General features: G+C 28.5%; 6 protein-coding genes across 6 annotated transcripts; 3 read left to right on the plus strand and 3 right to left on the minus strand.

The window, feature by feature from the left end:
- Positions 1 to 7097: 7097 nt before the first annotated feature.
- Positions 7098 to 7571, minus strand: LOC136074255 (protein GVQW3-like). The gene has a single exon (XM_065786560.1). The coding sequence runs from the start codon at positions 7569 to 7571 to the stop codon at positions 7098 to 7100; it is 474 nt and encodes a 157-aa protein (XP_065642632.1).
- A 28044-nt stretch (positions 7572 to 35615) lies between these two features.
- LOC136074256 (uncharacterized) lies at positions 35616 to 44580 on the plus strand. Its single transcript, XM_065786561.1, has 3 exons — positions 35616 to 35768; positions 43080 to 43082; positions 43525 to 44580. The coding sequence occupies exons 1-3, from the start codon at positions 35616 to 35618 to the stop codon at positions 44578 to 44580; spliced, it is 1212 nt and encodes a 403-aa protein (XP_065642633.1).
- A 145-nt stretch (positions 44581 to 44725) lies between these two features.
- Positions 44726 to 46147, plus strand: LOC136074257 (zinc finger MYM-type protein 1-like). The gene has a single exon (XM_065786562.1). The coding sequence runs from the start codon at positions 44726 to 44728 to the stop codon at positions 46145 to 46147; it is 1422 nt and encodes a 473-aa protein (XP_065642634.1).
- An 8486-nt stretch (positions 46148 to 54633) lies between these two features.
- Positions 54634 to 58280, plus strand: LOC136074258 (uncharacterized). The gene is made up of 4 exons (XM_065786563.1): positions 54634 to 54906; positions 55779 to 55929; positions 56020 to 56732; positions 56832 to 58280. Exons 1-4 carry the CDS (start codon positions 54634 to 54636, stop codon positions 58278 to 58280), a joined length of 2586 nt encoding a protein of 861 aa, XP_065642635.1.
- Positions 58281 to 59938: 1658 nt separating this feature from the next.
- Positions 59939 to 61915, minus strand: LOC136074259 (uncharacterized). Its single transcript, XM_065786564.1, has one exon. The coding sequence runs from the start codon at positions 61913 to 61915 to the stop codon at positions 59939 to 59941; it is 1977 nt and encodes a 658-aa protein (XP_065642636.1).
- A 6372-nt stretch (positions 61916 to 68287) lies between these two features.
- On the minus strand, positions 68288 to 69125 carry LOC136074260 (ARL14 effector protein-like). The gene is made up of 2 exons (XM_065786565.1): positions 68861 to 69125; positions 68288 to 68658 (listed from the first exon to the last, which is right to left on the minus strand). The coding sequence occupies exons 1-2, from the start codon at positions 69123 to 69125 to the stop codon at positions 68288 to 68290; spliced, it is 636 nt and encodes a 211-aa protein (XP_065642637.1).
- Positions 69126 to 72089: the final 2964 nt, after the last annotated feature.

The following is a 72089-nucleotide window of genomic DNA, read 5'->3' on the forward strand; positions in this document are numbered from 1 at the left end:
ACTGAAGTTTGAGTGAGTGTTTAACACAAGACTACAAACACTGTCTAATTTTCTTTCTTACAAAATTTATTCAAAAAACAAATAAAATTCATTTACAAAGGTCAATCTTTTTTGACCTCCCCCTCCCATTTGTCAAAAATTGTCAAAAATTTTCAGCTCTTGCCCCTCCCTCTATTTTGTTGACGTTATTAATGAACAGCTACTAATGACTAATCGAGGAACATAAAAATGGAAATAAGCTTTGAAAGCTTTTACTGTCTAGACAAGTAAAAGCTTTTAAAGTTTATTTCAATTTTTATACAATGTTGATGTTTATTTCAATTATTCAATTTTTTTTTTCAGTTTATCTCAATTATTCGATTTTTATGCAATGTTTATGTTTATTTCAATTTTTATCTGTTCAGACATCTGTACAGATACAACCTCTTCTGGTATTAATTCTAATGAGTATCATTCTGTTTGTAAAAATTTAACTTTGTGAACTCCCTTGAAAAATTCAGTGAACGGCTTCTTAAACATAGGAAGCTCTATATACCACAGTATCTCCCCAGTATCCCCAGTATTCCAGTATCCCCAGTTGGCACAAGGCAAGTTTTAGACGTCTTTACCATGTGTTTCAGACGTAATAGTATAATTTATTACTGTAAAAATTAATAAAAAAATATTTAAAAAGACAAAATAATCTGTGGAACACGACACATGCATCATGTTGTAGACAGCCAACACAATTAAGAACACAGATTAACAAAATATTTTATCAATTCGCGCTTTGAAAACATTCATCAATCTTGCTTTAACAATTTTATTTGTTAACGAATTTCAATTATTACACACAAGGTTGGTAAAGAAGTTATATCTATGCTAATATGATGTACGTATTCAGTGACTGATCCATGAGAGGGGATGGGGTATGCATTCACCAGAATCAAAAATTTTTTTTCAATTTTGGAGTTTCTTATAAATTTAAACAACTTTTTTTTTAGTTTTGATATTAACATTTCCTTCTACTCATCTTGCCCCCCCCCCCCATCCTTCCTCCGAAAAAAAAAAAAGAATTCTGGTCCCTTCACTGTATTATTCTTTTTCAACTCATTGTTGCCCGTAAAAGCCGGATTTGAACAAGTTAAAGATGATGCCGATTGTAGATTTTTGTACCAATTTATTCAGTCGTTATTGTGCTTAAATCTATATTGTTGTATGAGTTCTCCTCCTGCTTGTCTTTTCTCCAATGTTGCTAATCCTATTGCTTTTGGTCTACTTTAATATGACATGTTTTTTAAGTTGTGGAATTAACTTAGTTGTTCTTGTTTGCACATTCGACGAATAACGTCAAGTACTCAAAATTGCGAAGAGAGAAAGCATTTTTTCACTAACCGCGCACTACACGTCGCGAAACGGAAATAGGACTTTACTTACTTTTTTTGAAAAAATTTTCAATTTTAATATTTTAAATATTTTTTATTATGATTATTATTTTATTTATTTTTTCAATTGATATTGGTTTATTATCATATAATTTTCTTATTATTCCTATAATTTATCATCATTATTATTTGTATTATTAATGCTATTTCATGGTATATATACTTAAGATTAGATTTTAACTATTTGTAAATGACCTCGATTGTAAAATCTTTTATCGGAAATATATTGATATTATGCTATGTTTGCAAGAAAAATTTGAAATATATACTCATTTAAATCAGGAATAATAAATAAAAAATCTGAATTAATTTCTAAATGTAGGCACGAAAATAAATACCTCTTAAAAAATTATAAAAACAAATGACCAAATTAAACTATCCCCATTCCAAAGAAATTTATTTAATAATTACTTTCTGTAACTTCCCGTTAACTAAAAAAATATAGTAATTAAATTTTTTTTATAATAATTTATAACTTTCTGTAAAACTTTTTTCTATAAATGGATGTTTTTTTGAGATTTAATAACTCTTCCTGATGATCCAGCAATGGTGAAACTTCAAGTTGAACAAAAAAGTTAGACAAGTGTTTTTTACTAATCAATTATTGCTCTGTTCTTTAAGAACATTGAGCACTCTATTTGTAAAATACACTAACATAATTTACATATTTATATATATACATATATATATTTTGTTATTTAGGTGCCCCGAGAAGACTTAAAGGTCTTGTCACAGAGCACCGCGGAAGCGCATTTAACCAGGAAGTTCACGCGAAAATATATCCAAAGCTCGTTTCGAACCTAGATCTCCTGCTTATAAAGCAAGCGCTCTGACCACTGCGCCACGACCGCACAAATATATATATATATATATATATATATATATATATATATATATATATATATATATATATATATATATATATATATATATATATATATATATATATATATATATATATATATTTAGGTATGTGGACACAAATTGTTTGAATACTATAATATTATATATCATTGGAAATAGGATCAATGCATTATTTTAAAGGTGAAAAATATCAAAATCGAACGACTTGTTTAAAAGTTATGACCGTTTAAGTACCAATTTTTCGATATATGGTTTGTTAAGGAAACTGTGGTCAAGATTATGTTTTTCTTCACTTAAATTGTCATAACTTTGTCAATTCTTATCGAAATACAAATACAAGAGACATTTGTATTTCGATAAGAATTGTCAAAAGGTGTAAGAGTGGGCTACAAATTTATGTTAAACTCTTATCATCAGGCGAATCGGATGGACAGAGGGGGCAACAAGCCACCACCTTACCCGTATGAAATTGAACACTTTTTTTCAGAAAAAATGTCTTTTTTAAGACATTAGTAAAATAAATATACAAAAAGTTGTTGTAAATTTATACTAAACCACCAAAATATGTGAGGTGTATGATGGCACTAAAAGTGGGTGTGGTTTGATACACCCTAGTATCAAAAATGACTTGATTATATAAATATTTATATCTTAACTAAAATGAGTAAAATAAAATACAATAAAAAATTATGTTGTTCAAGATTTTACTTATACAAGTGGTGTTTATAATACGGAAGCAGCGTATACGCCCCTCCACCCAGTCAAATAAAAAAAAAATAAAACAATGCAATTACTGTTTTCAAAGTTTAAATATTAAATTGAAAAAAATTTGTAAAGTTAAAAAAATAAATTTAAACAAGAACCATACAACTCTCATATTTGGATCTACCATATTTGGTAGATCCAAATACGGGAGATAAATGTAAAACTCATAGAAGATGTGTTGATGTTTAAACACTACAATATCAAAAAATGTTTCAATCTTGAAATATCTAATTGGTTATTTAAAGCACAAAAACAAAGAAGTATAACAGATTTTACTATATTAAAAAATACATTAGTGGTGGATCTATGGTCATAAGAGAGGGGGCGTTCGCCTTTGCGAACGCCCCCTCTCTTATGACCGTAGAAACATTTGAAAGAAACATATTTGGTTATTTGTAGAATAAGTTACTAAACATTCTCCTACTACTGAGGGACTTTTATTATCAGTCAATAATGGTAAAAAGGCATTTGCCAACCTTTATAAATCTTTCAATCTTTCATATAGTGCTTAATAGAAGTTTTAGTTTCAAAAGTTGTTTCAAACTAAAAAACGCATAAATGTTATAAAGAAAAAATAGTGTTTGATTATTTTAATATTTTATTTTATATAGTTTTGTCTTGGCTTTTAGTAAATGGTAACAATGATAAATTCAAATTAATGAAATTATTTAGTAATCATTTTTAACAATAGACACCAAGTGAAGGTAAGCCAGAGCTCTATCAAAAATTTCAAGTCATTTAAAAGGATTTATGTGCATCATTCGATTTTGATTCAATACAATCCAATTACAAACCTGCAAATGCAAACCTGTTTTGTATAATAGCAGAGTCATAGCACTTACAGTATCGGACAAAACATGGTGGACAAACTCAAATTTAGAACAAAAGTTAATCAAAAACTAAAAAGAACTAGTAAAACAATTGTACATATTAATTTTTAAATAGTTTATTATGTTCTTAACAAAATTTAAAACGTTTGAATCATACTAAGAATCACAAAAAAAATTTATAACACATTTTTTTCAACAAACTACATTTTTCCTTGGACAAAACAAGGTGGACAAATCAAAACGAAGCTTTTTTTATAAGATTTCATTGTCTTTATTCAATTTACCGCATTCTTTTGTTTTCACTTTTATTCCAACATTACTCTAAAATAATAAAATAGATTTTGGAACGTCTGGCCAATTATTTTTTCAATTAAACTAAAAATAGATTTAACTCGTGATATATGGAGTAAATTGCAACTTAAAATGGCTTACGACAAATTAGGAAGTGTTTTACGTGAAAATATTATTAATGATTTTAAAAGCGGAAAACGTCAAGCTGAAATTTGTAGAAAATATAATATAGCTAAATCGACTGTAAGCAAAACTGTCAAATCATTTGGATCTCGTGACTGCTTTAAAACAAACCATCGGGGCGGACGTCCAAGAAAAACAACACAAAGACTAGATTGAATAATTGTTAAAGAGCTTAAAAAAGATCCATTTTTGTCATCCACAAAATTAACCAAAAAACTTGAACTACAAACCTCTAATCGCACTGTGCGACGAAGAGCTAACGAAGCAAAATTGTTTTCTCGAATGCCTGCCAAGAAACCGCTAACTTCCTTTAAAAATAGAAAGCTAAGACTTGCGTTTGCCAAAGCACACCAAAATTGGACTGTAGATCAGTGGAAAAACATACTTTTTAGTGATGAATCAAAATATAACCTTTTTGGAAGCGACGGCAAGAAGCGAGTCTGGAGACCAAAGAACACCAGATTCAATACTAAATATACCAAGAAGAGTGTTAAGCATGGAACGTCTGCTATAGTTTGGGGTTGTTTCTCAGCACTAGGAACTGGTCCTATTCACAAAATTAATGGAATTATGGACCGCTTTGTTTACAAAGATATAATGGAAAATGTTATGTTACCACATGCTGAATGGGAGATGCCCCTAAAATGGATTTTTCAACAGGATAATGATCTCAAACATACGTCAAAAGTTGTAAAACAATGGTTCAAGGACAAGAACATCACCATAATGGAGTGGCCTGCACAAAGCCCTGACTTGAATCCCATAGAAAATTTGTGGGAAATCATTGACAATAAGATTGAGCGTGCAAATGTGATAACCAGTGAGGAATTATTTGAACAAATCGAGAAGGCCTGGCGAGAGATTGATATGAGAACTGTTGACTCATTAATTGCTTCTATGCCCCGAAGAATGAAAGAAGTAATTAAAAGTAAAGGAGGTCCTACCAAATATTAAGTTAACTTTTGAAGTTTTTTGAAAAATAATAAGTTAATTTTTGAATTTTTTTGAATTTTCAGTCGATTTTTTGAATGTCAACCTTGTTTTGTCCAAAGAAAAATGTAGTTTGTTAGGGAAAATGTGATTTAAAACTTTTTTAGTGATTTTTAGTATGATTCAAAACTTTTAAGTTTTGTTAACAACATAATAAACTACATAAAAAATAATATGTTCAATTGTTTTACTAGTTTTTTTTAGTTTTTGATCAACTTTTGTTCTAAATTTGAGTTTGTCCACCATGTTTTGTCCGATACTGTACATTGAGTTTTTGCAAGTCACAGCACTTGCGTTGAGTTTTTTCAAATCACAGCACTTGTGATGAGTTTTTACAAGCCACAGCATTTACAACGAAATTTTGCAATCCACAGCACTTTCGATGAGTTTTTGCGAGCCACAGCAATTGTCATGAGCTTTTTCACTTTTTGGGGAGTCAAATTAATAAAATTATAGTTCTCCAGAGACAACACCTGCAGCTAGTTGGATCTTTTTCATATAATAGTTAACAGCCTCAATATCAGTTTCATCATCTTTCCAGTATGAAATGATATAAATTAAATCATTTTTTGGTTTATTAACCTTTTTCTACTCTGCTATTATACAAAACAGGTTTGCATTTGCAGGTTTGTAATTGGATTGTATTGGATCAAAATCGAATGATGCACATAAATCTTTTTAAATGACTAGACATATAAACAATTAAAACTTAGCTTACTGATTGTTTGTTCTAAATTGGCTATAGAAAAAAAAACTCAATAAAAAATAGCGAATAAATATACAAGAATACAACTATTAACAAATTATGTGATTGGACAACAACCTCCACATCAATAATAAATAACTATAATTAAATACTAAGAGTAAACAATTATGTAATAAAATAATAAATCATATAACAGGAATTTAATCAACTTATATTTTTATTTATAATTATTTTATTAATTATTGTTATTGAAATTTGGTTAAACCTTTGTTTAATCATATAACAGGAATTTAACAGACTTATATTTATGCTTTCTCGATTCATTTTATCAAAACAGTATTTAAATTTTAAATTAAAAATAAACTTAAAAATAAAACTTTTTTTTACAAAAAAATATAAGCATTTTTACTACTGTGATCAAAAAGTAAGGTGAATTTTTTTATAAAATGAAAAATCTTTATTTATTCTTCCAAATGTGTATCGTCCCCCTCAAAATAATCCCCCCCCCGGCCCCAATGCACTTTTGCCAACGTTTTTTCCAGTCTTCGAAGCATGCCGAAAAGTCCTCGGTAGGGATAGCCTTCAATGCGCGTGCCGATTCACGTTGGATCTCTTCAATGGACTCAAAACGATTTCCCCGGAGTGGTCTCTTGAGCTTTGGGAACAGCCAGAAGTCACACGGTGCTAAGTCGGGCGAATACGGTGGTTGTGGAGCAACATGGGTAGAGATTTTGGCGAAAAACTCACGAAGAACTAGTGCTGTGTGCGAAGGCGCATTATCGTGGTTCAAAATCCAAGAGTTATTGGCCCATAATTCCGGTCTCTTTTTGCGAATAGCTTCACGCAAACGTCGCATAACGCTTAAATAATATTCCTTGTTGACAGTTTGGCCAGTTGGAAGGAATTCGTAGTGCACGACACCACAATAATCAAAGAAAACAGTCAACATGACCTTGATTTTGAGCGACTTTGCTTCGGTCTCGGCTCGCCTTTTTCACGGTATTCACTCGATTGGTCGGTTGTTTCAGGGTCGTATGCGTAGACCTAAGTCTCATCGCCAGTAATAATTTGTTTGTAGACGTCTTGATAGTCAGAAAGCATTGCTTCACACGTTTTAACGCGACGCTCTTTTTCAAAGAAATTGAGAAATTTCGGCACCAAACGTGATTTGAGTCTTCTAAGGCCCAAATGATCCTTCAAAATCGCTTGCACCAACCCAAATGATATTCCAACCATGTCAACAAGGTCTTGAATGGTTAACCGACGATTTGCAAGCACCAATTCTATGATTTTGTTGATGTGGCGATCATCAATCGAAGTCGATGGTCGTCCGGAGCGTTCCAAGTCATCAACACGTTCTCGGCCTTCTTTGAAGTCTTTGTACCACTTGTAAACATTTTTTTGAGACATAGTCTCTTCACCGAAGGCCTTTTGCAACATTCGATACGTTTCAGCAGCAGAAATATCATTCCGCAAACAAAATTTAATAGCACTTCTTTGCTCAACAAAATTAGACATCGTGAAAATCGCCGAATGCACTTTTGGTACTTCAGAAACAAGCGTAAACAAAAAAAAATAATTATGAGTTTGACATGTAATTTGGCGCAAATGTTAATGACATTCCTACCAACTTAAAAATAAAAAAGATTGGACGATTCGAATAAGGCGGGAAGTTTAAATTAAAAATTCACCTTACTTTTTGATCACAGTAGTATATACTATATATTGATCTCAATTAAAAAGTATATTACTATTATGATATTGAAGAGAACTCTACACCCCCCGTTCAGGACGGCCCTGTGCACATATTGCTTTAGAACTAGTTAAGCTTAAGTTTTTAATTACTCTTTGTACTGCGTGCCAACCAACTGTGTGGTTTTTTTTTGAACTTTTACTGCTTGCAAATAAGTAAAAATTTTGGGAAGAAGTTTCGAAAGTCCTTGCTTCCAAGTTTGTTATGCGTCTTCCGGGACAAGTATAGGGACATTGCCCCTTCCTTTTCCTTCCACAAAAACAAATTTTAGAAATTTGAATGTTTTTTTGTGTTTTTTAATAGATTCATGCTTTCTAATCTTGTCCATCCATTCATCATTCACGCAAGATTCCCAATTTATTAGTGTCATTCTTGGTAATCACTAGATCAAAACTCTCAGATCCACTTGAATTTAGATAAAAAATTTAATTCATTAGTAGGTTCATTCTGATAGTTTATAATTCTTTGTTTGCCTGTAGATAAAAGCATCTCCGATTTTTCAGTTGCATTAAATCCAAGATTTGAAGTGGGGTTAGGAAACTCTAAGCTTGGTTCTTTGTAAACAAAATGGTTGGAGCAAACACACTGTCGTTTGATGGTTCCCAAGGTTTTCCTTCTTTCTTTTTTTCTATTAATTAACTTTATCCAAGTATTTCTTTTAACTAAGCATTTCAATGTGGTAGGAAACGCAAACAGCCTGAAAAAGTTTAAAAAATTACTGCATTTATATTTAAAAAAAATAAACTTCAAGCAAAACAAAAGTTATAAAAACTTTTTTCATAACATATATTAATTGTTTTTATTCATAAAAAATATATTTATTTTATCAACTTTTAAAGTTAACATATTTAACATAAGTTGAGTAAGCTTTTCAACTCAACTCTAGAGTTAAGTTAGTTAGAGTTAGAGAGTTGAGAATAATAAAAAATTATAATAAATTGGAAGGGTGGAGTAATTCACTTTTTAGAGCAAAAACTAGGATTTAAACTTGTCTGTATTATTTGTACGCTACACACCAATGATTCGCCACTGATTTTGTTGTAGACCTAATTCATTCGAGAAGGAAATTATAGATTCATTTTCTACAGATCAGAAGTATTAATACAGAATATATAACGCAATAGGATCAGGTGTTTTTTCTGATGATTTAAAGGAGATTTATATAGACCCACGCAATCATTCATGATGGTTGAATTTTACAAATAAACTACTTCGAATCTGATTCTCCGTGCATGGTTTAGAAAACAAAGATCTACAAAACTTGAAATTGTTAGCAGAGTTCATCATGGGTGTTTATTCTATTAATTGGTTTGAGCTTAAGGTAATAAACTTAGTTATGTAAATAAAGATAAAACATAATAATTTACTTTAATAATTGTAGCAGAACTGCAATTATGCTTAAGAAAAATAAATAATTTTAGACTAAACGTAGCTGGATTCAAGGTCCATGTCTTATCCTTAAACAACTAGCCTAGGTAAAGAAACAAAACAAGTTTGTGAAGGATATTGTATTACCACATGTCTGCTCCTATGCCTAGAATGCACACAGTGAATGTATTCTTCAGACAATGCTCTGTAGTTCAGATGAAGGAGAAAGAAGATTTGCAGTGCAGAAGATAATTAATTTTAGAAATAAAAAGGACGTTGGATACAGAAAATGCAGAAATAGAAGAATACCAGTCATAAACAGTAAATCAAATAGTCTAATAGATTTAATCAATTTGGAAACAGAAGAAATCAGTAAATCAGTTTTTACCTGTTGTTTGATGAAAGATGATATTATACAGTTTATTATTAATCAAATGATTGCACCAAACTTCCCTATTCACGGTCAATCTATTGAACACATTGTGAACGAGGTCACCAGGGATTCAAAATCGGTGTGTGGTGCCGGCTCATAGAGAGCTGATGCTTGTGTGCCAATCAAAAAAAGATCTGCTGAAAATTTTGTAATCAGTATTTTAACTTTTTATTATGAGTTAACAATTTATTCTAGAAAGATATGCGAAAAATAAGGTTTTTAAATTAATATTTTAATGTCTAACGCGTATAGACTTAATTATCTTTAATATATTATATATGTAACTTTAATATATTATAGATGTCTCTAGGTAAACTATGGCTAAGGAATCTTTTTAGACTTTATTTTGTTAAGTAGTAGCAAAGCACTTGCTACTACTCAACAAAATTAAGTCTAAAAAGTGTTTATTTTTTACTGTAGTAAAAATACACGCTGAAAAGAGTTTCATCTTTAAACAAATTTTTACAATAAGATTTATTTATTTACAAAAAAAAATAAAAAATAAAATAACAACAGAAAAGTTTGATAAATATGGCAGCAAAAGGTGTATATATATATATATATATATATATATATATATATATATATATATATATATATACATTTTTTTTTAAATAGCGGAAATTAATATTTTGAATGTTTTTGATATATCTATTAGAGAAAACACGATACATTTAACAAATGACTTTTTTTTTAAGTTTGAACATCATGAGCATAAGTAAAAATATGAAGTTCTCTAACTTTAAAAAGCTTAAACTACAATTTTAGTGTAATCTGTCTTACGGAAACTTGGTGTCAAAATGACGATGAGTTAAATTCTAATTTTTTTCTACGAGGTTTAAATTTAAGACACCAACCCAGGAAAAACGGCATTGGTGAGGATGTATATGTTTTTATTCGTAATTCTTTTACTTTTAGAAAATTACGAAGCCTCAGTGTCAATGACACTAATTGTGAGTCGTTAACAATTGAAATTCTCAATCAGAAAACCATAAATGTTTTTATTACTTTCTTTACAGACCACCTAAAATAGTAATTTTGAAGCATTTGAAAAACACTTAAAAAATATATTGCCAAAAGTCATTAAAAAACACATTTACTCAACTGGTTATTTTAACATAGATATTCAAAAAATAAATAATGATTTAAAACGCTAAACAGTTTGTAAATACTCTACTTCAGAACAGTTTAATATCTGTAATTAACAAATTAACTTGCGTAACACGCAATACTACTTCAATTATGGATAACATTATTACTTATATTACAATGTCTTACCAAATTAAAAGTGGAATATTAAAAACTGATATCAGCGATCATTTTCCATATTTTATTATAAATTACTCTTTAATTCCTGAACCTAAAAATATATTTGCATATATACTATACACTATTGGGGCTTTATGACAAAACTTTTGTCTTCTACTTGCTTCTGTCGTTATTAATTTTCAAGTTTATTGATGAAAACTGTAAAACAAAAACGTTGTAAAATATTTATAAATGACAAATAAAAGTTTCTATATTTTCCATAACTTTGCATAAACAATATATTTATGATAAAACTTAAATTTTCAGGCTGAAAATTTCATCACTAAACATTAAATGCATATAAAAAGAGAATCGATTCTCAATATCATTTGATCGAAGACATAAGAAAAATGCCCAGCCGAACCTAAATTCAAAAACCTTTCAAAAGTGACCCACCCTAGTTTTGAAGTGTAGCAAAAAACTAACAAAATATAAACTCTAACTGTCACACATTTTTAACTAGTAAAATATTCCAAATAAAATTTTATCCAGAGTTTGGTGTGGCCATATCCTACATTTGCACCAATTTTTATAAAATTATTTGTAGTGGTTCACATTCTAAATGTGTTTTTATTATCACAATATAAATTGAAAATTTCACTTAACTTAAACAAAAAATAAAAAGATTTCAAAATTTGCATAATAGGGAACGTTGATGTGTACGCCGAAATCCCATATAAGTAGCGTTCTTTTTTTTATTTTAGGTGCCCCAAGAAGTCCTAACGGTCTTGTCACAGAGCACCGCGGAAGTGCATTTAACCAGGAAGTTCACGCCTCCTTCCTTACCGTGACGCGAAAATTTGTCCAGAGCTCGTTTCGAACCTAGACCTCCTGCTTATAAAGCAAGCGTTCTAACCACTCCACCACCGTCGCACATATGTTCTTAGGTCAGCTGGTTTGGCAATATCCGTGCCGATCGTGTAGGATCTTATTGGAGTCATTGCGTTCTTTCAAAAAGTTAACGAAATTCTCATCCTTATGTAATTTTTTTATTGCAAGACTAATTTAGAATTTTCAAAATAAGAAAAACATGTCATTAAAATATTATTATTACTATTATTATTAAAACAAAATCAGCCGTTCTAAAAAGACACTTTTCGCTTTGTAACGACTTTTTTTATATGTGTAATCAATCAATCTATATTAATAAATATTAATTATTATTATTATTTTTTTAAATAAATAAGAATCATACATTTTAATAATTATTTTTCGAATTTAAATTAATAAAAGCAAAAGAATTAAATCATCTTTACTATCATATAGAAAATTAATGTCGTCAGAGTTAAAAATTAAAGCGTACAACGTTTTCTTAATGTTGCATACCGTAATTCCTGAGAAAATCGTATTATTTACTTCATCTTTTATATATATATTTATATATATATATATATATATATATATATATATATATATATATATATATATATATATATATATATATATATATATATATCTATATATATATAATTTATATATAAATATATATATAAAATATAAAAATATATATATTTTATATAAATAATATATATATATATATATATATATATATATATATATATATATATATATATATATATATATATATATATATAAAGATGCATTCAATAACAAAATCTTTGCTTTCAAATAATTTAATACTTTATAAATGAAGTTTAAACCTCAATTTAGTTATGAAAAATTAAAAAAGGTGAATCTTTTAATTTATAATTAATAATACATTCAAATTTTAAAAAATAAAAATATAATAGCTATAAATACTAAAATAAACAAACTTTTTTCTTATTTAAAAACATTTTAAAACTTAAGATTTTATTTATAAGAATTAAAAATGAAGTTCTCTAACTTCAAAAGAGAAACAATTATATTTAATTTAACAATTTAATTTAACAATTATATTTTATCAACAAATAAACTTTATATATACTTAAACTAATAAAATAATCAAATAAATAAACAACTCGCTTGCTTTTTTCCTAAATTATTCAAACAGAGTGCGATATTACGTTTTGTTGTCATTGAAGACGGATGGTTAATACCTAAAAATTCAGTTCGTATTTTATCAACATAATAATAAATTTCTGAAGCTTCGTTTTATTTTCCCATTTAGTTCAAAGAGAGGGCGATATTTTGATTTGTTGTCATTGTAGACGGAAGGTTGATACCTAAAATTTCAGTTCGTATTTTATCAACAGAATAATAAATTTCTAAAGCTTCGTTATATTTTCCCAAAATGTTCAAACAGAATGTGATATTATTTTTTGTTGTCATTGTAGACGGATGGATGATAAATAAAATTTCAGTAACTATTTCATTAACAGAATAATAAATTTCTAAAATTTCGTTATATTTTCCCATATTGTCCATATAGAGTGCATTATTATGTTTTGTTGTCATTGTATCTGAATGGTTGATTACTAAAACTTGAGTTAGTAATTTATCAACAGAGCAATAAATTTCTAAAGCTTCGTTATATTTTCCGATATTGTCTAAACAGCTTGCGATATTATGTTTTGTTGTCATAATAGACGGATGGTTGATACCTAATATTTCAGTTTGAATTTTATCAACAGAATAATAAATTTCTAAAGCTTTGTTATATTTTCCCATATTGTCCAAACAGCTTGCGATATTATGTTTTGTTGTCATTGTAGACGTATTGTTGATACCTAAAATTTCAGTTTCTATTTCATTAACAGAATAAAATATTTCTGAAATATCGTTATATATTCCCATATTGTCCAAATAGAGTGCATTATTATGTTTTGTTGTCATCGTATCTGAGTGGTTGATTCCTAAAACTTCAGTTAGTATTTTATCAACAGAATAATAAATTTCAAAAGCTTCGTTATATTTTCCCGTATTGTACAGTTTGCGATATTATGTTTTGCTGTCATATTAGACGGATGGTTAATACCTAAATATTCAGTTTGTATTTCATCAACAGAATAATAAATTTCTAAAGCTTCGTTATATATTCCAATATTGTCCAAACAGAGTGCATTATTATGTTTTGTTGTCATTGTATCTGAATGGTTAATTCCTAAAATTTCAATATGTATTTTATCAACAAAATAATAAGTTAGTAAATAATAAATAGTTTCAATTTCATTAACAGAATAGCAAATTTCTAAAATATAGCTATATTTTCCAATATTGTACAGTTTGCGATATTATGTTTTGTTGCCATATTAGATAAATGGTTGATAACTTAAAATTCAGTTTGTATTTTATCAACAGAATAAGAAAAATCCAAAACTTCGTGATATTTTATCATATTGTACAAACAGAATGTAATATTATGTTTTGTTGTCATTGACCCTGGATGGTTGATTTCTAAAAATTTCAGTTTGTCTTTTATCAACAGAATAAAAAATATCTAAAGCATCGTTATATTTTTCCATAGTGTTCACACAGAATGCGATATTATGTTTAGTTGTCATTGTAGACGGATTGTTGATACCTAAAATTTCAGTTTCAAATTCATTAACAGAATAACAATGTTTAAAAATATAGCTATATTTTCCCATATTGTACAGTTTGCGATATTATGTTTAGTTGTCATATTAGATGGATGGTTAATACCTGAAAAATCAGCTTGTATTTCATCAACAGAATAAAAAAATTTCAAAGCTTCGTTAAATTTTATTAAATTGTTCAAACAGAATGTGAAATTATGTTTTGTTGTGATTGAATCTGGATGGTTGATTTCTAAAATTTAAGTTTGTATTTTATCAACAGAATAAAAAATTTCAAGAGTTCCTTATATAATTTCATACTGTCTTAACAGAGTGCGTTATTATGTTTTGTTGCCATTGAATCTAGATGGTTGATTTCTGAAATTTTAGTTTGTATTTTATCAACAGAATAAAAAATATATAAAGCATCCTTATATTTTTCCATAGTGTTCAAACAGAATGCGATATTATGTTTAGTTGTCATTGTAGACAGATAGTTGATACCAAAAAAATCAGTTAGTATTTAATCAACATATTATTAAGGTACTAAAGCATCGTTATTATTTCCCAAATTGTACAAACAACATGAGATATTATGTTTTGTTGCCATTGTAGACAGATGGTTGATACCTAAGATTTCAGTTCGTATTTTATCAACAGAATAAAAAATTTCTAAAGCTTTGTTATATATTTTTCCATAGTGTTCAAACAGAATGCGATATTATGTTTTGTTGTCATTGTAGACAGATAATTGATACCTAAAACTTCAGTTTGTATTTTAACAACAAAATAAAAAATATACAAAGATTCGTTATGTTTTCCCATATGGTTCAAACAGCTTGCAAAAATATGTTTTGTTGTTATTGTAGACGGATGGTTGATACCTAAAATTTCAGTTCAAATTTTATCACCAGAATAACAAATTCCTTAAGTTTCGTTATATATTCGCATATTGTTCAAACAGAGTGCATTATTATGTTTTGTTGTCATTGTATCTGGATTGTTGATTCCGAAAAATTCAATTTGAATTTTATTAACAGAATACTAAATTTCTAAAGCTTAGTTATATTTTCCCATATTGTACAATCAGTTTGTGATACCTAAAAGTTTTGTTCGTATTTTATCAACAAAATAATAAATTTCTATAGCTTCGTTATATATTCCCATTTGTCTTAACAGAGTGCGTTTTTATGTTTTCTTATCATTGAATCTGGATGGTTGATTTCTTAAGTTTGTATTTTATCAACAGAATAATAAATTTCCGAAGCTTCGTTTTATTTTATCATATTGTTCAAACAGAATGTGATATTATGTTTTGTTCTCATTGTAGATCGATGGTTGATACCTTAAAAGTTAGTTTATATTTAATCAACAGACTAAAAAAATTCCAAAGGTTCCTTACATTTTCCCATATTGTTCAAAGAGCTTGCAAAATTAGCTTGCAAAAATAATATGTTTTGTTGTCCTTGCAGACGGATGGTTGATACCTAAAATTGCAGTTTGCATAGTGTTCACACAGAATGCGATATTATGTTTAGTTGTCATTGTAGACGGATAGTTGATACCAAAACATTCAGTTCGTATTTTATCAACAGAATAATAAAATTCCAAAGCCTCATTATATTTTATCATATTGTTCAAACAGAATGTGATATTATGTTTTGCTGTCATTGTAGACGGATGGTTGATACCTAAAAGTTTAGTTTGTTTTTTATTAACAGAATAATAAATTTCAAAAGCTTCGTTATGTTTTCCCATATTATCCAGTTTGCGATATTATGTTTTCTTGTCATTGTAGATGGATGGTTGATACCAAAAAATTCAGTTAGTATTTAATCAACATATTATTAAATTACTAAAGCATTGTTATTATTTCCCAAATTGTACAAACAACATGAGATATTAGGTTTTGTTGCCATTGTAGACATGGTGATACCTAAGATAGTTGATACCTAAGATTTCAGTTCATATTTTATCAACAGAATAAAAAATTTTTAAAGCTTCGTTATATATTTTTCTATAGTTTTCAAACAGAATGCGATATTATGTTTTGTTGTCATTGTAGACAGATAGTTGATACCTAAAACTTCAGTTTGTATTTTATCAACAGAATAAAAAATATACAAAGATTCGTTTTGTTTTCCCATTTAATTCAATCAGCTTGCAAAAATATGTTTTGTTGTTATTGTAGACGGATGGTTAATACCTAAAATATAAGTTCGAATTTTATCTCCAGAAAAACAAATTCCTTAAGCTTCGTTATATATTCGCATATTGTTCAAACAGAGTGCATTATTATGTTTTGTTGTCATTGTATCTGGATTTTTGATACCAAAAAATTTAATTTGAATTTTATTAACAGAATAATAAAATTCTAAAGCTTCGTTATATATTCCCATATCGTACAATCAGTTTGTGATATTATATTTTGTTGTCATTGTAGATGGTTGGTTGATACCTAAAATTTCAATTTGTATTTTATCAACATATTAATAAATTTCTAAAGCTTTGTTATATTTTTTCATATTGTCCAAACAACTTGCGATATTATGTTTTGTTGTCATTGTAGACGGATTGTTGATACCTAAAATTTCAGTTTCAAATTCATTAACAGAATAACAAATCTTTAAAAATATAGCTATATTTTCCCATATTGTACAGTTTGCGATATTATGTTTAGTTGTCATATTAGATGGATGGTTAATAACTGAAAAATCAGCTTGTATTTCATCAACAGAATAAAAAAATTTCAAAGCTTCGTTAAATTTTATTAAATTGTTCAAACAGAATGTGAAATTATGTTTTGTTGTGATTGAATCTGGATGGTTGATTTCTAAAATTTAAGTTTGTATTTTATCAACAGAATAAAAAATTTCAAGAGTTCCTTATATATTTTCATACTGTCTTAACAGAGTGCGTTATTATGTTTTGTTGTCATTGAATCTAGATGGTTGATTTCTGAAATTTTAGTTTGTATTTTATCAACAGAATAAAAAATATATAAAGCATCCTTATATTTTTCCATAGTGTTCAAACAGATTGCGATATTATGTTTAGTTGTCATTGTAGACGGATAGTTGATACCAAAATATTCAGATCCTATTTTATCAACAGAATAATAAATTTCTAAAACTTTGTTATATTTTCCAATATTGTCTAAACAGCTTGGAATATTATGTTTTGTTGTCCTTGAAAACTGAAGGTTGATACCTAAAAGTTTTGTTCGTATTTTATCAACAAAATAATAAATTTCTATAGCTTCGTTATATATTCCCATATTGTCTTAACAGAGTGCATTTTTATGTTTTCTTCTGATTGAATCTGGATGGTTGATCATATTTTATCATAAAAACAGTTTGCGATATTATGTTTTGTTGTCAATGTAAAAGGATGGTTGATACCTAAAATTTCAGTTTTTATTTTATCAACAGAATAATAAATTTTCAAAGCTTCATTATATTTCTTCATAGTGTTCAAACAGAATGCGAGATTATGTTTTGTTGTCATTGTTGACAGATAGTTGATACCTAAAATTTCAGTTTGTATTTTATCAACAAAATAAAAAATATACAAAGCTTAGTTATGTTTTCCCATATGGTTCAAACAGCTTGCAAAAATATGTTTTGTTGCTATTGAAAACAGATGGTTGATACCTAAAATTTTAGTTTGAATTTTATCACTAGAATAACAAAATCCTGTAGCTTTGTTATATATTCTCATATTGTCCAAACTGAGTGCATTATTATGTTTTGTTGTCATTGTATCTGGATTGTTGATTCCGAAAAAATCAATTTGTATTTGACCAACAGAATATTAAATTTCTAAAAATTTGTTATATTTTCCCATATTGTACAAACAGTTTGCGATATTATATTTTTTTGACATTGTAGACAGTTGATTGATACTAAAACTTTTAGTTTTAATTTCATTAAGGGAATAACAAACTTCAAAAATATAGCAATATTTTCCAATATTGTACAGTTTGCGTTATTATGTTTTGTTGTCATAATAGATGGATGGTTGATACCTAAAAAATCAGTTTGTATTTTATCAACAGAATAATAAAATTCCAAAGCTTCGTTATATTTTATCATATTGTTCAAACAGAATGTGATATTATGTTTTGTTGTAATTGAACCTGGGTGGTTGATTTCAAAAATTTATGTTTGCATTTTATCAACAAATTATGTTTAGTTGTCATTGTAGACGGATAGTTGATACCAAAATAGTCAATTCGTATTTTATCAAGAGAATAATAAATTTCTAAAACTTTGTTATATTTTCCAATATTGTCTAAACAGCTTGGGATATTATGTTTTGTTGTCCTTAAAGACTGATGGTTGATACCTAAAACTTTAGTTCGTTTTTTATCAACAAAATAATAAATTTCTAGAGCTTTGTTATATATTCCCATATTGTCTTAACAGAGTGCATAATAATGTTTTCTTGTCATTAAATCTGGATGGTTGATTTCTTAAGTTTGTATTTTATAAACAGAATAATAAATTTCCAAAGCCTCATTATATTTTATCATATTGTTCAAACAGAATGTAATATTATGTTTTGTTGTCATTGTAGACGGATGGTTGATACCTAAAAATATAGTTTGTATTTTATCAACAGACTAATAAATTTCCAAAGATTCCTTACATTTTCCCATATTGTTCAAACAGCTTAAAAATTATGTTTTGTCGTCATTGCAGACGGATGGTTGATACCTAAAACTTCCGTTCCTATTTGATCAACAGAATAATAAATTTCTAAGACTTCGTTATATTTTCCAATAATGTCTAAACAGCTTGCGAAATTATGTTTTGTTGTTATTGTAGAAAAGAGGTTGTTACGAAGAAATTCAGTTTCTATTTTATTAACAGAATAATAAAGTTCTTAAGCTTGGTTATATTTTTACTTATTGTCCAAACAGAGTGCGATATTATGTTTTGCTGTCATCGTATCTGGATGTTTGATTCCTAAAATTTCAGTTCGTATTGTATCAACAGAATAATAAATATCTAAAGCTTCGTTATATATTCCTATATCTTCTTAACAGAGTGCGTTATTATGTTTTGTTGTCATTATATCTGGATGGTTGATATCTAAAGTTTGCATTTTATCAACAAATTTAGGTTGAAACCTAAAATTTCAGTCCATATTTTATCAATAGAATAATAAATTTCATAAGCTTCGTTATATTTTCTATTATTGTCTAAACAGCTTGCAATATAATGTTTTGTTGTCCTTGTAGACGGATGGTTGATACCTAAAATTTAGTATTAATTTCATTAACAGAATAATAAATTTCCAAAGCTTCATTATATTTTTCCATAGTGTTCAAACAGAATGCGATATTATGTTTTGTTGCAATTGTAGACGGATGGTTGACACCTAAAATTTCAGTTCGTATTTTATCAACAGAATAATAAATTTCCAAAGCTTCGTTATATTTCACCATATTGTTTAAACAGCTTGCAAAATAATGTTTTGTTGTCATTGTAGACATATGGTTGATACCTAATATTTAAGTTTGTATTTTATCACCATAATAATAAATTTCTAAAGCTTCGTTATATTTTCCCATATTGTCCAATCAGAGTGCGTTGTGTTTTGTTGTCAATGAATCTAGATGGTTGATTTTTAAAGTTTGTATTTCATCAACAGAATAATAAATTTCTAAAGCTTTGTTAAATTTTCCCATTTTGTTTAAATACTTTGCCATATTACGTTTAGTATCAAGCGTGATCATCTTGTTTTCACCATAAGGTTTTGAATTAAAAATTTGAACAACTTTTATTATTGTGGTTGCTTCTTTAAATAAACATTTACGTACTAATAATCTTTAAATAGAAGTCGTCATATGATGGAAGGTTACTGAAAATTTTTTTCCGTTAGTACGAAGCATATAGATAAAATGGAAAACAGAATGATTTCCGTAATCCATTTTTATATAGATATTCTAAATTAGTTATTATTAAGTTCACAAAAATTCATATTAATTTATTTTATATCATTTCCAATATTACAAATGCAGTTTATACTAATTTTACAATTTTAGTATTTTGCTCAGAATTTAGAGATCTTCGATAAAGTATGCTCGCTAATTTGCAATGGTGTCTGCAAATTCATAATTGTTTGTTTTTATAAGTAAGAGGAGGAGATGGTTTCTTAAAAGTACATATTCCCTGTTGACATGCGTAGTTTTAAGTGTATCCCCCTTCCCCAACACACATACCCTTATAAAAAAGTACGTTCTCAAAATACCCTTTCCTCTTGTTTTTTAAAAAGTTAAAAAAATTCTCTATTTAATAGAACACATTTATTTTTATTTTAGAAAAACAAATTCAAATGAGTGCATAATAGTTAATTGCAAAAGAAAAACCTTTTGAGGCAAAAGAAAAACATTAAACCTTTTGAGGCATTTGCAAAACTATCACAAGACAGAAAAAGAAAAGGCGAAAGAGCAAATTGCAAAGTTCAAGTTGAGCAATTCAACTAATCTAAAACTATGCCCCTTGCCATCATGTTTTGCAGTTATTCAAATAATGGATATCCATTTAATAAAATCACATAACCTAAAATCAATTGATAAAAATTCTATAAAAAAATTTAAAGAAACAAAAAAACAATGTCATACAGTAGAAACTGAAAAGATAACGATCTGACTTTGTCAACATCAATGTTAACAAAAAATCTGGACAATATCGAGGAGTATAAAAATAATGATGAATCGAATATTAACAAAACAAGCAGTGACTGTTTTAATTCAGAAAATGAATCAAGTGACACTAAGGATAAACTATTTGTTCCAAAGGAGTTTAAATACCCTTAAAATATGTACGCGCTCAAAATACCCTTTCCTCTCTTTTTTTAAAAAGTTAAAAAAATTCTCTATTTAATAGAACACATTTAGTTTTATTTTAGAAAAACAAATTCAAATGAGTGCATAATAGTTAATTGCAAAAGAAAAACCTTTTGAGGCAAAAGAAAAACATTAAACCTTTTGAGGCATTTGCAAAACTATCACAAGACAGAAAAAGAAAAGGCGAAAGAGCAAATTGCAAAGTTCAAGTTGAGCAATTCAACTAATTATAAACTATGCCCCTTGCCATCATGTTTTGCAGTTGTTCAAATAATGGATATCTATTTAATAAAATCACATAACCTAAAATCAATTGATGAAAATTCTATAAATAAATTTAAAGAAACAAAAACACAATGTCATACAGTAGAAACTTTAAAGATAACGATCTGACTTTGTCAACATCAATGTTAACAAAAAATCCGGACAATATCGAGGAGTATAAATATAATGATGAATCGAATATTAACAAAACTAGCAGTGACTGTTTTAATTCAGAAAATGAATCAAGTGACACTAAGGATGAACTATTTGTTCCAAAGGATTTTAAATACCCGTAAAATATGTACGTTCTCAAAATACCCTTTCCTCTTTTTTTTTAAAAAGTTAAAAAAATTCTCTATTTAATAGAACACATTTAGTTTTATTTTAGAAAAACAAAGTCAAATGAGTGCATAATAGTTAATTGCAAAAGAAAAACCTTTTGAGGCAAAAGAAAAACATTAAGCCTTTTGAGGCATTTGCAAAACTATCACAAGACAGAAAAAGAAAAGGCAAAAGAGCAAATTGCAAAGTTCAAGTTGAGCAATTCAACTTATCTAAAACTATGCCCCTTGCCATCATGTTTTGCAGTTGTTCAAATAATGGATATCCATTAAATAAAATCACATAACCTAAAATCAATTGATGAAAATTCTATAAATAAATTTAAAGAAACAAAAAAACAATGTCATACAGTAGAAACTGAAAAGATAATAATCTGACTTTGTCAACATCAATGTTAACAAAAAATCTGGACAATATCGAGGAATATAAATATAATGAAGAATCGAATATTAACAAAACAAGCAATGACTGTTTTAATTCAGAAAATGAATCAAGTGACACTAAGGATGAACTATTTGTTCCAAAGGATTGTAAATACCCTTAAAATATGTACGTTCTCAAAATATTCTTTCCTCTTTTTTTTTTAAAAGTTAAAAAAACTCTCTATTTAATAGAACACATTTAGTTTTATTTTAGAAAAACAAATTCAAATGAGTGCATAATAGTTAATTGCAAAAGAAAAACATTAAACCCTTTGAGGCATTTGCAAAACTATCACAAGACAGAAAAAGAAAAGGCGAAAGAGCAAATTGCAAAGTTCAAGTTGAGCAATTCAACTAATTATAAACTATGCCCCTTGCCATCATGTTTTGCAGTTGTTCAAATAATGGATATCTATTTAATAAAATCACATAACCTAAAATCAATTGATGAAAATTCTATAAATAAATTTAAAGAAACAAAAACACAATGTCATACAGTAGAAACTTTAAAGATAACGATCTGACTTTGTCAACATCAATGTTAACAAAAAATCCGGACAATATCGAGGAGTATAAATATAATGATGAATCGAATATTAACAAAACTAGCAGTGACTGTTTTAATTCAGAAAATGAATCAAGTGACACTAAGGATGAACTATTTGTTCCAAAGGATTTTAAATACCCTTAAAATATGTACGTTCTCAAAAAACCCCTTCCTCTTTTTTTTCAAAAGTTAAAAAAATTCTCTATTTAATAGAACACATTTAGTTTTATTTTAGAAAAACAAATTCAAATGAGTGCATAATAGTTAATTGCAAAAGAAAAACCTTTTGAGGCAAAAGAAAAACATTAAACCTTTTGAGGCATTTGCAAAACTATCACAAGACAGAAAAAGAAAAGGCAAAAGAGCAAATTGCAAAGTTCAAGTTGAGCAATTCAACTTATCTAAAACTATGCCCCTTGCCATCATGTTTTGCAGTTGTTCAAATAATGGATATCCATTAAATAAAATCACATAACCTAAAATCAATTGATGAAAATTCTATAAATAAATTTAAAGAAACAAAAAAACAATGTCATACAGTAGAAACTGAAAAGATAATAATCTGACTTTGTCAACATCAATGTTAACAAAAAATCTGGACAATATCGAGGAATATAAATATAATGAAGAATCGAATATTAACAAAACAAGCAATGACTGTTTTAATTCAGAAAATGAATCAAGTGACACTAAGGATGAACTATTTGTTCCAAAGGATTTTAAATACCCTTAAAATATGTACGTTCTCAAAATATTCTTTCCTCTTTTTTTTTTAAAAGTTAAAAAAATTCTCTATTTAATAGAACACATTTAGTTTTATTTTAGAAAAACAAATTCAAATGAGTGCATAATAGTTAATTGCAAAAGAAAAACATTAAACCCTTTGAGGCATTTGCAAAACTATCACAAGACAGAAAAAGAAAAGGCGAAAGAGCAAATTGCAAAGTTCAAGTTGAGCAATTCAACTAATTATAAACTATGCCCCTTGCCATCATGTTTTGCAGTTGTTCAAATAATGGATATCTATTTAATAAAATCACATAACCTAAAATCAATTGATGAAAATTCTATAAATAAATTTAAAGAAACAAAAACACAATGTCATACTGTAGAAACTTTAAAGATAACGATTTGACTTTGTCAACATCAATGTTAACAAAAAATCCGGACAATATCGAGGAGTATAAATATAATGATGAATCGAATATTAACAAAACTAGCAGTGACTGTTTTAATTCAGAAAATGAATCAAGTGACACTAAGGATGAACTATTTGTTCCAAAGGATTTTAAATACCCTTAAAATATGTACGTTCTCAAAAAACCCCTTCCTCTTTTTTTTCAAAAGTTAAAAAAATTCTCTATTTAATAGAACACATTTAGTTTTATTTTAGAAAAACAAATTCAAATGAGTGCATAATAGTTAATTGCAAAAGAAAAACCTTTTGAGGCAAAAGAAAAACATTAAACCTTTTGAGGCATTTGCAAAACTATCACAAGACAGAAAGAGAAAAGGCGAAAGAGCAAATCACAAAGTTTAAGTTGAGCAATTCAACTAATCTAAAACTATGCCCCTTGCCATCATGTCTTGCAGTTGTTCAAATAATAGATATCCATTCAATAAAATCACATAACCTAAAATCAATTGATGAAAATTCTATAAAAAAATTTAAAGAAACAAAAAAACAATGTCATACAGTAGAAACTGAAAAGATAACGATCTGACTTTGTCAACATCAATGTTAACAAAAAATCTGGACAATATCGAGGAGTATAAATATAATGATGAATCGAATATTAACAAAACAAGCAGTGACTGTTTTAATTCAGAAAATGAATCAAGTGACACTAAGGATGAACTATTTGTTCCAAAGGATTTTAAATACCCGTAAAATATGTACGTTCTCAAAATACCCTTTCCTCTCTTTTTTGAAAAAGTTAAAAAAATTCTCTATTTAATAGAACACATTTATTTTTATTTTAGAAAAACAAATTCAAATGAGTGCATAATAGTTAATTGCAAAAGAAAAACCTTTTGAGGCAAAAGAAAAACATTAAACCTTTTGAGGCATTTGCAAAACTATCACAAGACAGAAAAAGAAAAGGCGAAAGAGCAAATTGCAAAGTTCAAGTTGAGCAATTCAACTAATTATAAACTATGCCCCTTGCCATCATGTTTTGCAGTTGTTCAAATAATGGATATCCATTTAATAAAATCACATAACCTAAAATCAATTGATGAAAATTCTATAAATAAATTTAAAGAAACAAAAAAACAATGTCATACAGTAGAAACTGAAAAGATAACGATCTGACTTTGTCAACATCAATGTTAACAAAAAATCTGGACAATATCGAGGAGTATAAATATAATGATGAATCGAATATTAACAAAACAAGCAGTGACTGTTTTCATTCAGAAAATGAATCAAGTGACACTGAGGATGAACTATTTGTTCCAAAGGATTTTTCTCCAACAACTCTACATCAAACCATAGAAATTCTACTTGACGGGTTTAAAATTTTTTTGATTGGTCCAGATAATAAAAAAGAGTCTATATCAGCTGATACAACAGTATCTGATGTAAACTGATTTTTTTAAATTGTTGGCGCTACGCAAGATATTTCCATTTATTTTGAAATTGACACTATTAGAAAAGTATACATTGCCAAGCTTGAAGAGAAAGGTTTAAAGGCTGGAACTATAAAAAAAGATTTATTTTCATTAATACACTTTAGTAGATTTTTAATAAACGATAAAACATCATTACAATTGTCTGTATGATATTCAACTGAATAATATCAAATAAAGGACATGCTAACAACTTGGACAAAAAGTTATAATAGAGCCGACCGACAAGGTTTTTATAAAGGACAAGAACAAGATCATAATTCGCGTATAACACCAGATGAGGTGTGGAAGTATTTTGAATCAAAAGGTGCTATAAATGCTGTTAAACTTTTTAAAAGATTTTCTTTATTTAAACAAGATATCACTCAGAAACAATACACAACAATGAGGGACTATTTGATATTTGATTTGTTGATCAGGCATGCTCACCGTGCCGGCGTTGCTGCAAGCATAACTCTCAAGGAGTTTTTTAATGACGATCTGACTTTGTTAACATCAATGTTAACAAAAAATCTGGACACTATCGACAATTATCACTATCAGACAATATCGAGGAGTATAAATATAATGATGAATCGAATATTAACAAAACAAGCAGTGACTGTTTTAATTCAGAAAATGAATCAAGTGACACTAAGGATGAACTATTTGTTCTAAAGGATTTTAAATACCCTTAAAATATGTACGCTCTCAAAATACCCTTTTTTTTTTTTTTTTTAAAAGTTAAAAAAATTCTCTATTTAATAGAACACATTTAGTTTTATTTTAAAAAAACAAATTCAAATGAGTGCATAATAGTTAATTGCAAAAGAAAAACCTTTTGAGGCAAAAGAAAAACATTAAACCTTTTGAGGCATTTGCAAAACTATCACAAGACAGAAAAAGAAAAGGCGAAAGAGCAAATTACAGAGTTCAAGTTGAGCAATTCAACTTATCTAAAACTATGCCCCTTGCCATCATGTTTTGCAGTTGTTCAAATAATGGATATCCATTTAATAAAATCACATAACCTAAAATCAATTGATGAAAATTCTATAAAAAAATTTAAAGAAACAAAAACACAATGTCATACAGTAGAAACTGAAAAGATAACGATCTGACTTTGTCAACATCAATGTTAACAAAAAATCCGGACAATATCGAGGAGTATAAATATAATGATGAATCGAATATTAACAAAACTAGCAGTGACTGTTTTAATTCAGAAAATGAATCAAGTGACACTAAGGATGAACTATTTGTTCCAAAGGATTTTAAATACCCTTAAAATATGTACGTTCTCAAAAAACCCTTTCCTCTTTTTTTTCAAAAGTTAAAAAAATTCTCTATTTAATAGAACACATTTAGTTTTATTTTAGAAAAACTAATTCAAATGAGTGCATAATAGTTAATTGCAAAAGAAAAACCTTTTGAGGCAAAAGAAAAACATTAAACCTTTTGAGGCATTTGCAAAACTATCACAAGACAGAAAAAGAAAAGGCGAAAGAGCAAATTATCGAATATTAACAAAACAAGCAGTGACTGTTTTCATTCAGAAAATGAATCAAGTGACACTGAGGATGAACTATTTGTTCCAAAGGATTTTTCTCCAACAACTCTACATCAAACCATAGAAATTCTACTTGACGTGTTCAAAATTTTTTTGATTGGTCCAGATAATAAAAAAGAGTCTATATCAGCTGATACAACAGTATCTGATGTAAACTGATTTTTTTAAATTGTTGGCGCTACGCAAGATATTTCCATTTATTTTGAAATTGACACTATTAGAAAAGTATACATTGCCAAGCTTGAAGAGAAAGGTTTAAAGGCTGGAACTATAAAAAAAGATTTATTTTCATTAATACACTTTAATAGATTTTTAATAAACGATAAAACATCATTACAATTGTCTGTATGAAATTCAACTGAATAATATCAAATAAAGGACATGCTAACAACTTGGACAAAAAATTATAATAGAGCCGACCGACAAGGTTTTTATAAAGGACAAGAACAAGATCATAATTCGCGTATAACACCAGATGAGGTGTGGAAGTATTTTGAATCAAAAGGTGCTATAAATGCTGTTAAACTTTTTAAAAGATTTTCTTTATTTAAACAAGATATCACTCAGAAACAATACACAACAATGAGGGACTATTTGATATTTGATTTGTTGATCAGGCATGCTCACCGTGCCGGCGTTGCTGCAAGCATAACTCTTAAGGAGTTTTTTAATGGTGCACTGAGTGAAGATGGAAATTATACAGTTTTTGTGTTTAAACATAAAACAATAGATACGAAACAATAGGTACGAATAGATAGAAAAGTTGACAATATCTTTATTTTAAGGTCTGGAAAACAAATGAGGTCTGGTAATTGCTACGCTTTACTCTGCGTGTAATTACGCAGGTCCAATTCATGTGGAAAAAGCAGGTAACTATAATCCTGAAAAGCGTAGCATTTGTTCTACTTTAATACGAAAATCTGCATCTACAGGTATATGTGAGCAGAAATTGGGGAATTATCAGGAAGTTGCTGGGCTTATGGCATACTTTGATTAAACAGCTAAAAAATTTTATTTCACTCAAGATAATCGAGCTAATGCAGCAAGAGCCATTAGTACTTTGCAGTCTTATTTTAAAAGTAAAAAGCCCAAATTTTCACTGAACCTAATCAGAATGAAGCTCTTGAGGAAAAAAAATGTTTCCACAGAACCGACAATGGCTGAAGTTATAACAAAATTACCGTTGACTGGAATTAATACCACTCCTCGTAAGATGTTTGACAAAGTCAGAATCACCATTTAATCGCCACAAATGAAACGCCTTTCACCACCAATAAAAGTAATTTTTATTTAAATAATAATCACAATTTAGGTTTATTTTCACTTTTGTTTATTTATTTTCACTTTTGTTTATTTATTTTTACTTTTGCTTTTATGAAATAATATATAAAGCAAAAAATTCTTTAGCCTAAAATTGATTCTATTGATAAAAAAATCTAATTTAATTATTAAATAAAATCTTATTTAATCATTTTTTAGACCAACCTGACACCTAAAAGAATTAAATTATTTCAAGCTGAGGACCTTAAAGATAATAGAGAGACCTTCAGTGACCTGATCACTGGAGGTCCCATACTTGATGCTGCAATAAAAGAAAGGATTGAAATTAATAATAAATTATCAAAGTACTCAACCATTCAAATACGAACTAGAATAATGTATGAAAGAAAGAAAAAAAAAAGTAGGGTAAGGTCTTCTTCATTATTTCTATTTTTGATTAAAATTTTTTTAATATTGCAACAACTAATAACAACAGAAAATTTAAATAAATGTAAAGATAAAATTTTTTCTTTTTTTAATCTTATTAAAATACTGTAGAATCCCATTAATTTAGAGTCTGAAGGGGAACAGATCCATAATCCGACTTTGCAAAATGTCTAAGTAAGGCAAAGCTCTTGGTATGTTGGATTTTTTAAAAATGTCTAACTTATCATAATTAAGTGACTTATATCAACAGGATTTCAACAATATTATCAACAAGATAAGAGACAAATAATTGAAAAATTATGTGAAAATATTTAGTTTTATGAATTATATTAGATGCAATGTTACTTTTTAAATTTTTGACAGTTCAAAGTTTTCTAAAATTTAATTATTGTCTTATCTGCAATTATGACTAATTTAACAAGTAATAATAACAATTCGCAAAATTTTTTTAAGGAATCAGTACAAATAGTCTGACTGAATCCAGGGTAAGATTTAATGTAAGTTTTTCAACAATTTCAACAATTTGAAGGTATATGTTATAGGGTAGCCAGCAACTTGGCCTAAAAAAAAAAAACAAAATGTTAAAAAAGTCAATTTGCTTTTTACTTCATTTTTTACTGAACTTTTTTTGTTCAACTTTTTAAAATAAACAGTTTTTAAGCATTTCCTGTGAGTTTTATGTGTTGCCTTATTATTGCTAAATTTGTTAAATTTACATTGCTAAATCAGGGATATTTAAATTTTAAGTCAGCGAAAATGAAATCTAAAATCCCCCTTATCCCCCAGTTAGCAAGTTCCTACTAAAGTTTGTTTAAAATGTTTTGACAGCATATTAGTGACTTTAAGGCCAGAGTTTACTGAAGTGAAGAAAGTTAAACTTTCGAATCTTGATCAAATTTGTATCTCTTGAAATAAAACTGACCAAGTTATTAACAAATAATTATAAAATTATTGAAAATCTACGTATTATATATTGATTGTACATATTTTTTAGTTTCGACATTATAACTTCTGATGTTGTCAAACATCTTACGAGGAGTGGTATTAATTCCAGTCAAGGGTAATTTCGTTATAACTTCAGCCATTGTCGGAGATTCTGTAAAGGCATTTATTTTTCCTCAAGAGTTACATTCTGATTAGCTGATCAGTGATAAATGTGGATTTTTAGATTTCTTGAAAATATATTTTATCTATTTATTTTCATTTTTAGGAAACAAGAAATGTGTAGAGTATATAAAGGAGGTATTTGGCTTATTTAATAATAAATATTTAATTAGAAATGTTTATCCGAGATCTGGGGGTTAACACCCAATGATGTTGTTTATGATGACAGAAGTCATATTATTGACCGACAAAATAAGGAGAAGACATTTTTTCGGCATGTCCTAAATATTTTATTTGGAATCAATTGATTCTAAATAGATATATTTAATAAATATTTATATTATTATTATTATATTATTAATACTATATTTATTATATTAACTTATTTATACTATTAATGATATTAGTAGTAAAAAAAAATACAAATAAATATACTTTATCGTATATTTGCAAATATTTATTATAAATAAAATTAAAAATTATACTTTTATTCTCTGTTTTTGTTAAACAAATTTTCGAAAAATGACATATTTCGAAAAATGACATTAATAATATCTGACCAATAATAATAATTGTAATAACCGAGAAGCCTCTTTTTGCACTGATCATGCAAGTAGACACTTTGTTCGCTTAATTTAAAAAAGTATATACATACTCAAACACTAACAGACCAAGCCAGTGGTGAAACTGTATATTATATTATAAATGAATAATAATTTGTCGATTTTATGGATTTTCTAGGAAAGCTATAGGATAATAACATCGTCTATATTAAACGGCTTTATAAAATTTTATTTGTTTTTAGTTTTATTGTGCGAATATTCGTTCAAAAAAGGGCTTTCATAATTAACAACAATTATAAAACAACAAGTTTTTAATTATTTAGTTTAATAAATTTTGTAAAAATATTTGTATTAAATAAACCTAAAATCCTATTTTTGGTCAACATTCAGAAACTTTAATGTACTTTTGATGGGAAACGTTTTGATGAAACGAATTTTCTTTTCCACAATAACATGTAAAAATTTTATATTTATAAAATATAAACTTATAAACTTTTTTAATTATTATTTTTTAGTTAAATAAGTTACACAAAGTCACAACCTTGTTAAACTCATCATTACCTGAGTGTACGCGTCTATACCCAACACGTATATCGGCATTTACGGTAAACGAAGGGCTTAGTAGTAACTGAAGTTAATAAAATTTTAGAAATCTGAAGTTTATGAAAAGTTATGGCATAGTTTATACTTACAATTCATATAAAAGTGTAAGTTCTTACTTTATAATCGACAGTTCGAAAAGCTAAAAGTTTTAGAGCCATTTTAATAGCTCTAAAACTTTTAGCTTTTGTAACTATCGCTTTACCAAGTTCAGAAAATACATCTTGTAAACTTTTATTCAACATTTTTTTAAACCTTTATCAAGGCATAAACCTGCAACTTAAAGGGAATAATATTGTAACTTGTTTAATAAACATTATAATAATAAAAATGTTTTTCATAATAGTTTTTAAAGTAGTTTTTGACTAAAGGAAAAACAAAAAATCAAAGCACCTTAAAAAAGTTCAGCACCTTCTTCATCGACCAACTTAATTTTCTCTCATATCGTAGTAGACGTATTACTTTCGGAACACGTACACACAAACAGCGTAGTTTTCAAAAACACTTTCCTATTTATACCAGTACAGTATAATTATTTTTGCACATATTTTCCAATTAGTTACACGTGGTATATTAATTGGTAAATTAGGAAATAGTTAAACATTTTTAACGGTTTATGATTTCCGTGATGCTTTGATATCGAAATGGAATGTTTTAAAAATGATTTCTTAATTACTAAAATTAACCAATTAAAGTTTTTAAGGCAGCACAATCATTTAATTTCTTTGACTAATAAAGCCAAATGGTTTATTATTATTATAACATCAATCCATTAAACATGAAATATCAATATGATTTAAAAAAAAAATTGCAATCAAAATTTACTAGAATATTTTTATTTATTTTGTAATGTTTTAAAAAATTTTTTTTCACATATATCAACTAAACTGATATTTAGTTACTTAGATATTTAAACAAAAAATTTCTTGAAGTTGTAACAAGGCTATTTAATGCTCTGGGGCCGTATTCTCATTTTCCGTTAAGCTTAACGGAGCGTTAGTCGAAAATTTCTTTTAAATTACATTAATAAAAAATTTATTTAAAATTATAATTTTTTAAACATAAATGTTTTATTTTGGTATAAGTTTTATTTTAACGAGTTTATATAAATTTTCGTCATTTCTTTACTCAGAAATATTGTAATGAAATTTCAGACAAAAGCTCCGTTAAGCTTAACGGAGCGATGAGAATACGGCCCCAGCCTGATAAGCTTATTGTTCTTTTTTATATATTTTCTGAATTAATTATTAATAAGTTCGCAAAAATTTATTTTAATTTATTTTATATCATTACAAATATTACAAATGTCGTTTATAATAACTTTACAATTTTAATATTTTGCTCAGAATTTAGAGACCTTCGATAAAGTATGTACGTTAATATGCAAAGGTGTGAGCAAATTTCTAATTGTTTGTTTTTATAAGTAAGAGGAGGAGATGGTTTCTCAAAAGTACATATTCACTGTTGACATGCGTAGTTTTAAGTGTATCCCCCTCCCCCAACACACATACCTTCAAAAATATGTACGCTTTTAAAATACCCTTCCCCTTTTTTTTAAAAAAAGTTTAAAAAATTTTTAATTTAGAAAAAATTTAATAAATTTAAAGTTGTTTTTTAAATTAAAGTGTGCATCTTTTAAAGTAGGTTATACATTTAAAAAAAATTGTATAAATTAAAAGTTATTTTTTAAATTAAAGTGTGCGACTTTTAAAGTTGGTTATACATTACCATCATCACTTTATTGAACGTTTTTTGCAGATCCCCCTTCCCCCAAATTTGTAAATAGTCCCCTGAATTCGTTAAGCCCCCTCTCTTAATTAGGGTTATGTGTAGGAGGCTAGCAAATAGCTCTTCACACACACACACAAACATACACACACACACACACACCCAAACACCTTTCCTAAATTGACTCTTTATATATGTGTGTATTTATAACAAATATTTACTTTAATAAAGTTGTTTTACACGTTGAGTCGAGAGTTTGTTTAGCCGAGAGGCCAATGCGAGCAATACTGCGGCGTAGGTCCGAGTTCGTATCGCAGTCTTGTCACATCTTACTTTTTATTTACTATTTATAGAAAAATGAGTAATGTTTTTTATTATTAATGGAGGTCTTCAATTTAAAATTTCAATTACTTTAAAATAAAAGCAGTTATATAAGATTATATGGAATATTCATTAATGAAAGAACTATTTTGTAAAAGAGTTATTTTCTTTTTTAACACATCATAAAAATAGTATTGCATATTTTTTTTAAACCTTTAAATAAAACAAGCTTATTGGACTATTTCTAAAATCCAATCATTCCTTTATGTGATTTCAAGGGTACAGTTGCAACTGTATTTCTGCAACTTCATTTTCTGCAGCTGCAAATGCAACTGTAATTGCAACTGCAAGTTACAACTGCAACTGCAAATTGCAACAGCAACTGTAAATTGCAACTGCAACTGCAACTGTATTTCTACAACTGCAAGTGTTAGGATACATCTGCAACTATAATCATTCCTTTATACCCATTTCTAGAGTACAGCTGACCATATGATTTTTTTTATTTATTTATTGTAAAATATTTATACAGGTAATGCCAAACCAGCACAATAAATTAGGCTGTTATCCTATTTGGCCAATATATATTAAAGTAAAATCAAATTTAACAGTAAATTAAGAATATAATTTCATTAATTTTTGTTTAACCAAAGATACGTCATTTCAAAATAAGGGTTTCCATAAACGTGATTATGCAGCTTCGTGCAGAATTTCAAAAACACAAAATCGATATTTTTCTGAAGAACTATTTAAAAAACGGCTTAAAAATGCACAGCCAGTGTCAAGAAATTGGATATGTTATTCGAAAAGCACAGGAAACATATATTGTTTAATGTGCAAATTATTTTCTATAAACGTACAAGCATTTTCCAAAGGGTTCTCTGATTGGAAACATGGAGAGGAATATGTCATACTCCACGAAAATTCAACGCCGCACAAGAACGCCGTTATAAATTGGACAACGCGAAAAGAAAGGAAAAATACAATCGATAAACAATTAATGCAAGAATTAGAGCAGGAACCAGGTAAATTTTATAAAATTTTGAAGCGTGTTGTTGCTGTTGTTAAGTTTTTGAGTGAACGAGGTTTAGCATTTTGTGGTCACAATGAAACATTTAGTGTTCCAAATAATGGCAATTTTATGGGCTGTTTGGAATTGATTGCTGAATTCGATCCGTTTCTTAAAAAGCACATACAGAAATGTTCAGGAAAAAAACACTCTGTTTCTTACCTAACCAAAACTGTGTATAAAGAAATTATTACATTAATGGCGAAAAAAGTAACAAAAACAATTATAGAGGAAGTCAATTCGACAAAATATTATTCGATTGTTGTTTATTCAACCCCGGATGTGGCGCATGTTGATCAACTCGCTATTATACTAAGATATTGCTATCAAGGTGATGTATTCGAGCGATTTTTAACAATTACCCCAATCACTTCACATACTGGAAAATCTCTACTAAATGTAGTCAAAACAATATTAGATACAAATAATTTGTCCATCAAAAATTGTCGCGGCCAATCATACGACAATGCCGCCAACATGTCAGGCCAATATAACGGCTTAAGGGCACTACTGCAGAGAGAAAATCAGCTGGCAGTATATACACCGTGTGAAGCACATAGTTTAAATCTGATAGGGATAGAAGCCGCAAAAGTTGTGCATGAAGTTATAATATTTTTCGGTACAATTCAGCAATTATTTGTGTTTTTTTCAAGTTCTACTAAAAAATGGAATGCAATTACCGACGCTTTAAAATTAAATGAGAAAACGCACACCCTAAAAAATTTAGGCAAAACCAGATGGTGCAGCCATTATGAGGCTGTTAAAGCTTTAAAAAATAATTATGAAGAAATTTTAACGGTTTTAAAATCAATTGCAAACGATGACAAAGAAAAAATGGACCAAAGAGAAGAAGCGAAGACATTATTTTCAAAAATGACTTCATTGGAAAATGGAATTTTGGTTATTTTTTGGGAGCAAATTCTGGAAAGAATTAATAAAGTAAATAAAAAATTACAGACAGCCGGACTAGATATGTTAGACGCTTCCGCTCTTCTTTCATCACTTGAAGGATTCATTAAAGAAAAAAGAAACAATATCGACATCGAATCGACCCAATACGAGATATTGGCAAAAACTTTGACTAATTACCTTAGTTCGGAATATTAAGATAAATGAAAAAAAATACTGAGATACTCAGACGGTACAACAGGGTGTGGGAGCAACTTAACAGGGAAAAACAAATTTAAAATTGAAATCTTAAATGTCGTTTTGGACAAATTTCAAAATGAATTTCAAAAAAGAAAAAAAATATACAAGGAAAATTCTGAGAATTTTAAATTCTTATTTGATATTGGAAACAGGAAAACAAAAATAATAGATGAATCCACTATGCAGAATGCATGTAAGTTTTATAAAGAGGATATTGAAGATTTTGCCACGCTGAAAAACGAATGCATTCATTTTAAAGAATATATTAACATAATTGTAGTTAACGAGCAAAGCCAAATTAATTGTACTGAAATTTTATAAATAATTTATGACAAACACCTTATCGATACTTTTCCGAATTTGTACACAGTAATGAAAATTTTCCTTACAATGCCTATAACCAATTGTGAAGCAGAAAGATCATTTTCCAGAATGAGCTATATTAAAAATAAGCAAAGAAATACAATGAGTGATGACAGATTGGCTGATTTAATGCTTCTATCCATAGAACATAAAATTACAAAGTCATTAAACTACGATGAGGTTATAAAGGAATATGCCCTAATAAAGGTTCGAAAACTGCGTCATTAAAAATCTTAAAATTAAATAACTTGTTTTTGTTATGAATTTATTATGCTTAAATATTTACGATATTTGTGATTGTTAGTGATTAGGAATAATAATAATAAAAACAATTAATCTTTAATATTGTCTTTCATTTTATTTTAAATAATGAACCAAAAATCAATTAATCGCATAATCAATTAAAAATCTTTATTCGTGTAGGGCTAGGGCCTCTTGCTATTTTTAAGCCCTGGGCCCCCAAAAAGCTAGATCCGCCACTGGAAGTGCACCATCAACATTCGAAGATTATTTCTCAAAGATATTTCCAGTGTGTATGGATCTGTCCCACACACCAAAACTTTAAAAACGTGCTCACATTTGTGTTCACATAAAAAATATTTTATAGCAATCTTTAAAACATTACAGGATGGAAATATTAAAATACCCAGATTTTTAAACGTTTTAAAACCTTTCCACGGTGAACTGCAAAATATAAACCCTGTTGAGAAATCAAACAATTTGGACATGTCAGACATAATTTTACTATGAAGTGCGTTCATTAACGATAAACCTTGCTATATACCCAAGTTTAGCTTCCTTATAAACAGAAGAAAACGCTGATAAGAAGCAACTAGGAAGGTCTTTAATGTAATTCGAAACCCTCACTTAAAATTGTATTCTTTTCGATAAGAGGTTTTCTCCTTTCACTCCATTTTAATAAAAAGATTGACCCAGAAGATCTTTGGTCAAAAGTAAGACAGTTGCTAAATTTTGTTTCTTAATAAAATTCTTTTTAAAGCAGATTTTAACTGGCATATGTTTGGATTGCTATTGAAATCTTTTTTCCCCCGAAAACAAGCAGATAACAGTGTGATCTTGTGACATTTTATATGTCAAAGTAAGTTTAAAATCTCAAATCTTAACAAAAGTTTAGGTTTTAGTTTTCAAGAAAATTATTTTAATCATAAAACATGCTCTTTAATTAGGGAGGATGTGTTTTTCCGACACCCTTATTCTCAAACCCATAAAAAAAGAGTCTTATGCGAGATCATTAATATAGAAAACAAATCTAAAACTCAGAACTGGGGCTAGGCTACTAAGAAGTAGCTCAATTTAAAAAAATTAAAATTAAATTAAAAAAAAAAAAGAAATTAAGTTGAATCTAAGTATACATTCAACTTATGTTTCCTGAATATTTAAGAAAGCTTATTCCCTCTATTACTAACCATTTAATTGTTTGGAAGCTTAAGAACATCATACCATGTGTTCAATTAATATGCGAATATTTACAATATTATTTATATATTTCAATATTTCAATTAATATGCGAATATTTAATGTTTTATAGTTATTCTTTTTGTGAATTACTGTTATTATATCATATTTTGATAAAATAAATGAATAACTTATCACAAATCATGATTATTTATATAATATTCCAAACTTCTGATTGTGACTATAATTGCATTATTGCATCTAAATTTTAGCAGCAACACATATTAAACGATTTATTTTAAGAATTGAAATGATTTATTTCAAATATTGAAATAATTTATTTCAAATATTGAACAGTTTATGTAGCATTTTTTTTTATAATTTAACTTCCTATTTCCGATTGAATTTACAATTTAAACAACTTGAGGTTCATAAAAATGAGTACATAGTGTATGCACATTTGTGTGAACCACGTGCTAAAATTGTTAAATGTATGACATATTTAACAATTTTTTAAGTTGAGCTTAGTATAACGAAGACGTTGATATGAAACAAATAGTTAATTAACATGTTAATCTAAAAGTAATATTAGTAATAAAGGATTAATATTGGCAATAAAGCAGTAAACAAAAGTAATAGTAATGAAGTATAACTCTTACAGTATTAGGCAAAAGTAGTCTTAAGGTATTCAACAAATATATTAGCTGTGGGGTATTCATCTAAAAGTATTGTTCCTAAAGTACTACATTAAATAAACTATTTTAAAACGTTTTTAACAAAATTAATGTTAAATCAAAGTTACAACATTTTAAAGTGTCCATGTAAGAACAGAAGTTTGGTAAAATGAAGTAGTTTGAAAATTTGCATGGTCATAACTTTTGCTATTTACAAAATTTTTTTACGAAATTTAAAATCTGTCAATAAATTTAAATTTAGTTGTAGATAGTCAAGTCAAAAATTTTAGCACATTAAGACCCTCACGTTTGGGCAAGATGGGCAAGCGTTTTAGGGATTTTTTTTTTCCAGATATCCGCATCCAAATTTTTTGAAAAGCCTCCTCATTTGGCATAAGTATAAAAATACTTATGTTTGGAGTTTGCACAATGTGTGAAAGTGTCCAATTTGGAAAATCAAAAAATCCTGCGGGCGCACATGCATGTGTGTGCATAGAAGGAAATTCTATTTCCTTTACCAATTCATCTTTTTATGTTGGCAAACTAGGATCTTTAGTCAGAATTTTAACTTTTCTATTGATTAGCTGGTCAATTGTTAAACCCTCCATACGTTTCCGTACGCTTTTTGAAGACCTCCCCCTCCCCCCTATGAGCGTCCGTACTTTGTGGACGACCCCTTACTTTATATAACTATTAAAACCAAAATACCGAAAAAACCAAAAAATTTATGCACGATTAATTATCTGAAACGGTTGAAAAAAAAATTAAAAACCGGAAAACATTTCTGGATTTTGGTTTCATAATTTTGCGATTATTAAAAATATATAATTACAGTTTTTTGGTGAAGGTTAAACTAACATTTAAGTTAAGTAACTTAATCAGAAACTTGAATTGACATGCCTTCTTTTATTCTGTTACATCGAACTTTGTTTTCAAATTTTTTTAAAAATTAAAGTGAAAATATATTGATTACTGTGGTTTTCTGTCTCAAAGTATGTCTTTAAATATCAATAGAATATTTAATCGTGCAACCTCTGCTACTGCTTCTTCTACTGAATTTGATAACAAATTTTGATTTTATTGTTCAACTGTGTATAACGATAGTTTTTAATATAACTTCTAATTACACGATTGTGCAAGCAAGTAATAATGATATTTTTTATTGTTTCAATCTAAATCATGCATTAAAAGATTTTGTCTCTATACTTAGAAATATTGTTAATCCAAATATGCCTTCCTCATATACCTCCAAAAATGCTTTAATTATACTTAGTATAGCACAATGTTTGATACAACTTTAAAATGTTATAATAGGTATGTAAATTAAAAATTTTACATTGACCTAAGAATAGATTGTTATATATTATTAGAAAGGGCTTCAAAACAGTATTTTAAAGGTAAAAGTATTATTAAAATATAACAAATCTACAAAAAGTTATGAGGTTTATTGTAGTAAACTTTTGATATATGGATTTGTTGAAGAAATTGTTGTCAAAATTTAATTTCTCTTCACTTAAATTGTTATAACTTTGTCATTTCTTATCAAAATACCTATAACTTGCTATCAAAAGATAGGCTAAACAATGGGCTACAAATTTATAACTGCGTCCATATATTGAGCGTTTACTAGGGTCTAGAGTGGGTAAACAACCACCACTATCCTAAAAATAGGCGAATTTCTTTCGATAAAGAGTGTTATTTTTTTCAGCGAATGGAAATTTTTTTTTATACAAAACGTTGCTACAATTTTATTCCAGACCAACAACAATGATTGGTGTATATTAAAGTTTGTGGTGGATATGGTGGTGTGGTTTAACACACCCTAATTTCAAAAATGTTTAATTTTTTAATTAAAAATAAATATTTCTATATTTAATAAAATAGGTGAAACAAGTGTACAGTATAAAAAACATTTAAAAAATTGTTTTAGAAAAATTTCATTTATTGGTGGCGTGCATATTGACTTGTGAGTGGAGCGTGCCCCCCACCCCCCACCCCTCTTTAACTAAAAAAAAATAAAGAATTTTTTTTTTTTTCATAATCACATTTATAATAATTTTAAAATGAGCTAACAGTTTAAAACTTGAATTAGGCTTTTTGCACCAGGTATAATCTAGTAGTTAAAGTTGAAGACCACAACAAATTTTAAATTTGTCGAAAAAATTTGTATATTTCATTTTTTGATTAGTATATTTCATTTTTCAAAAAATGAAATATACTAATTTATTTGATATGTTTTTAATTTGATATGTTGTTAACTATTTTTAATTTGATGTTTGGCTGTTTAGCAAACAAAATAAATTAGTATATTTCATTTTTTGATATTTCATTAAATATATTTCATTTCATTACTAAAAAAAAATCAGTGTTGTATCCTATAAAAAAAAATGTAACAATAAATTTTATTTTGTTCTGTATTAAGACATTTTCGATACCCTAAGTTTAAATAGCTGTCTTGGCTTTTAGTTAATAATTAAAATAATCAATTCCATAAATGGAACACTATAATAATTATTTGTAACGATAGACAGTTTGTAAAAGTATGCCAGAGCCGCCAATATCAAAAAATTTGCAAGTCACAACACTTGTACAAAGTTCTTTTTTTTCAAAATGTTTAGCAAATGAAGGTTCAATCAAAAAGCGATGCAATGCTACGATGATTGATGGATGAAGGAGGAGGGGGGGGGGGAGACGTTATTTAATTTTTGGAAAATTTTCCCACCCGCCCCAAGCTTATTAAGACCCCTTGTTTATTAATTTTTTCTTGTTATCAGCAACAACAACTAAAAAAGCCATGCTAGAATTAAATAGTTTTATGCGTGTTTTGTAAAAAATATTAATTTATATTTATAAACCGAAACTTTTTATAAAAAATACTTATACTGTAAGATAAAAAATTTCCCCCCTCCTTTTATTAAAACCCTCTTATATTAAAAAAAAGGTTTATTAGATCTAGACTAAAACTCCTAACCCCTTCCCCCCTTGCTTGTTTCCCCCTCCCTTGTATTAAGGACTCGAGAGTACCTGGTATACCTGACTTGATATGACTATTATTGCAAGCTTTAACACTTGTGATACCTTTATGCAAGTTTCATCATTTGCTTTATCTGTTTTGCAAGTTTCATCACTTGCGGTATCTATTTTAAAAGTTTCATTACAAGTAATATTAATATAATGTTTTACATATTACACTTTAAGAAAAGATCAACTCTCCTGCTACAACATTAACAACGAGCTGTAACTTTTCCATGTTGTAGTCAACAGCTTCAGTATCAGTATCATCTTTATTCCATAAAGAAACAGAGTAAACTTTTGTTTTTTGTGTTTTGTATTTTTAAGTTTTTCTATTCTACCATCATACATGACACACTCACTATCGTACCATTCATGGCAAAGTTTTTGCCGAACAATTCAATCTGACATTACAACATTTATGTCATCAAGTTGCTTGGTAGACAATGTATATAAACTCTTTAATTTGTCGTAAGAAAGTTCATGCAACTGTCATTTTAACTTTCTTTTGTTGTTTTCATCTAATTTTTTGGCGTTTGCATGCATGCTTTTTTGAAATCTCTGTTTTTATATCATTATTCTTCATTCAATTGATCATCCTCTTTTTGCGGTCTTTGTGAATAGACCACATAACTGCATTTTCTCTAGATAATTGATCTGAACTATCTTAGAAATTTAAAGTTTGATTCTATTTTTTATCCTTATTTGCATGAAACATTCCCAAAAACTCTTCAATATCTATATTGTGAAGCCTTGCACTTACTATCTCTTCCTTGAGAGTCTGGTTAATAAAAAAAGAGAAATAATTTAATTTATTTATGACTTATGACGCCTTCCTCTGCCAAAAGACAAGCAGAAGTCATTTTGATAAGATGTTTATTTATCAAGCCCATTTTTTTTATTGGATCTAAAATATTTGGTTCAAGGTCATTTTAAAAAATGAATCTCGATTTGATTTACAACCTATTTTTTAAGCTTAAAAATTGTGTATTATCCTACTGAAGTAATATGTTTCCAACTTTTAATAAAGATCTCTAACTATAGCTCTTAAAAAATTAGAAATTTTTTCTTTTCGTGTAATGCTTTGCCACAGCACTTTCAATTTGTATGGCGTGGTTTTCAATTTTTTCCGTACTGTTGCTAATGTTTTTTAATGAATGCTGGATTTGACAGCAAGCTGAGAAGTTAAATAAGAAAATCTGGTTTTCAAACTTTTCAAGGGCTCATTTCTCCTCTTGATTCATGCCAATTCTGATTATTTTTAATAGAATGTTCTGAAAATAAAGGATCATTATTTATTTGTGATAAATTACTTATGTGCTCAAGTGATGAATAATCTAAACTACTTGAAACAGTAGTAAGAGAACTACTCGGAGTAGGACTGGAAAGATGGGGAAGATTGGTGCTTGGATGATGTAAAGATGAGGAGGATAGGATAGTTTCCTAAAACGATTACTATCCCTTGTAAAGTTGCAAAACCAACTTTTTAGTTTTTGCAAATCCCTAAAGATTTGTGGTTTATAAATAATTTAATAAATAAGTCATTGACTAGCTGAATAATTTTAATAAATGACTTACCACAGTTAATAAACAAAAAAAGGTACATGCCCATTTTTACCACGACTGCATGTTTTGGCAGTTAATAAGAAGGGTAATTGTACTGTTAAGCGGTCAAAAATAACTTTATTTTTTTTTGGCTTGTTGTGCTTTTGTGTGGAGGCTTGCTTTTAATATAAGCATAAGGAATATTTATTGGTTTCTATACATACATAGACTACCTTATAGCCTGCAGCTACAAGGAAGTGTTGCTACATTAACTATCTTATAGCCTGCTGCTACAAGGAAGTGTAAAAATAGAAAAAAAAATATTTTACTGGTAGGTACGCTTAAATCAGTGGCGTAACTAGGAGGAGCACAGCCCTGCAAGGCGGGGGGCCCCGGAGCTTAGAGGGCCCCGTGAAGATTTTTCACGTATTCTTAAATGAAAAACAGATAATTTTTAAACAATAGGAACTCTATCATAGAATTTAATTTCAATAGAAATTCTATTATAGAATTTAATTTCAATAGAAATTCTATTATAGAATTTAATTTCAATAGAAATTCTACTATAGAATTTAATTTCAATAGAAATCCCATAATAGATTTAGTTTCAATAAAAGTTTTATCGGAGAATTAAATTTCAATAGAAATTCTATTTCAGAATTTAACTTCGATAGCAAATCCATTATAGAATTTCTATCGAATGTTAGTAAACATTAGCGAATAGTAACGTTGTCTATTATAGAAATACCGCTGATATAATTTAGTACTTTAGTATTTGTCGATAAAGTCAGGTGATTTTATAGTGAAAAATTAAGCATAAATTATTAAATATAATTATATTCAGAAGGTAAGTGCTTTTCTATTTATATGCATTCATGCAAAGCAGTAAAAAAGTCATATAATTATAATTTTCATTACAATAAGTTGAGTTATCAAAATGTTTAGCTAGTAGGTAATAAATTAGTTATATTTATAATATTGGTAATATTTTTTAATTGCTTGTTAAAAAAATCTTGCAATTTTATTCTAGCGATTTAAAATATCCTATATAAATTTATTACTGAGATCTTGAATTTTTAAATAAAAAATGTATATAAACGCGATACAGGTAGAACCATGTTTTTGTGTTGAGAACGCACGAGGTTTTGCTATAGTACGAGGATAGTACGAATTAAAAAAGAAACACAAATTATGTGTACATATTTGATATAAAATTAAAAGGGCGGACTCAAGATACGAACTAAATAATAAATACAATTTAAGTTTATTATTTATTCAAAAATATTTAGCCACATATATTTATATCTATAGTTAATACATATAATTGTTCTAATAAAACTTTTTCTTTCAATAGCATGGACTCAAAAAGAACTTATATGAGTGGAGCCAGAAAAAGGAAATTAAAAAAGGAGGCTAATGATAGATTACGTAAAAACAATAAAAAGATATCCTTATTTTTTTCATCAGTAGAACAGAAACCTAGTGAAGAAGTTGCAGATAAAAATATCAATGTCGTTACTAGTACTTCTCAAGCAACCCAACAAGAAGAAATGTTATCTGTTTCAATTAACTTAGAACACAAGGAAATTTCGAAAGATCATAATGAATCTCGTTATAAAAGTAATGCATATATTTTCGCAAGTCCTAACAATCTTACCACTGCAATGCAAGTTGAAGAAACAGATCCAGAACCGAATATATTTCAGGAATTAAATACATTAACAACAGATATGGGATATTTTAAAGGAAAATTTTTTGATGATAGCACAAAAAGATTTATTATTTCCTCTGAAAGATGCAAACCAAAAGGACCATTTAAAAAAGATCCTTCACAAAATTTTAGACATTTTTCCACAAATTATTGTGCATATAAATTTGGTCGAACACAGCGATTTTGGCTCTGTTATTCCAAAATTCTGGACTCAGCATATTGTGAACCATGTTGGTTATTTTCAAATGATAAAAATAACCCATGGCGTACGGGAGTTCGAGACTGGAAAGGGCTGAGTAAAAAAATAAAAAGTCATGCTAATAGCCTAAAACATATTGAAGCATGTCAAGTATACGATCATTGGAAACAAAAAAGGACACTTAATGAGGATACAGAGACAATAATTCGTCATAAAGCTTCATTTTGGAAGATGGTATTGGAAAGGTTGTTTAACATCACTTTAATGTTAACAAAAAACTCACTTGCATTTAGAGGTCATAGTGAAGTGTTGGCAGATGAAATTTACAATGGCAATTTTTTGTCTGATGTTTATTTGCTGTCAAAGTACGACGATACAATGAAACAAGTACTCAATAAGCCTAAAGGCACTATAAAATATCTTAGTCCAAAATGAAGTGATTCAATGTTTAAGCCAAAATTTAGAAAAAACATTATTATTCGAAATAAATGAATCTGCCTTTTTTTCTATTATAGTTGACACAACTCAAGATGTATCTAGAAAAGAACAATTAAGTTTAATTTTTCGATACGTTCACATAATGCGCAAACAGGACACTCAACCTTGTCAATTAGAGATTAAAGAAACATTTTTGGGTTTTTATGAAATAAAGGATCATTCGGCAGTAGGTTTAACCAATCAATTATTATTATTGCTTGAAAATAAAGGAATAGATTTAAAAAAGTGCCGTGGTCAAGGATATGACGGAGCTAATGTGATGAGCGGCATCTATAACGGAGTTCAGAAAAAAATAAATAATATTCAGCCATCTGCACAATATGTTCATTGTGCGAGTCACAATTTAAACCTGGTTATAAATGACGCTGTTTCTGGTTGTAGAGAAGTAAACAATTTTTTTATAATTTTACAAGAAATTTACTCCTTTTTTGGCAACAGTATTAAAAGATGGGATTTGCTATCAAATTTTAGCGGGGAGTCGGAAGTAACATTAAAAAAATTAAACCCAACAAGATGGTCTTCAAGAATTACTTCTTTATTAGCTATAAAGTTACGCTTTTTAGATATAGTTAAAACTTTAACTGAAATTTCTTTAACATATTCGAAAAGAGTAGAACAAACTGAAGCTCTAAAATTAAGGGACAAAATATCAAACTTTGAATTTGTTTTTATTTGCGTCATTATGTATCACATATTAACGAATGTAAATTATGCTTCAAAAAACTTACAAAAAAAGTACATAGATCTATACGAAGCGGCCACGTTATTTGGTACACTGAAATTCAAGTTAAAAGATTTTAGATCAAATTACGATTTATTTAAATTAGAGGCTGTTTCTATTTGCAGTAAGTGGAAAATAAAACCAATATTTAAGGTTAAGAGGCAATCCAAATATGCGAGACATTTTGATGATTTAAGTGGAAGTGATTTAAACGAATGCGCTGAAAAAAGATTTCAAATTAATGTTTTTTATAGGATCATAGATACTGTTAACGTGCAAATAAGTGATAGATTTACTGGAATGGAAAAAGTTTCAAATCTTTTTAATTTTTTGCAACCTCAAAATTTAATAAAATTGTCTGAAGATGATCTCATTAAATCAGCTAAATTATTGCAACATTGTTACCCAGACGATTTGACAAAACATTTTCCAACCCAATTAATTAATGCAATCACTTTTGTTAAAAATGACATCACAGAAGCAACTACATTAAAAGATTTAGCTGACATACTGCTCATCAAATACAGTTTTATGGAGTGCGATTTTTCAGATGTAAACACAGCAATATTGCTATCGATGACAATACCTGTGACAGTTGCAAGTGCTGAAAGATCTTTCAGCAAATTAAGGATTATCAAATCATATTTAAGAAATAGCATGTCTCAGGAGCGTCTCAAAAATTGCGCAATTTTGGCAATAGAGAACGAAAAAGCACAAACATTGGAATTAGATAAAGTAATTGCGGAATTTGCGAATAAGAAGGCAAGAAAAGTTTATATTTAAAGTTGTTCAACAAATACAAAGTTTCTTAGAATATTCTTCAATTTTTTTTTCTATTCTTGATAGCATTCTAAGAATTACTGTCTTAAGATAGTATAGTTATTATGAAAATAAAAATTCTCCCATAGGCATAAGTGAGGTAAAGTTAGTTTTTGCCATCAAGGATGTTCGTTCTTTTTTATAATTATTTTGTGAAAAGATTCGAGATTATTTCTCAAATTTATATAATAAATATTTTTTATATACTTAATCGTGTTATATTAACTCAATATAAAAAGAAAATATTGGATATTTCATTTGTAAATATATTTTGAAAAAATTTAAAGTGGGAGGGCCCCTTTTCGTTTTTGGCGGGGGGGGCCCAAATTTATAGTTACGCCACTGGCTTAAATCCGGCCTTAACGGAACCGTTTTCTTCGTCAAAATTTTGTGCCACGCTTTTTTCGGAATTTTTAAGAGTGGTATAATATGAACATGTTTTGCTGTGTTATTTTTTTAAAGATTTGTATCAACATAGATTTTTTTTGAGTACTAGAATAGTTTAACTTAAATTCTGTACAAAAATCTTTTTTGCAAAATGTTGTTTAGAATGAATTTATTGTTGTTTAAAACTTCCTTGTTGTTTGTGGATCTGATATGTATTGAAGGAATGCTGAGACTTTTTTCTAATATATTCAGATATCAGCAGAAACAATTTTTCTTGCTACATTCCAAATTTTATGAAAAAAAATCATCGGCAGACACCCTCCCCACTCAAGCCAACACCCTACTAACTCACCCAAAAAAAACTTTTTTTGAATTTTACACTAACAGGCCGTGTAAACGTACAAAATGTGCGATAAACTGTGGGCCATTGAAGAATACAGCTGATTTATGAATCATATTAAATAAATGTTTTTAATAAATTATTTTGAATGAGAAAACACAGATTTAACATTATTCAAGTAAAAAAAACAAGTTTAATAATCCTAACTAAGCAATAAATAAGTTAAATCTGTGAAGTAAATGTTTTATTAACGAAACTAGATTAGATAATTTTGATACAATAAAATAAATAAAATGATACGATAAAATGCATAGTTAAAAAAAGTTATTTTAAATTAAAAACAGTTGGTTTATAATACATTCATTGAGAAACGATACGAGTCTAGAAGGAATGTACAAGGGAGACAAAAATAAAATGAGTTTAGCAGATAATATGATCACAAATATCATTAGATTAAGTAAAAATACAAATATGAAAAAATATAAAAGTTCTATTTGACAGCTTTATAAGTTTTTGCTTTGGTTCTTTTGATGATCTGGGATTATACAAAATACTATGGTTATTGAACAAAATATTACATAAAATTACTCCAGATTTTTTTTTCATTCTGAAACCATAAAAATCAGAAATTGACATAATTATATATCATAAAGACTTTCGACATACTTTATCAGTAAGTGTTATAAATGCGTTAAAGAAGAAAACTACTGCTTTAGGAAAAAACTCAATTAAATTAATTACGGATACAAGAACTATAATCAGCTGTAACAACCATAAAATATATGTCCATCCAAATCATAACAAGTACACGTTTTTTTGCTGTCCTCACTCGCGGACCGTGTTGGAATAATAGCTGACACATTGCGCATCCATATTTTGCCGGAAACCGGCTTGCACAGTTACAACAATCCTCCACCCATAAATCATTCATACTGTTCTAAATATGCTGGTTTACGACAGGTTCAACCTGACCTTCGGATTTTTGTAGAACTGGACTCAGAAAACGACTCAGGTTGTTCACAAGGTCTCTCGGGACCCACATTTTTACTTTCAAACTGTTCACATACTCTGTTGGGATTAACATCCTTGTTAATCGGTTCGCATTCATCATACATGTGATCACTTGGAACTGATGTTTCAGGTATTTGATTGTTTAACAAAGGACTATTTATGCCATCTGCTGTTTTAACTAAAGGTTTAATGCAATCTTCCACGTGACGTTTTACAATTTGATCTATAAGTCTAATCTGGATACGACCATCCGATGTCAACACTTTATAGTTAACATTTCCAACTGCCGATACAATAATGGCTGAGATCCACTTCTCACCCCCAATATAATTCCTTACATAAACAAGGTCTTTAGGTTGAGAGAATCGGCTTTTATTACTAAAAATACTTGGAAGCTGCTTTTCTTTGATTTTAATGATGGCCTCAGGAAGAAGCATCGACAAAGGATTTCTTAATCTTCTACCTAATAAAAATTCAGCCGGAGAAACTCCAGTTGTAGAATGTGGTGTTAAACGATATTTAAAAAGGAAGCGACACAATTGCATCTCAACATCACTCCCTTGAAAAAATTTTAAAGAATTCTTAAATGTTTGCACCATTCGTTCTGCTTGACCATTTGAGGCTGGATGATACGGTGCTGCATAGACTGGTTTGATATTATTTGAAGCCAAAAACTGTTTATATTCTTCACTTGAAAACCCAGATCCATTATCACTAACAATAACTCTAGGTATACCATGGGTTGAAAACAAACTCCTGAGTACCCTAATTGTTGTTTTGGCATCAGTGCTTTTTACAACTTCCACTTCGATCCATTTTGAGAAACTGTCAACTACTACTAGAAATATTTTTCCATTTATTGGACCTGCATGATCAATGTGTAATCTCTCCCATGGTTTACTTGGATATTCCCACGGATGAGACTCAGTTAATGGACACTTCTGATTTCTTTGACAGGTTTCACAATTTTTTACTTTGTTCTCGATTTCGGAATCGATTCCTGGCCACCAGACATAACTTCTGGCTAAAGCTTTCATTTTACTCACTCCTGGATAAACATCATGTAACTCATCCAATACTGCTTCTCGTAACACTCTAGGCACAACTACTCTTCGCCCCCACAACAAACAACCTCCTTCTCTTGACAACTCAGAAAACCTAGATGTGTATGGTTTCAGTTCCATTTTAATATCTTCCATCATTAATCCCCCATCTAACACTTTATTTAGAACTACTCCTAATATGGGATCATTGTATGTGGTTATCCTTAACTATTTTTCTGTAATAGGGGTGTTTACTAGCTCCATCATAGCCACATCTATGGTTTTTAAGCGTGACTTTTCCCTCGATGCATCTAATGGTAAACGGCTTAAACCATCTGCAGCTGCATTCTTTTCACCAGGACAATACAGTAGTTTATAATCATATGCTGACAGTAGCAGGGCCCAGCGTAATACTCTTGCAGCAGCTCTTGCAGGAAGTTCCTTATTTTCTGAAAATAGCCCCAGCAGAGCTTTATGATCAGTGTACAAAGTAAACTTGTGCCCATATAAAAACTGATGAAATTTTTTTACTGCAAAAACTAATGCTAATCCTTCCTTTTCAATTTGGGCATAATTTCGTTCAGCCATACTTAATGTTCTTGAAGCAAAACTAACAGGTTTTTCACTACCATCATCCTGCTCTTGGCTCAGAACTGCTCCCACACTATGTGGACTGGCATCACAGTGAACTATGATTTTTTTTGATGGATCAAAGTGAGCTAACAATGGCGCATTGCATAACAACGTTTTAACTTTTTGAAAAGCTTCCTCGCTATTTTTACTCCATTTCCAAAACACATTCTTCCTCAACAAATTATGGAGTGGTTCTGTAATGGAAGCCATCCTAGGTAAGTAGGCATTGTAATAGTTAGCCATGCCTAAAAATGCTCGTAACTCTCTGACATTAGTGGGTTGAGGAACATCCTTGACTGCTTTCACATTTTGTGCTGTTGGTCTGCAACCTTCTTGGCTGATTACAAAACCACAGAATACCACTTCAGGTTGCATAAAAGAACACTTAGATGCTTTAAGTGTTAATCCTGATTCCTTTAATATTCTTAATACAGATTCTAAAGTGATTAAATGCTCTTTATCGGTTTTTCCAGAAATGAGTATATTGTCTACTCACACTTTCACAAATGGTAACCTGCCCAACCTTCTATCCATTTCTCTTTGAAAGATTCCAGTTGCACTCTGAACACCAAACTGAAGACGAGTCGGCTGATATAAGCCTTGATGCGTATTTATTGTTAGAAATTCTTGTGAGGCCTCATCTAACTGAAGTTGCTGATATGCCTGTGACAAGTTGAGCTTGGTATATTTCTGTCCTCCTGCGATAGTGGCTAACTGATCAGTAGTGTTTGGTATTGGATAGGTATCCAGAGGGGCAGCTTGATTTATTGTAACTTTATAATCCCCACATATACGCAACGGACCCAAAGGATCTTTTGAATTCTTTAGAACAGGCACTATGGGTGCGTCCCATTTTGAATACTGGACTCTTCTCCAAACCCCTTGGTCTTCCAAACGATCAAGCTCTTGTTCAATCCTAGCCCTCAAAGCATACGGTACTGGTCTTGGTTTAAAAAAGTTTGGTTGTGCATCGTCGCGTATTGGTATGTAACATTTAAAATCTTTTAGACATCCTATATTATCACTAAACACCTCTGGAAATTTCGCCACTAATACTTCTACCCTCGAATCAAACCCATTGTAAACATTGACATTTCTCATTCCTTTACACAATTCCATCCACTCTAGGTTCAGTATCTGAATCCAATCTCTTCCCATTAATGTGGGCACATTTCCCTTAACTACAGTTATAGGTAAAGTGCAAGATTGTCCTTTATAATCTACTTCAACAAGCCCTATTCCTTCTGGTCTAACAAGTTCTCCTGTATAAGTCTTTAACACCAATTTAGACTTTCTTAGCTTTTCCTTATTTCCTTTTAATCTTCTATAAGAAGAAACACCCATTACGGAAACAGCAGCCCCTGTGTCAACTTCCATTTCAACCTCTTTACCATTGATTTTTACATTAATAATAACTGGTTCATTCACCCTCTCAGATTCCTCACCTATTGAATACAAGGCTAAAAAATCACTTTTGTTTTCATCTGCATCAGCAGGGCTTCCTTTAGTCGATCCTTCACAAATTCCAATTTGTTTTACTCCTAATTTTTTTTCCTTCCTACCATCAAATTCTTTTTTTTCTGATCGACATCTTCTTTTAATATGTCCAATTCTGCCACTTATGTGGCACTTTGAGTTGCGAAAATGGCAATTGTTTGCCAGGTGACCTGTGTAGCCACATCTAAAACATTCTCTATTTACATCAATTTTTTTCCAAGTATCTATCTTGTGTACTCCATCTTGTTCTATAGGGCCTTCTCTAATACCATGAATAGCCTTAGCATCTCTATATGCTGCTTCATATGCTCTTGCTGTGTCTAGTGCTGTCTCCAATGTTAAATTTTTTATAGTTAATAACTTTTGCTGAACATTTTTATTGTTTAATCCACATACAAACCTATCTCTTAAGTAATCATTTAATTTCTCACTAAATTCACAATACTCTGATAGTCTGCGTAACTCCATGATATATTCATTTATTGATTCTTCCTCTTTCCTGTCTCTTTTATAAAATTGAAATCGTTGTGCAATGAAGTTTGGGGTAGGTTTTAAGTGATTTCTCATTAGCATTATTATCTGAGTAAAAGTTTTATTTTTAGTGTCATTTTCGCACAAACTACGAATAAGTTTGTATGCAGATCCTCCAACTGTTGATAAAAACACTGCTTTTTTTATCTCTGCATCTTTAATGTCATTGGCCAGTAAATAATTTTCAAACCGTTCTATGTATTCGATAAAATCATCCTTTTCTAAATCAAAACTCGATATATTAGCCAAGTGTAAAGTCATTTTCACTTCGTCGCCAATTGTTATAAATACGTTAAAGAAAAAAACTACTGCTTTAAGAAAAAACTCAATTAAATTAATTAAGGATACAAGAACTATAATCAGCTGTAACAACCATAAAATATATGTCCATCCAAATCATAACAAGTACACGTTTTTTTGCTGTCCCCACTCGCAGACCGTATTGGAATAATAGCTGACACATTGCGCATCCATATTTTGCCGGAAACCGGCTTGCACAGTTACAACAGTAAGTGGATGAAACATGGCATTACAAAACATGGTCCATTGACAGGCATTGTCAAATGGTATGTTAATTCCTCCATGATTAATTTCTTTAACGTAGTTGCCATATTTTTCATAATAAAATTTTGTTCCTTCGTCTGTTTCTGTTTTTGTAACATACCCAGAAATGTAAATTAGGGCTTTTTTAACATTTACATACAGCTTTTCTTCCAGATCAGGTAATTCATGAAAAACACTATATGAATCATCATCTAATAAAAACTTTCAGTTTTCACAACCATGACCTGCTTCGTTTTCTGCAACTTCATCTATATTTAAACCCACTTGCAAAACTTTTTTGGTTTTAAATATTCTGACTTTCTCTAAAATTTGCTGAGTGTTTATAAAATAAGTCCCACCTGACCCTTGTCGAAGCTTCCCAAACATTTTCTCTAAAGGGTCTGTTGTAAATTTACCAAGTACCACGCATCGAAATCCAGAGTTAAGAAGGTACTTGACAAGAGCAATCATACCTGAACACGTATGCCAAAGTCCTGTCCCTGTATCACCTGTGAGCTATCACTGACGTTGACCTTGAATACCAATCATTTTCTGCGCTGTACATGCAATTTTGTTCAAAAAAGTTATTCTTTTATCATTTTCTGTTGATATAACAGCTCTATCATCATCACGATAGCGTACGTCTGAGTATGGTCCTTTAACATTAACAATCTTACAAAACCTTGACATAATTTCAATAAATCGTATGGTACCATCTGAATTACTTATGTTAGAACATGTCTTCAGTGCAGCTAATATTTCGTCACAAAATATACGGAGACAAGTAGATACCTTTTGCCTTTCAATGGGTTTTGGTGCTATAGATACATCATTAAGTTTTGAAATTTTAACTAAACTTTCTTTTTTTGTTTCATGTAAATGTTTTAAATCAGCCCATAATGCTGATTTCAATTCACCATCATCTTCAAACTTTAGATTTTGAGTTTTCTCAGTTAGCCAGTTGTTTCGCAATGACTTTATAAAATTGACAAAGTCATAAAGTAAAAATATATTACTACTGTTCGCCATGGCTCCCAACAAGTGAACTTAGAGTAAAAAGACTGATTGATACGATTGTTATCACAAATGATAGCAATTAACTCTCCATCAGATTTATGAATACAACCAATCAAATGATTCGCCTGATCAAATAAAAAATCAGCATTGAGTTCAAATACTGGCGACATAAGTATTTTGGACCACCACAAATTGAAACCAACATAAAACTTAGAACCGTTGATGCTAATGAGTCAGGTTTGTTTACCGCCTTTCCTAATAAAGACCTAGAGCAATATGTAAGAGAAAGCTTCACGTAGACTTCATCTATTCATAAAATATATTTTTTTTCATAAACGTTCTTCGCTTTTTTAAATATCTCATTGATAAACTTAAAATCATCAAGAGAAGAAATAATTTTTTATGTAAGTTTTTGAATAAGTGAAATACTTGGAAGCTGGCAGTCTGTCATATAGGGATCTTGATAACGAATAATACTCAAAACCACGAATAATCATTTCAGGATTATACTTTTTTGTTTCAATGATAACAGGACTCATTGCATCAAAATGTTCCTGAAGTACATAAACTTTGTTGCTTTTCATTAAAGTATTAAGAAATCTCCAAGTTCAAATCAAAGTTTTATTTGTTCAAAGATATCAAAGTTTTATTTGTTCGAGATCGACCAGGTTTTGAAGGAAAAAGACTTTTTTTCACACAAGTAAACAGTGAAGATGGGTCACAAGGTCTCATTTTACCATGCTTAATTATTGTCATATAATTGGGTGGAAAATGACGCTCGCATACAACAGTATTGTCACTATCAGGTATATTATCCCGTTGTATTATAGAAATCCATCGAGCACGTTCTTCTATATCAGTTGCTAACCTTTTCTTTATTTTCTTTTCTATAGTTACCACGCACATGTTTCGTTAATGATGGCCGCTTAAATAAAAGCTCCGTACCTGCCAGTTATCTAACCTTCTTTAATATCATTAGTTCATCCTTTTTTTTTGAGAATTGTAGTATTATTTTAACTCTGGAAAAGATTATGAGCATCACGGAAAGTAGACTCGTTGAAATTCTAAATCTACACAAAAATGAAATTATCCAAAGCTTCGAAAAGAGACTCGAAGATTTGACAATTCATTTAAAAGATACCCAAAACACCCTCAGCATTACTTATGATATGGCAGTAAACAATGAAAAGGAAATTTTTTCTTTAAAAAATCAACTTATCTCATATCAAAAAGAATATATTCCTTTAAAAGAAATGAATAAGAATATTATAGCAACTCAGGAAATTATTGAGCTTAAAATTGACGATCAAACTAATCGAAATATGAGAAATACTCATATTTTTTGAGGTGTTAAAGATAAAAAAAATGAAAACTGGTCAACCACAGAAAATAAACTTATAACAGTCCTCGTTAATCACGCTTAAATTCATCCAGAAAAAGCAACCAGAATGGTTGAGCGAGCACATAGAGGTAAAAAAAACAACAACAATTCTCCCGCTTACATTTATGCAAAGTTCTACGACTGGAAAGATGTCCAACATGTTATTCATACTTTCAAAAATCTAATTAATTCTAAGTTTATGGGTATGAGTATTTATGTTAATCAAATGTACTCTCCCTTATTGACCGCTCGACGTAATGAGGCTCTGTTGACTCGGAAACAACTCAAAGCAAACAACGTAATAACATCTGATTTTATTGCTTATCCTGCAACGCTAATGGTGAAAAAAAACGAGAAAGACCTCGAATATGTCAAATATCGAGTCTTCTAAATAGTATTTGAATTTTTATTTGATTTAATTTTCGTCATCATATAAAGGTATACTTTTACCATAATACTGACATTAAATCTTTCCTTTAGGCAGGCACGTCCTTTTTATTTATATACTTAGTCTGCTAAGAAATACTTATATTTCCTTGATCAAGTTTAACTTCTTATATCTATATATTTACACACACACACACACACACACACACACACACACACACACACACACACACACACATACACAAACACACACACACACACACACACACACACACACACACATATATATATATACATACATTTATATAAATATAAATAATCTATTTTATTTACTTTTAATAATAATATGTAAGTAAAATCAATATTATCTATTATATTGATTTTACTTACATATTACTTTTAAATCATCATAGCAACCATGTCAGATAACTTATGTGCTATATGCAAGTTAATTGTCTCTAAAAATTATAAAGCAATTTTCTGTGAAAATTGTCTTTCCTGGGTTCATCTAAAATGCAATAATCTAAACGACATCAATTATCACTTACTAAAAAACTCATTAGAAAATGAATCATGGTTTTGTAAAAATTGTCTAAGCTTTATATTTCCGTTTAAATGATACTGATTTTTGTAAATTAAGTGGTACTAAAATATCTGAAAAAAATTTTTTTTTGATATAAAATTAAACAACATCCAATCGAATCTTGATGACTTAAAAGTAAACACATGTAATGATAGAGTTCATAAAACAGTAATTAAAAGCTGTTATAAAGATATTGATGATCTATATGATTTAACAAAAGAAAAAGAAAAACTTCATTTAAGCTCATTCATTTAAATATAGCATCCCTCTCTAAGCACTCTGATGATTTAGAACAGTTACTTGAATCTGCAAATCTTGAATTTAATGTAATAGGATTAACTGAAACAAGGTTGATTAATAATAAAACTCCAGTCACTAACATTTCTCTTAAAGGTTAATCTTATGAACATACACCAACTGAATCTAAAGCTGGAGGTGCCCTTTTATATAAAAGTAATAAGTTTGCATATAAACCTTGTAAAGACCTCAACATATATAAATCCAAAGAACTTGAATCTGTCTTTGTAGAAATAATCATTCCTAAAAAGCATAACATCGTTGTTGGTTGTATATATAGACATCCACTAATGATGGTTGAGGATTTCAATAATTACTATATCACTCCGTTGCTTAATAAACTCTCGAATGAAAATAAAATGATATTCTTAATGGGTGATTACAATATCGATCTTTTAAAAATGAATATTCTATCAACAAAAGAGTTTCTAAACTTGCTAACTACTAACTACTTTATGCCTCATATTATCCATCCAACACGTATATTAAACAACTCTAAAACTTTAATTGATAATATATTCTCAAATGTTAAATTAAATGATTTTACTGCAGGAAACATTTTACTGCAACAAACAACTACTGCCATATCTGATCACCTCCCTCAATTTCTATTTGTTCCCAACATTTTAAAAACTTTGACCACCAAAAAAATAGTAATGGAAAGAAACTGGAAAGCATTTAATGAAGTATCATTTGTAAATGACTTCAACAAAACTTATAAAGATATCTCTAACAAATCTAATGATTGCAATTACATGCTTACTAAAACTATTAATGCTGTTAATGAACTGCTAGATATTCACGCACCTCATAGAAAACTTAATAAAATGGATATTAAATTTATGGCCAAACAATGGATCTCTGATGACTTGAAACTGTCTATCAAACACAAAAATAAAGTGTTTAAAAAATAAATACAATCTAAGAATCCTGTAAATAAAACTATTTATCATAATGAGTACAAAAAGTACAGAAATACTTTAAATTTACTTCTTAAGGAAAGCAAAAAGTTATATTATACTACCTATTTTACTAAGAATATTAAAAATATTAAATCAATTTGGAAAGGTATCTCCAGTATTATTAATCTCAATCCAAATAATCACACTGCGCTAACTATTTTACAACAAAACAAAGATTCAATAACTAATACAAAGGATATTGGCAATGCTTTTAACAATTATTTCACAACTGTTGGTAGAGACATCCATTCGAAAAATCCTACATCCCAAAATCACTTCTCTGATTATCTATCCAATCCTAATCCAAATTCCTTCTTTATTAAACCAACTGATGAATATGAAATAAAAATAATAATGGACTCGCTTGATCCATGCAAATCATCTGGGCCTAATAGCATACCTATAAAAATTCTAAAACTTCTTCGAAATGAAATCTCTATAATTTTTTCTAATATCTTTTATATTTCATTCTCCAAAGGATTATTTCCCAACATCCTAAAGACTGCTAAAGTTATACCTATCTTCAAAAAAGATTCTAAATTACTTGTATCTAACTATAGGCCAATATCTTTACTATCAAACATTGAAAAAATCTTGGAAAGGCTTATGTTCAATCAAATATATGACTTTCTTAAGCAAGCCAACATCCTCTGCAATCTTCAATTTGGTTTCAGGTCAAGTTATTCAACATCTCTTGCATTAATTAATTTCACTGAGTATATTAGAGGTGCCTTTGATAAAGGAATGTTTGGGTGTGGTGTATTTATTGACCTGCAAAAAGCATTTGACACAGTAGATTTAAATATTCTTCTCAGCAAACTATCTTATTATGGTATAAGAGGTGTCATAAATTTATGGCTTAAGTCATTTCTCTCTAATAGAAATCAATTTGTTTCTATAAATGGAACAATTTCCAATTTTTGTGAAATTAATATAGGTGTACCACAAGGGTCTGTACTGGGACCATTATTATTTATAATCTACATAAATCTAAATCTATCTAAAGCAATTAAATTATGTAGAGTCCAGCATTTTGCTGATGACACAAATCTTGTTTGTCTCAGTAAACCTATTAAAAAAATGAACAAATATGTCAACTATGACCTCAAAAAACTTTGCAACTGGTTAAATGCCAATAAAATATCTCTTAACAGTAATAAAACTGAGCTAATAGTTTTCAAACCAAGATGCAATAATATAGACAGTCAACTCAAGATTAAATTAAATGGTAATAAAATACTCCCTCAAAAGAATATAAACTATCTTGGAATAAAAATAGATGAAAGCTTAACTTGGAAATCCCATATAAAGGAATTATCAATTAAACTAAACAGATCCAATGCTATCTTATCTAAAATAAGATATTATGTTAATGAAAAAACTTTAAAATCTATTTATTTTGCTATATTCAACTCTCACATAACATATTGCTGCCTATCTTGGCCACAAAAATCACCCTTTCTAAAACAACTATATTATTATTAAAAATATTATTCAAAAAAGAGCTATAAGAATAATAAAATTCCTTCCTTATAATTCTCATACTAAGAGTTCTTACAAAGATCTTCAAATCTTAAGTTTTTATGACCGCATCAAAATTGATAATTGCCTGTTTATACATGGCTGCCTAAATAATATGCTTCCATCTATTTTTAGTGAATGGTTTTCCTTAATAAAAAGTTACATACTAAATCAACAAGAATCTCACATAGAGGTGGATTATTCGTTCCATCTTATAATACTAAATTCTATGGCAAATCTTCCCTTATGCACTCTGCAATAAATGATTGGAATTACCTTCAACCTAAGCTTAATAACTGTTCATTTAACGAGTTAAAAAAACACGAATTAAAAAACAAACTCAAATCCTATTTTATAAATCAAGAATTTTTATGAGTCAACAATTTTATTGGTTGCAATGTTGAAATTTAAATTGAAATATATCTTTTTATTTTTTTTGTTTCTGTTTTCAGATATATATATTGAAAATATTTAATATTGGTTTTATGATTTAATCTTGGAAGTATGTGATTTTTATTTTTCGTTATGTATATGTTATTTGATTCTAATGGTCGCTCTCCTCGTTTTAGCAATGCTATAAGAGTGAACCATCCAGTGTAAATATTACTTCTTTTATGTGGCTGGAGTATTGTAATAATTTTACTGGAAAATATATTGTTATTGTTGTTATTGTTACCATTGCAACTCATCACACAACATTTCTTTGGCATTCTTATAATTTTATACCAACTATAAAATCAATCGATTCGTTTCTATTTTATACAATATAGCGTAAGTACAACGATTTCCTTTGAAAAAAACTTTTTATCAATTTAATTCTTCAAGTGCACTTCTTAACTTCTCGCTTTTTTAACATTAAATAAAAGTGGCCCCCAGTTTATTGCACATTTTGTTCGTTTACACGGCCTGTTAGTATAAAGATAGCCATGGTTCCGCTATAAATACGGATAGTTAGGGAAGGGAGCATCATAATAAACATTTGAACATTAATAATGTTTAAATGCATATTATGATATAAAACAATATTGAATAATATATATAATATATAAAAAATGTTAAAAAAAAAATTTAAAATGCAATAAAAAATAAAAATTTTATTTAAAAAAACCAAGACTTTGAATATGTTAAAAGGTGTTATAGACGTCCTTTTAACGCCCGACATACATTTTTTATATATCCTTGTTCTCCTTTTTCAGACCTTTCTTTTTATACCAAGTTTTTTGAATTTTGATACGAATTGACAAAGCTATGCTATTTTAGAAAAAATTAAAATTTGGTCACGTTTCTTCAACAAATCCGGATATTAAAAATGTGGTACTTGTAGAAGTGTTCATCTTTGATAATTTTTTCTCCTTTAAAATACTCTTTTCAAGTTCTTTGCAATGATATATAACATTCTAGTGTTTGATTAATTTTAAAATTTCATGTCACATACCTATTACTGGCAGTCTCTATCTAATTGTATATCTAAGAGTATATCACGGGAAAAAACGCATAGTCGCATTTAAAAAGTTTTAAGAAAGTTTTTATGAGTCATTTATAAAAGTCTTAGTATTAAATCAGGAAAAAAAAATTTGTAATAAAAGTTACAAATATTTCATTAAAAATGCAAAACTGATAAATTAATTAAGTAAAATTTCTTCATTATATTTTCCAATATTGTACAAACAGAGTGCGATATTATTTTTCAATGTCATTGTATCCGGATGGTTGATACCTAAAATTTCAGTTTGTATTTTATCAACAGAATAATAAATTTCTAAAGCTTCGTTATATTTTCCCATGTCGTCCAAACAGCTTGCGATATTATGTTTTGTTATCATTGTAGACGGATGGTTGATACCTAAAATTTCAGTTTGTATTTTATCAACAGAATAATAAATTTCTAAAGCTTCGTTATATTTTCCCATTGTGTGCAAACAGCTTGCGATATTACGTTTTGTTGTTATTGCAGACGGATGGTTGATACCTAAAATTTCAGTTTGTATTTTATCAACAGAATAATAAATTTCTAAAGCTTCGTTATATTTTCCCATTGTGTGCAAACAGCTTGCGATATTATGTTTTGTTGTCAATGTAGACGGATGGTTGATACCTAAAATTTCAGTTTGTATTTTATCAACAGAATAATAAATTTCTAAAGCTTCGTTATATTTTCCCATTGTGTGCAAACAGCTTGCGATATTACATTTTGTTCTCATTGTTTCCGGATGGTTGATACCTAAAATTTCAGTTAGTATTTTATCAACAGAATAATAAATTTCTAAAGCTTCGTTATATTTTCCTATATAGAACAAACAGTTTGCGATATTATGTTTTGTTCTCATTGTTTCCGGATGGTTGATACCTAAAATTTCAGTTTGTATTTTATCAACAGAATAATAAATTTCTAAAGCTTCGTTATATTTTCCCATATTGTCCAAACAGCTTGCGATATTATTTTTTGTATCAAGCGTGATTTTATCATTTTCACCATAAGTTTCTGTATTAAAATTTTGAACAACTTTAAATATTTCGATTGCTTCTTCAAATAAACCTTTACATACTAATAATTTTTTAATAGAAGTCGTCATATGATGGAAGGTTTCCGAAAATCTTTTTCCGTTAGCACGAAACATATAGATAAAATGAAAAACAAAATGATTTCCGTAATCCATGAGATCATTTACTTCATTCAATTCAACTTTAAAATAATTTTCGATTAAATCAAGATATATATTTGTACTTGAATTTCTCTTTTGAAAACATCTACATGTTAACTGTGTCAGTTCGTGCATTGTATATTTTTTATCATCGAAACAGTTTAGTAAAGAATAACTCATTAGTAATCCAATAGCTTCATCTATTAAAGATTCGTCGTTTTTTTCCATTTGATTTGAGATTTGTGTTATAAACTGTTTACTGATGTTTTGACCGTCGCAATGAGATAAACAGTTTAATAATTTAAATAGAAAAGGTTTAGTTTTTTTTAATTTTGTTAAAACTAAGTTGATTGCTTTTATAGCAGATTCTTCTTTGGTTAGAAAGTTATTATTGTCTAACATTTCTGATGGTTTCGATCTATATCGATCTTTGTATTTTTCTATCGAAATTTTATTTATATTTATATATTTTATTGCCTGAGTAATTGCAAACGGATGATAACCAAGTTCTTTAATTAAGTTTCTTATGTTTTCGTCGCTACTTTCTCTAGTATTATTTTTTACATAAGCGAATGCTTCTTCAGAAGAAAATACATCAACTAGCATTTTATTTACATGAATCGACCACATTCTCCATTGAGAGGTAATCAACGTGAATGAATTCGGTTTGCTTGAAATGTACATTGATAAGTTTTTAACACTTTCATCATCGACATTGTCAAAAATATACAATGTCTTTTCATTTTTGTAATAGTTGTGAATTTTTCCAACAATCACTTTTATATCAAAATAATCTCCTTTCGAATCATGAATCTCGAGTCCTAATATTTGACATTGATTTCTCATTGAAGTTTGTAACATTCCAAATGTTGCGTCAATCCAAACAAAGTTTTTATAGAAGTTATAAGATATTTCACAATATTTTCTGGCAATATGTGTCTTTCCGACACCCGACATTCCAAATAATACTAAAGTTGACTTGGTTGCATCTTGTAAAAAATAATGTTGAATTTCATTTAGTAGTTTCTTGCGTGAAAATAAATTTTCTGAAAAAGATTGAATACCTAAAAATAGACGTACGGTTAGATGTGTTATAACAAGCTATTGTTTCAATAAAAATAAATCTAATATCATTTATTAAGTAAAAAGTCAACTTCTTTCTAAACTTTTCTCTTTTTTTCAAATGCAGCGCGTTATTATTAAATTTAAAAAAGTTTATATATATATATATAAAATTATACCAGTTTTAAAAATATTTTTGAATAAAGTTTTATGTTATACTGTAACAATTTTACATATTTTAAAAAGGTCTCGTAAACAAACTTAATGTAATGTACTTTGTAACTTAACTACTCGAAAAATATCAAGTAATTATTGTTACTCTAGAGAATTCAAGTAAAAATACAACTTAATTTGCATTAATTTTAATCTGAGTTTTTGAGTTTAAATTTTGGCCGATAAATTAAAAACATTTTTTTATAGCGTGTGTTCTACCAACCTGTAATGCAAATGTTTGGATTTCATAAAACTATTTTTTTTTTTTTTTTAATACAATTTTTTTTTCAATACAAATTCTACCAACTGTATAAATTTTTTAATTAACAAACACAATATATTTACAGTTTACTCTGGTTATGAGTTAAACTTTAAACGTTTTGGCAAACCCAAAACGTTAAAAGTTTATCCCATTTTTATAATTATAAATTAAATGTTGAATAACTTTTTTTGATATAATGTTTTGACATCAATTTTTACATTTTTACGATCCTGTTATCATAGGCTTACAAACCACATATCCCATTTTCCAGGTCAGCTCTGGGAGCTGATTGTAAATATCATCAATCCAATTTTTGTTATTGGAAATGTATATAGCTTGGTGATGATAACAGCAATCCAGTTATCGTTACCGGAAATTCATATAACTTGGTGATGATACCAACAATCCAGTTATTGTTATCAGAAATGCATATAGCTTGTTCATTAAACCAGCAATCCAATTTTTGTTATTGCATAATGCGTATAGCTAACCTTTTTTAATAGTAAGTTTTTTTTATATTTGAAGTGGTATTCTCAAATGCTTAATACATAGTCAAATAGAAATGAAAGGGGGCAATGTAATATTACTTATAATGCAAGGGGTGAAAATTTTTTTTTAAATCCAACAAGGGGTTGTATTTCTTTTTAGTTCAAATAAAAGGAAGATGGATTGAATTCCCTCTAAATTTTATAACTACTCCTATCATAATTTTCACTGGGGTTTAATACGCAAGCTTTATACTATGATGAGGAATATTATGTGCTTGGTAATACTGCAAAAAGCTCATTTTTGCCTTAAGTTTTTATCAGTTAGTGTTCAGGGATACAGTTTTTTTGTTTTTACCAAATGAAAATTAATAAATATGGTGGCCTTAATAAGGTCGGTGTTAGTAAAAATAAAAAATAAATAAATTAATAAACGTCACCTCCCTTGCATTAAGCATTTGAAACTATACTATATGAACAACATGATCGACTTGTTAGTAAGTAGAGTAGAGTGTTAGTAATAAACTATACAATTATGTCGCAATGTTTATCATACAGCTATACAATAAAAATTTAACTTTTTATTTTCAGCTAATAGTCATTAATAATTCGCAAGTTCTATGTATAAATCTGTTATCACAGTCCCGTGCTGCACCACAACTCCAGTGTTTTGTCTAACTTGCTCTAGCTATTTATAAGTAGTTATAACGTGAATGCTGAATGATTTTTGAATAAAAACATTTGGAATTTTGTGTAAAAGTTTTTACTGTGTATATAACAACAAAATTATAAATTCAGTCAACCTAGTTAGAGCGACGTGGGTCCTGACCAGATAACGAATCAAATAAACAATTTAAACTAAATAATCTTTTGTCTAAATCTTGTTTAATTACATATTTATGACCTGTTTATTTTTAAACATTAAACTAGATTTGGCCTTATTTTGAATACGAGGATCATAGCAAACCCGGACAACCTGGAAAATTGGTTTATTATAAAAAATATTTATTATTTGTTAATTAGATGGTCAGGGAAGAAATACAAATACGACCAAGAAATAACTCATTTTATAATAGAAATATTTTTTTCTTTTTTTGCTGCTGCAATTCATTTAACTCTTTAAATAACTTAAATAATTTGTTTTGACAATTCAAAAATGTATATTTATAACATCTAATATAAGCAGATGATTTTTATAAAAAATATTCTGTGACAAAAATGGGCAGATTTTTTTAAATATGTTGGAATTTTGTGACAAATTGTGTATAAACCCTATAAATAAAACTTTCTGATTATGTTTAGGTAAAAAATTTATCAAAGAACTTAAAACAATTTATATTTATTATCTTTTTTCTTCTTTTTATGGAGCAATTTATTAACTAGAAAATGTTAAACTCGATCAACATGTGTTATAATATTTACAATAACTGCTTTGCGAGGTTGAAAATCATAAAAAAATTAATTTCTTGAAAAATTGAATTTTGATCTCTTTTCGTTGCTTTGGTTTTGCAAAACAATAGCGCATTTGCATTAATTAACGAAAGAAAATAATTATAAATACACTAAAAAAAAAAAACAATAATATTTTTAAAAACTGAATAATAACAACTAAAATTTAAAACGTTAAAAAAAAAAAACAACAATTTATTTCTTTCTATTTATTTTTTTCAGCAACCCTTTACAATTTAAGGTGATATCTGTAATATATAAAAAATATTAAATACAAATACATTTCACCATATATAGTAGTTAAAAGACCGGAGAACCTGAAGAAGAAAAAATCATCAGTAACCTTTAATAAATTACATGAGGATACAAGTGTCTTGATAGAAAAAATCAACCTTAGAAATTAGGGTTGTAAAATTGTTTCATAGCTTGGGGCAACGATAAGAAATAGAGAATATCAATCTTAGGTGTAATTGATTGGAGACCAACCTGCAAAGTGGTCTTTCTATACACCTAAGTTGCATTCCGTAATGCAAACACATCATTCAAAGTTTATTAGGAAAATGAAGAATCTTTGTTATCTTGATTTTTCTAAAATTGAGCATGTTTAAACAATTAGTTTGGCTTACAGTTTAATTTTTTGCTAAAACTTTTCAAACAATGCTAGTTAAGATTAGTAAAACAGGTAAATTAGGGAAAATCTTAAAATGTTTTTCCAAAACACTAAAATATTATATATATATATATATATATATATATATATATATATATATATATATATATATATATATATATATATATATATATATATATATATATATATATATATATATATATATATATATAGTAGTTAAGCGCAATTTCCTTAGAAATTAGAGATCCGTGGTTCAATGCCACGTCTGGGCAAGTTTGATAACATTGATAAGAAACGAGGCATGAATTTCCATTCAAATGTTCTTCCGCGGTGCTCTGTGATAAGACAGTAAGGACTACTTGGGGTTCAAAAAAAAATTAAGTAATTTTCATACCCCATATCCCCTAGTTGTACTTTTAATTAAATAATTTAAGATCTAGTAGAAGAATGTGGCTAAAAATTGATACCTGACCATTTTTGAGGGTGCTTAATTTAAAAATATAGATAAAATAGTGAATTTTAAATTTTTTGATAGTTATTTTTTTAATTTAAAATGGCCAGTCAAATTTTTTGTTCTGTTACCATGGGTTGCGCTTTCATTAATTCGCGGAGTTGCCCAAGCCTCATGAATTTGATTCTTTTTTTAAAATGAAGTAGGTGATCCTAGGCTGTCTTTATAAAAAAGATGGTTTTGGTTTCTTAAAGCATAATAAAGATATGTTATTTTGAAGTTTAGACAAAAAATTTCTTTATTTGGCCTCTATTCTCTATTATAGATTTTATAGTGATTTTATAGTGACTTTTTGCGTGTATAATTTAAGCTCTAGTAGAGAAATATGACTGAAAATTGGTACCTGACCATTTTTAAAGGTGTTGAATACAAAGATGAAGAGAAATTATTCCAATTTCTAATATTTTAGAATAATTTTTGAATTTTAAAATGTCAACAGCCCTTTTTTTTTTTCTTGTAACCATAATTTGCATTTCACTTATTTCTGGAGTTGCCTTACTCTCATTGTGAAATGAGATGTTTTGGAAAAGTTTAGGCCTCTAAAAGAAAATAAAAAATTATATTGCTTTGCATAACTTGCATATTTAAGATCAATATTTTCAAAAGTATACATGGAAATATAATTTACTATACAACACATTACAAAAAAATTTCTTTTTTCATTATTCTAATAATTAGGTACTATTTCAAAATATTGGTTGCATGCTAAAATTTTGGGTTACATGCTCAAATGTTGTGTTAAAAAATATTAAAAACAAAAATAAAAATGAATAAGAATAACCAAATATTATTAAAATTAAAGCTTATATTATTTAAATAATGAAAGTAAAATATTAATCAACTTTCACTGAAAAGATAAAACTTGTTCAAATAGAGTTTCATATTCTTTTGAGATTCGGTACTGACGCCCAGAAAATGTTGAAGGTGTTTTAACATGAGAAATGACATTCTTTCTTGGCACCCAGCAATTATCATCCCACTTTGGCCAGTAGTACAACCGACTTGGATAATGTGGATGCATAAACTTTACCATAAAGTCATTATTCCCTTTATCAACTTCAGAAACCTTTCCAAGCCTTTTAAAATTGTCGTATTTGCAAAATAGGTATTGTGACATCATAGCATTGTCAATTTTAATAATTTCATATTTTTGTTTTTTGAGGAAGTCAAATGTTAGAACAAAATCATCATCATCGGATACCCTTTTCATTTTTATAATTGAATGAGAAGATGGTATAAATTGATAGAAACTTCTTGTCCCAGGAATAGTGGTTACTATTAATAGTCTATTCAGTAAGTTTGTTTCTTACTAGCTCCATTTCTTCAGCAGCGACGTACACAAACGTAATCCCACTGATTGACTTTTGACAGTATTCAAACATTGCTTGAGAAGACGCCACCTATAAAAGCGCCACCTATTCCATCGCATGGAGATTTGCCATGGCTTGTTGCAAAGAAATTCTAGATGCAACAAACAGAAAAATCTTGAGCGTGGTGACATAAATTGTAAAAATAATTGCAGTTTTTATACTGCCCTGCACAGCCATCAGAAAAATAATGAAATTTTTGTAATTGTGGGACAAAGATGAGTTTTTATATGATTAATGGTTTTATGCATAACTTCATTGATAAATCTAACATCATGATTCAAATCATCTGAAATTACACAAAAAGAAGATATTTCCAACTTCACTTTCTTGTAGTAGATGACAACTGGATGAAGGGAACATTGACTCTTGCTCCAATGGTAACTCTGTATCTCGTCTTGTACTACAAAAGTGTAATTCTCTGCAAAATCTGCTAGTGCAATAGCCTCATCAATACTAATTGCTTCTTTGAGATGCTTTAGATAGCTAGATTGTGATTTTGCTATAAATGAATGAGAAGTAGTATTATCAAGTTTTTTACACAGGAGCTATATGAATTCATTTAATGAAAGTTTTATTAATAATAGTTCAGTTCTATCTGTTGTTGTCCACTGTTTAAAATCCACTGACTGTTTATTTTTATCACTGCCATATTGCTCTTTTGGATCACCATTTTGTGTGAGATACTGCTGGAAATAATTTTGAACAGCTTGCATGCCAGGACAACTATTGCATCAGTGAATCATGCAAACTTTAGATTTTCTGCTGCAGACAATTTTTTCAATGATTTCATGGTAAGATGTTTCAAGGTCTATAGCACTCAACATTGATTTAACATTTTGGTGAATTGTATACCCAGAATGTGTACCTTTTGGACCAGCAATGATATGAAACAAAGTACTCAGGCCATAAAATTGGATTTTCTAAATTTGTAGTCATTAACCTAAATGGTGCAATTAGGCCGATGACTACAAAATTTATAAAAATCCAATTTTATGGCCTAGGTACTTTGTTTTATATGCCACATAGAGCTCCTTTAAGTTACACAAAATCAATTTTTTTGAGATGTATTTTTTTCCCCAACACTTACAGTCTTTTTTACCTGGCATTTGCCTTGAATACTCATCGTCATAGTAAAAAAGCTTTATAAATTATATAACATCTTTACTGATTCGATGCCATTCAACCACATCAGAGTATGCTATGATATCTTTTAGGAAACTGAAAACTATTTTGCTACTTTTCTGATAGACCAAGATTTTGGGATTAATGTCAAAATTTTGTTGCAAAAAGTTGCTGCCTTTTGTTAGAAACCTTAAGTTTTCCTTTCATGCATTTTATAAGGAAGTCTAAATCCCTAGCTTTTGTTTGAATTTCAATTGAAGAGCAGTTGCAAGCTTCTTAATAACTGCTTCTTTAACTTGCTTTATCTTTCTCTTTCCAAGTGAAGGCTTGTTAGAGGTTTTGGGTAAATGAACTTTTAGAGGAGACACTTCAAGTTTGCATAAAGTACTGTTGAGCAATGGTCTTGTTGATTCCAGTATAATTTCTCTTTCCATATTATCTTCAGTTAATTTTATCTCCAACTCATTCTCTTCTGATTCTTCACTTGATGCTAATTTATGTCTGCATTGTGGACAAAGTTTTTCACCTAGAACTATGAATTTGCCTTTACTCCATAGGTACTTTGCTGTATCCAAGTTGATTTCACAAAGACTACCTAAAAAAAGGAACTCTTTTAATATGTATAAAAATTTTAATGAAACCTTAATAAGCTTAAAGTTGTATGGCATTTAATAGTGCACTTTCAGAAGCCAGCTAAAAGGTTAAATATAGCTAAAATAGAATTTGGCTGCCAATAATTTCATTATTGCAACTCACAACATTTTCACAAAACTAAAAGTTATGATTACTTTAAATACCTTTTATAACTTTGTTATGAGTATTAAATGGATTGCAGCACCGTGTTAATTTAGTTATATAACGCTTCAAATAAACATGTTTATGATGGAGACAAGTTGTTGGTTTGACATTTATTATTAAGAGCCCAGTCCTCCAAATCAATATTTCTCTTTTATATTCAGGAATATCTTCAAAAGGTTCAATTCCCAGCAACGATATATATATTGTGAGATGACATTCACTTTCTAGGTTGATTCTGATGGAGCACTGTTGCATGTATGCCATGACTAAGAAACTGAATTACCAAACAAGATTTAATGATTATTTAATCTAAAATTAAAATAACTTTTTTTTTATTGAAATTTGTTATTGTTCACTGTTGTTTCAAAACTATATTTAGACGACATAACTGACGCCCCAAAACTATATTTATACATCACAGCAGGGGTTGCAAGTATGTATTTTCATGATAATTCACTTCACAAAACTTTATTTATATATCAAAACCAACCTTAACAAACTGTTTTTACACACCATAATTGAACCCATGAGAGTCAGGCAATTTGTGAAAATGTTACCATGTTTTATGGTTAAGTAATATTATGCCATTTTAAAATTTAAAAATTATTCTAAAATATTAGGAATTGGGTTACTTTCCCTTCATCTTTGTATTTAACACCTTTATAAATGGTCAGGTACTAATTTTCAGGCATATTTCTCTACTAGAACTTAAATTACTCACGCAAAAATTCTTCCACTAGATCTTAAATTATTCAATTAAAAGTACAACTACAAAGTTCATAATGGTGGAAGTGGAAAAAAATAGGGTGTTTTAGGCTAAATATCAAAACATAACTTTTGAACCGTTTGGAATTGGGAGCTCAAACTTTATATTTTTTTTGTCATATTGATAGGCACTACTGGTTCAAGTTTGAAGGAAATGAAACAAAAGTTTGAGAGGGTGACTGAAAAATTACAATTTTTAAATGTTTAGATGATTCAACAGAAACCTGAACATTGCAAGTAAAAGGCCAATAAATCACACCACTATTTATGAAAGATATTCCATATCTAGATATTCCATATCTAGATATTCCATATCTAGATATTCCATATCTAGATATTCCATATCTAGATATTCCATATCTAGATATTCCATATTTAGATATTCCATATCTAGATATGGAATATCTAAATATGGAATATCTAGATATTCCATATCTAGATATGGAATATCTAGATATGGAATATCTAGATATGGAATATCTAGATATGGAATATCTAGATATGGAATATCTAGATATGGAATATCTAAATATGGAATATCTAGATATGGAATATCTAGATATGGAATATCTAGATATGGAATATCTAGATATGGAATATCTATTTATTTTTTCTACATGGTTCAATTTGTTTTTTTTAAAAAGTGAAGCTTATTTTTATCAAATTAAATGCAATGATCAAATTTTGTATTAAGTCCTGATTCTTATTACATTTATAAACAAAAATAATAGAATAAAGTTTTCTCGAAACAATAAAAAACATGTTTAGCGAATCTATCAGCATATAGAAATAAAACACTTCTTGTGTTTAACAATCATTAGAATATTATTTAAATGTTCAACAACCTACAGTATTTTTCCAAAACTTATAATATTATAATTTATATTATATTTTTTCTTAAGTCAAATTTAATATTAGATTAATAAAATCAAAAAAGAAATAAAAAAGAAATAATATTAAAAAATGTAAATTTATAAATATAAAAATTTTTCCTTTTTTGCATTTAGTTTTCTCTTCTTTATTTTCTTTTAAACTTAGTAAAATTTATTTTTAAGTTATTTTAAAAATAATTTTATCTCAAAAATATAATCTCACCATAAGACAAATCTGAAGCCATGTTTTCATATCTAAACAAATTTATTTGCAAAAAAATTAATTCTTTTAATCAAAAGTTATCACGATCGCTTGTCAAAAATTAATTTTTGACAATCAATTGTGATTACTGAAAGTTAACAAAAAGAATAAAAATATATATTGTATGCGTTTACAAAGTATTTAATTATTAATAATCATAGTTATATATAATAATTAATAAACATAATTATATATAATAAAGGAATATGAGAATGTAAATGTAAATTGTAGATGTTTCCAGTAAGCATAACTTCTATATTTCTATATTAAAGTGTTATTAACAATTGCACAATTAAACACTGTATTAAAAGCTTTTCACTTTATTTATAAATATTTTATAAACCCTTATGTAAAGTACATATGTTATTTAAAACTAGAAAAATAATTGTATAATTGAAACTTGTGTGTTGCTAACTGATTAGTTGCTTTAGTTTATTCTAATAACACAGAATACTGAAAAAGACTTTCATAGAGCTGTATCAACTTGTATCAACATCCTACTAAAAATAGCCTTAGACGTTGCCACACTTTCCATTAGAAATAATTTTAAAGGTTTATAATTTAGTATTATGGTTGCATACTAGAACGAAAACATAGATTTTTCTTAGGAATATTTTTACTGCAAAACTATATATTGCAATGTAAATTGTTATGCTGCGTGATTCAAACCTGCAGCAATTAAAATTCAACAAATCAAGCCATTTATTATAGTAAGGAATGATATATATATATGTATATATATATATATACACACACACACACACACACACACACACACACACACACACACACACACACACACATATATATATATATATATATATACACATATACATATATATATACACAAACATATATATACACACACAAACAATTATAAATGTATTCTACAAAATAGAATACTCAATATTCCTAGAAGAACAGAGCAATAATAAACTTTTTTACTTTACAAGTTGTCTCATGAATAAAGACCCATCAGCATAAAATAATTATTTTTTATCAAATTTTAGGTTAATTATGACATAGCATTTGCAAGAAAAACAAAAAAACAAAGAACAATGAAAGAAAAAATTGTTGCCCTTGCAAAACCCTTAGTAAATGTAGCAATATTCCTTTGCATTTTTGATTATCAGGAAGCTTCCGGATAAACCTGCTGAATTTTAGATAGATTTACTAATTTATTATTGCTCTAAGAACTCTTTTCTATAAATAAATTGCTCTAAGAGCAATTTATTTATAGAATACACTGTATATATTTTATATACATATAAATATATATATATATATATATATATATATATATATATATATATATATATGTATATATAT

This window comes from Hydra vulgaris, chromosome 01 (assembly GCF_038396675.1).
Source record: "Hydra vulgaris chromosome 01, alternate assembly HydraT2T_AEP".
Taxonomy (NCBI): Eukaryota; Metazoa; Cnidaria; class Hydrozoa; order Anthoathecata; family Hydridae; genus Hydra; species Hydra vulgaris.

Excerpts from the sequence above, each read along its gene's own strand:
- LOC136074258 (XM_065786563.1), top strand. The coding sequence starts at position 54,634 with ATGGTTGAGCGAGCACATAGAGGTAAAAAAAACAACAACAATTCTCCC. Across the intron at positions 54,907-55,778 it reads CTTATCCTGCAACGCTAATG|CTCATTCATTTAAATATAGC; the intron begins GTGAAAAAAAAC and ends ACTTCATTTAAG. Across the intron at positions 55,930-56,019 it reads CACTAACATTTCTCTTAAAG|ACCTCAACATATATAAATCC; the intron begins GTTAATCTTATG and ends AACCTTGTAAAG.
- LOC136074255 (XM_065786560.1), bottom strand. The coding sequence starts at position 7,571 with ATGTCTAATTTTGTTGAGCAAAGAAGTGCTATTAAATTTTGTTTGCGG.
- LOC136074256 (XM_065786561.1), top strand. The coding sequence starts at position 35,616 with ATGCCTATAACCAATTGTGAAGCAGAAAGATCATTTTCCAGAATGAGC.
- LOC136074260 (XM_065786565.1), bottom strand. The coding sequence starts at position 69,125 with ATGGCATACATGCAACAGTGCTCCATCAGAATCAACCTAGAAAGTGAA. Across the intron at positions 68,659-68,860 it reads TCATAACAAAGTTATAAAAG|GTAGTCTTTGTGAAATCAAC; the intron begins GTATTTAAAGTA and ends TCCTTTTTTTAG.
- LOC136074259 (XM_065786564.1), bottom strand. The coding sequence starts at position 61,915 with ATGTCGGGTGTCGGAAAGACACATATTGCCAGAAAATATTGTGAAATA.
- LOC136074257 (XM_065786562.1), top strand. The coding sequence starts at position 44,726 with ATGCGCAAACAGGACACTCAACCTTGTCAATTAGAGATTAAAGAAACA.